Source organism: Polyodon spathula, chromosome 8 (assembly GCF_017654505.1).
Source record: "Polyodon spathula isolate WHYD16114869_AA chromosome 8, ASM1765450v1, whole genome shotgun sequence".
Lineage (NCBI taxonomy): Eukaryota > Metazoa > Chordata > Actinopteri > Acipenseriformes > Polyodontidae > Polyodon > Polyodon spathula.
The window spans coordinates 34,431,980-34,504,068 of record NC_054541.1 but is presented as its reverse complement, the minus strand read 5'-3'; the positions used below and the strand labels follow the sequence as shown (position 1 = coordinate 34,504,068).

The window sequence follows — 72,089 nt, the reverse complement described above, 5'->3', positions numbered from 1 at the left end:
ATGTCTTTATGTATGTTTGTATGTATGTGTGTGTGTGTGTGTGTGTGTGTGGGGTGAGAGAGAGAGAGAGAGAGAGAGAGAGAGAGAGAGAGAGAGAGAGAGAGAGAGAGAGAGAGAGAGAGAGAGAGTGATATATATATATAGAGCTATATAAAGTTCTACATTTTGAAGAGTTGTTACTGTGAAAATGTACATATCTTCCCATCAGGGCAAACCGGAAAGCAGTAGGCAGTTACAGCACACTTGGATTCATGTAGTGCGCAAAATGTTTGTGATTTATGAAGATGTCATATTAGTTCTGATGGATATTGTAGGGCATAATTGAAAATGAAACATTAATTGGTAAGGGTTTATATGGATCTCAAGGCTGGGATGACATGTTTTCTTGTGTTGGCATCATGCTATTATATGCCTGTGCTGATCACATTCCTCTCATTGTAAAATAAACTACTGGAAAGCCATAAATATTTGTGAGCCTATTATAATGAACCGGATGATCAGCCAATATGTTTGGATTTCAACTGACTTATGGCATGTTGTGGTTGTCTTAAAATAATTTAGAATTTTAAGGTAGATTTTTTTGGTCATCCCAAATAACAGCCAACATTGCATTACTGCTGAATTGACTTGTACAAGATTGCAGCATTGTGTATCAATATAACACGATGTGGAAGGATCATCAGTTCAATTGAGCAGACCCTGTGTTGTGTGTAATATAGTATATGAAGTGACAGAGGAAATGCATATTTGTAATCACCTCATCCATTAGGGGGTCATTGTCTGCAATCAACAAATACAAATCTGATTATAAAGATGTGTTCTGTTTCTTCATCTTCAACAGGGCCAGAAGGTGGTAACCTGTTCATTTACCACCTTCCCCAGGAGTTTGGAGATCAGGACATCCTGCAGATGTTCATGCCTTTTGGAAATGTTGTCTCTGCTAAAGTCTTCATTGACAAACAGACCAATCTGAGCAAGTGCTTCGGTAGGTAATGAAAGTAGTACTGTGGAATGTAATATTGAACAAATAAATAAATTACTGGCCCAACTTAAATTGTCCGCGACCTACACGGAACTCTGGTCACGTTCCACAAATGGTGGACTACTACACTTTCTGTAGAGGGGGTGTAATCTGGAATGTGCTATGCTGGTCATGTCAGCTCATGCCATTAATAAACGTAATCACACAATTTCCCTGTTAATGATGTTTGTGATCTAATCACAGTTGATAAATGTATACATTGTTACTGCATTTGTAGTTTAATACAACTGCCAAAATTTACTATCCATGAATAATAAGTGCAGGTAAGTTACCGTTTGGTTTAATTGCTGTCCGAAGGCAGTCAGTCAAAGTCTTTATGTGTGAAACTGACTCAGATAACTAGAATTTAATCCTTTACTTCAAACCAGTGCATGCACGTATTACTAAACGTGTCTCCACCCCTTTTTTTTTTTTTTTTTTTTTTTTTTTTGTAAATGTACTCCTCTATGCAATACAGCCTGCTTCAGGCTGGCTCTGAGCTACTGCGCAATGGACAATTTAACTTGGGACGGTAATACATGTGTAAATAAATCGCCCTCACACAATCCACAGAGAAGCATGCTAAAATGCTATTATTGATTATTTTTGTCTTTCAGCAATAACTAACTTTACATACTGTAAATAAAGGAATTGAAAGAGTAGACATGTTTTTACTTTTGTTTGTGTACATTAGATATACTGTACGTTCAGCACCACTGATCTGAAAACAATTGTGATACCAACTTATGCAATATAATATACCTTTTTAATTATTGTTTTAATGTAGTCGTGATTTGAATAGACTAGATTGGGTGTTGCATTTTTGTAATTGTCTCTGTCATTTTCTTTGCTCTTCTGGGCTCTCTGTAGGTTTTGTTAGCTACGACAATCCAGTCTCTGCACAGGCCGCCATTCAGGCGATGAACGGCTTCCAGATCGGCATGAAGCGCTTGAAGGTTCAGCTTAAGCGCTCCAAGAACGACAGCAAACCATACTGATCTTAGCACTAGAAGTTTACCGCTCTTATCTTAGCTTTGCTAGGGTAAGTCCCCAAAGAGCCAGGCCTGTCTCAGTAAAGGAGACTGAGGAGGAACATATTGCCAACTTTCACCAAGAGAGAGGTTTTTTTTTTTTTGTTTTTTTTTTTTTGTTTTTTTGGGGTTTTTTTATTTATTTTTTTTATATATTTTTGTTTTACATAAAAGCTTCCATTTCCATCATTAAGTTGTTTAGACTAGGTTATTTATTTATTTATTTATTTATTTTTTCTTTTGAAAAAAGTTTCACTCCATTAACCTAAGACCCGATGTCTTTTAAGAATTTCTGGAAGAAAAAAAAAAGTGCAATTTAACTCTTAATTGCTGGTGCCACGTGCGCCCTATAAAGGGAATCAGGTTGCATTGTGGACCCAATCAATATATTCTAGTGGCAACCGCCGACTATGGGTAATTATGTGGTGGCCTATTCTGTAATTGATGCGAACAAGCACTAGCATGTTGTTCTGAAATGTCTTTCCAATGATTAGTTTATTTTAAGAATATTTTTATTTCATTAATTAGATAGACTTGATATTATTGGGTCAGATTACACTGGTCTTTGTTGAAATGGGGTATTGTGGAACACAAACACATTCTGAAACATGTATCTAAAGCTAAAGAGTTATGGGAAAACAAAGAAAATACGTGATGTTTCTTGAAAGATAAATTCAGAATAAAGAGCCACAGGCTTGTAAATTTTATTTGTAAAAAAGCAGTTCTATTTTTATACAAAAATTTTTACTGCCTCAGAAAAAACTGAATTTATTTATTGCCTATTGTTAATTTATTGGATACCTAAAGATCAGTTCTCATTTTACTAGCTAGTACCATGTGAAGCAGTCTTATAGAATATAAAAAATCTGTGCCAAAACTGGACGACTTCCCCTCCCCACTGCTGAGCCCCAGATCTGCAGTAATCATGCTTCTTGTTGTTTGTTACTTATGTGGTGGTTTTGTTTGTTCTTTCCATTATTAGATATATTCAGTTTTGTGGCTTTGTTTATGTTTATATTTGTTTACAAAACACTTGTTTTTTCCCCAAAATTAATCCATCACTTGTCCAATACACTGGTGGATTGTTTTGGGGTGTTCAATGTGTGTGTTTTATAAAAAGTATATATATATATATGTAAAAATGCAAATTAATTAAATGAATCATAGCTTCTGATAACCTGAGATTTGCATTGTTTTCCTGTACCCATGAAAGTGATTTTGTTTCTGCTGCATAGACTCTGTGTAACTTTTACTCTTCCTTGTTTTTTTCCCCCTAGACATCTTCATGCCTGTTAGTTCATCGTTTGCCTAGCATGTCCCTGTGGCGTCCAAAAAAACAAAGTGTCATCGTCCCGTCATTGTTTCTGATGTCTTTCTGACCTCACATCATAACTTGGTCCTCCTACTGACCTTTGACCTAGTTTGACCTTTTGAATTTGCATGTGACCTCATCTAGCTATGATTATTGGGAAGTTAATGTGAAAGCATAGCTGCATTCATACAAGACTGAAACTTTAGGGAAAAAAATAACAGTAGTGAAAAAAAAACAAAAAACCTGTTACAAAATGTTTTTGTTTTTTGTTTGTTTTTGTTTTCTTTCTTCTTTCATTAAAGCAAACTTGAAAGTATTATACAGGGATTGGCATTCTGCCTGGTTGCTGGTACCAATAGCAATATGTGTCCAGGAGCAAGGAATGGCAGTTTCTAAGTTAAACAGACTACTTCTGCGCAGTTTGAAAAAAAAAAAACTGTCTGATTAAATATAGAATCTCTCTTAAAGCTCTGTAATAGTTTTTACATTTTTCAGGCAGTGTAAAGTTTTTTGATAAGGCCATTTTAAGTGGCTCACTTTCTCATTAAAACTATATATAGAACCACTTTTTTCTAGAATAGTTTAAAGAAAAAAGAAGATTTGCCCTGTTTTGGGGAAAATGCTACCTACTTGTGTCACCTTTTGCTGAACTGATTCACAGTTAGACAATCCGTGGTTAAATGCACATGAAATTACCTATATTTTATACTGGTTAAATGTATAGAGAAAAAAGTAATTGTAAACCGTATTAACGTTGGTGCTTCTTGTGGATTAAGTTGTGGTATCATCACGAGTCTTAAGGTCTAAGTGTTTCATGTTTTTAAAGACAAGATTAAAATTCGGTTTACTTGAACAATAGAAGCCTTTTTTCTTTCTTTTTTTTTATTTTAAGCAAAAGTCGTATTTGCTAAATTTCTTGTGGAAAATAAATTCCTAAAAGAAAAATGTGTGTGAGCTTGTGAAGCATTGATGTCATTTTTTATTTCTATTGTGGAAAACGATATAAATGTGTTTTATTGTTCAGCAAAATGTGATTTTTTTTTTTCTTTTTAAAGAAAACTTAAATCAGTGGAATTTAGTGCCAAATTCCAAAAGGTACTTCCTGCCTAGAGCTTCAGTGTGTTTCTTGTGAAAAGTTATTTGATAACATGGGTATTTTATTACTTACGTGTTTTGTATGAATCCCTCATATTTAAGAAAATATATAGATTTAAAAAAAAAAAAAGTTTGTTAACTTGCTATTCTGTGGTCTTGTTGCCTGAAATTGTTAATGTTTGTTATTTCTCTTTTTGCTTTTATGTAAGGTGTAAAAGTGCCCATGTTTTGCTTTTTTGAACACCACACAGTAGTTCTGTGAAAGCAAACCTCACAATCTACTTTCTTTTAATATAATGTACGAAAAAAAACCCTAAAGGTGAGAATCTCTAAAGCCTCCTATCTGTTCTTCTCAAAGTCTTTGCTAGAACAACCCTTGCTATTCGTTTTCACTTTCTGCTGTAGGAGTTTCACATGTTTAATCACCAGCCAACAAAGGGACAGGGGGCCAAAGTCAAAGCTAAGAAGTTTCCACCCTTTTCTTTAAATTAAAAACACCTTTTTTGTTGTTGCTTTTGTGTTTATATGAGCTACAGGTGCTGCTCTGTTGTTGGTCTAATATCTTGTATTCTGCCTTTTAATAAAATAAAGAGACTGAACTGATTTTTAAGTCAAACAAAAGTGTTGGAGTAAGCCTTTAAAATGCAACCATATTAATGTGACACAGAGCCTTACTTTAACTTAATTGCCTCTGCTGTTGTCCAGGGCATGAGGGAGAAATTAGTATCTGCTTATGTTCTTTGGGGACATACTCAGTATTTATGAAAATTGTTAGTCAAGAAACCATGTTCACAGTTCAGAATTAATCTTTTTGGCTCAATTAAAACCCATTAAGACATTTAGGATGTATTGCAACGAGTAAAGATGTTTATTTAAAAGGTGAATGCTGTTTGACTTTTCTAAATGCTGACAATGGTTCGATACATTTCTGACAAAGCAGATAAAGAGCATTAACAGAGTGAAAGCCAACCTCCATACATCTTGAGCACAATTTAATTACAAGATAGCATCTAAATTTTTATACAAATACTTAAATTATATGTGTTACAATTAATATTTAACTACTGAAAATTCTTACAATGAAACTCCTTCAGTGTTTATTTTATTTATTTTATTTTATTTGCATTTTTAGCTTGTTAATTTTTTTAGTATGGCAGAAAGTGTACAGTTAATCAGTTTTCAGTTATAAATCTGGTAATGCATAGTGACAGTTGATCGAAATATGGGCACATAAACTAAGTCTAGAAGATTTTTTTTTTGTTTTTCTTTAAGTAAACAAGCAGAACAAAAAAAAAATTGTTCAAGGGCACTTTCTACAGGGATTAACCTACTGTCTACATGTTTAGAGCATACTGTATATATAAAAATGTATGAAATTCAGCTTTCTGAAAAAGTGCCATATATACATGCTATTCTGATAGGTTCCTGAACTGCCAACATTATGACCCCAGACCTTGGTTTAAGTGCCCTTACGAAATTACAAAATGAGCAGGGACTGAAAATGTTTGTCAATGAATTCTACTCTTGTAATTAACACAATGAAATCTGCCTTCTAATGTAAAGACTTGCTGCAGTATCCCTCGCTTTTACACACTAGTTTTGCTAAAACTATTAGGTAGTCTTCTCCTTTAGAGGACTGTTTTTGCACTCTTTCAACAACTTTTACAGTAACAAAATAAGATTAATTTCTATTAAAAGAACAGTCAAACATGGTACTATTATTTTTATATCTTTCACTTTTGGTTTTGTCCCCTTCGATGCATGAGCAGTCAGCAGGTGAAAACGATCGTTGCTGAGTATTTACAATTGAGTGCATTGCAGATCTGCTTCCTCAAATGAACAAATTCTGTTTAGCACAAAACACTTTATTATTTTCTCTGCAAAACGCTTCGAAAATAGCATGCACATACACAATGCATGCAGAGTGTTATTGATTGGAACTCCCATGTCAGTTTCTCCCAACTTGAACTGGTATCCACTGGTGGATATTTTACGTCAGCATGCACAAAACCTGTGACCTCATCGTTAATATGTCTAATGAGAGTCAGTAAAGGCCATTGATTTGTAAACTACAATCACTAAGTCTCTCAATCGGTATTTTCAGAAGATGAGAAAGCATCTAGTATGTTTTAATATTTAAAAGCACAATAAATGTACAGTCCTCAAAGGAGTACCATTGAGCTTTCTCACCTTAGGGGTTAAAGTTTCCTGGCTTGTACTTTTAAATCATGTCACTGTTTTGTTAATTATCTTAAGTGCTATTTAACAACAAAACTGTATTTTCATTGCATTTTTTGGCGAATGTCAAATGGAAAAAATGTATTTGTGTTTTTCTGTGCTGTAAGAGCTGTTGTCAGTAGATAAATGCCATTTTGTTTAGGATTATAAGAATTAAATAGTTTTAAGTATTGTCTTGAGAAAAGCCAAAGTGAATGCATTTCAGTGGAATATGTAACAACGTTTGAGTGTGCTTTTTGTTGTTAATGATACATTGGATTCTATTGTTTGATGGAATTTAAGTCAAAACAAGCGGGCGTTCCTATTTCTACAACTGATTGTACTTATGCATTTTGTACCAGTGGAACTTTTTATACTGGAGATTAAAGGAAAAAAATATTGGACATTTCTGTGGCTTACTGTTGTGGGCCAGATTGTGACTGATTCCGAGTTTGATTTCTGGTTGGTATAAAGAAAGTTGGGCTTTGTTTTAAAGAATTCTTTTAGAAGAACTTTGGCTTGCTTTCTTTTCTTTTTTTCGCTAATACATAGTAATAGAAGTTTGTCTAAAACAAAGCGGTAAGTTTCACTTTAATTACCTGTTGTGCAGTTACATGATAAGATAGGGTTAGACGTATTTAGTCACCTTCAGTGGATAAATGTATTAGTTTAACAACAACAAAAAAATAATAATTAGGGGTTTGCTTTTAGCTGTTTTAGATCAACGTTTTTTCTGATTCTCCTGTCCTCATTGTGAACATAACCGTGTAGTTGGAACAGTCAAACTTATTTTTGTAACGTATGTTATTGTGTGATGCAGTTTTTGCTTCTGTCTCCAATATTAAACCATTTTTCCTAATACTTGTCTCTCTCTTTGCGTGTTGTATTGTTGGTGGTTGTCTGACGTTGTAACGCATCTACACACCTTGATGTTCCACGTCTTCTGTTTCTCTATTTGTTGTGAATATAAGTTGCAGTCGATTCCATCTTTTGTGAATAACCTAAAAAGTCTTAACAAAACCAAATCATTTAATCTATGTATCTACAGCAATTTTATTGTGTTTTTTTTTTTTTTTTTTCTACCTGTGTTTTTTCAAATAATTAAATCTTGTTTGACTTGTTCATTCACTACAGCATGTTGCCTCTGGAGGAGCCCTTTGGCTTTTAGTCAAAAGTTGTAGTTTTTAAACTCCTACCTGCTCCAAGGCAGAGCAGTTAACCATTGATAGTAACAGCTCAAGGGGGCTTTCCAAGGGTGATTAATAAATGTAGAAAGTCTGCTAAAACCTAGTTTTACAATCCATGAGAAAAAGCCTATCAACTGTTAAGCAAAGGCATATTTCCAACTAAAACAATAGTTTTTAACATGCATTTACACCCAAAGTGGATTATTATGTAATACTACTTGAATTAAGAACATGAGTTTTCTAATGGCTCAACCATTTATGGTTAAAAAGAAAATAACAACAGTTTGTGGCCATGGGCTTCAGTCCACTTTCTGTGGCTGCACTCTGTCTGATGGGATAGTGTGCAAAGTTTTTGGTTTAAAAAAAAACTAACACAAACTGTAAATGGGGAACCATTCCTGGTAAGTGAATATATCATTATAGCTATGCAGGTTACTCATTTATCAGGAATCGACTGTACTGCTGCTCTACCGAATGCTTGTGTTCTTCATCTCTGTTGTAGATCACTACTTTTGCTGTGTTTTGTTTTCTCTTACATTTTTAGTATATCAGAGAAACAAGAAATCCTTCATCTTGTACACAACACAATCTGATTGTATCCTACATGTTTAATCTTTGGGAACCACTCTTGGGTGTTCTAGTTTTGTTTGGTAGGGAAAAAAATATGTTATTTTAGTAAAATCTTTTTGACATTTAATACCACACATATATTATATTGCAAAACTGATGGCAAGCTCCCAAACTAATTTGAGGAATACTTTAATCTGATTCATCATTAGTTTGAAAGTGTCAGCATTTTTATTTGTTTTATCATCTGCTGTTAAAAAAATGTAAAGTTTAAGTCTGTCAAATCTGCCTGCTGACTTTACATTTTCTGTATTCTAAATGTTCATTTCCCTCCCAAGCCCACAAACAACCCCTGCTGCAGCAGGTGACACAACATTGTTTTTTTTTTTTTGTTTGTTTGTTTGTTTTGTTTTTTGTAGTGTTGCTAGGCAAAGCCAAAGGAAGCATATAATGTTGATTTATTTATTTTGTGGTTCACCAGGTTATGATTTAATAGCAGAAAAGCACAGGTAAGTGGAACATTGGAAAAGGCTTTTGATTTTCAAGTCAGGCTAAGATTTCAGTACTAATTGTGAGATGTTGATTAACTGTGTACTACCTATACTTCTCTCCAATGGTAAAATACACGGTCTCTAATTAAAACCATTAGTGTGCTTTTTTTTACTTAAAGACCTAATTCCTGTGTCTAAACTTGGCTCTCTTAAGAGATGCAAATCTGTCTGTCTGGAATGTTAGCTGGTCTCCACTATGCTTTGTCAAGAAAACAAATGGTCTATATTCAAAGCCTGAACAGTGGCTACAAAGACCGAACTCAGTACAGTATATTTCCCTTGATACAGTAAATGTTCGTTATTTACCGATTTTTCTTTGTCCCAAAGACTGACGCCCAAACTTAGAAAAAAAAAAACGAAACCATAATAGAATAAAATTAATGAGTTAATTTATTTTTTTTAACCAAAAAAAACCACACTCAATGGAAGCTAGGCACAACTTTTAAAGCTTTTTTTTAATCTTCCAATTTTACATTTGCCTGGATACAAATTCTAATATTTACATGAATGGACAATAATCATATTAAATGAAAAATAACAATTGATAGGTGTAACACATACTGGATAAGTTTTAATCACTGCCCCAAATGATCTGCAAACCTTTCAGCTGTTAAGTGGTCCTATACATAATGCCTGGGGGGAAACCCTAGAGAACTCAGATCTGCCAGTGTTAGATCATGTGAAATAGACTGTATGAAACTTTGGTCTTTTGATGGTGGTTTGCAAACACAATATGCTAGAGGGTTTAATATGTTCAGAGAGCTTCAACTTCATATATTTTGTCATTTGTGCAATGGGTTGAGAGTAAAATCATAGAAAGTACTGTACATTTGGTAAAAGTTTGTTTGTTAGTTCCACTTTTCACTATCTTTATAGTTCAATACTTTTGTCACATTGCGTTGTGAAATTCTTCTACCAGGATCCTGGCATCCCTGAGTCATATATATTTCTTTAGCAATTAAATTAATAGGTTAAACCAGGAAATGTACTGGTACATATAAAAACTAAGGGGACTTTTTGTATATGTATTTATCATGTCATCCACAAAATGCAGTTTCTTTTTAGTTTTGTAACATTTCTGAGGTGTTAATGTAGGTGTCATTTATAGTCCATACATTTCTGATGTTGGTTCAGAAGTGCTTTGTTGTACCAGTGCCACTCTGTTATTAAAGCAATAGCAATACCACCGAAGTTGCACAGGTTCCATAGAGTGATTTTAAGCACTAGCATAACTAGAAAAAACTTCTACTGTACAACAAAACATGAATACAAAAAATGACACAAATTGATTTATTATAAAATAGATGAAAGAGAATGTCAGGATGTTTTCTGCAGACAAATCAGGAAAAGTTTAGCAGTTGAAGAGTACTGCAAGTAATTTTTTTTTTTTTTGCTGCTCTATAAATTGGCTACAGTCAATTTAAGTGCTGAGTGCAGGACAAATATGGAACTTTAAAGCTGTGAATAAGAGAAGCAACAAAACCAGCTGATAAAATGATCCTCTTGCCTCTAGCAAGGCATTAACATGCAAGAGGAACAGTCATTGCTGCAAGAAGAGCCTGGCGATTAAGGCTAAAAGGATTACATTTAAAATAGAAGTTACATTCAATTTTATTTAATCTAGGTGTAGAAAGCAGAACACAGATGTCCCATTTATCCACGTTCAACTCTTAAAGTAAAACATTTATTAAATGAACCCATATAGGGTCCTAAAATTTACCAAAATATAATACATTTTATACTAAACTTAACCTACACCATGTTTGAACACATACCATATACCATGCTTGTGACCGGTACTAAGCAGTTTCAAAAGAAAATTGTGACACGTGCTTCTCATTTAACATTAAAAGTTTTAGGAAATTAAAAAATTCCACAACCATAATGTAAAGAAGAACATGTTATAGCAAACAAGTAAAATACATCTGGTACCATTATGTGTTAAAAACATGTTATGCATGTTTTACTTTCAGGTAGTCTGTTATACTTGGAATAACGGGATCATTTTGCTTTGAGAAGGAAATTCTCTACACATTTCAGTGCCTTCATGTAATTAACCAAATACAGTAGTTACTTTTAAAAAGAAAGCAATGTACATGTGAGAATTACATAATGGAAGTGGTTGACTGGTTCGGTTTATGGAATAATTGTATTGGCTGTAAACACTTGAAATGCTAGTTTTATTAGAAAGTACATTTAAAAAAAAGCACTGATTTATATTACCTAAGGTATGTTCAAATATAGAAAGAGTGTAATACATAGTAACAATACCACACCATGTATATATTTCACTTGAATGTAGCAGTCTGCCTCTGCTTTTAAAGAGGTAATTGGATACCCAGTCTTCAGTTCTCATGATGTGTTGTGAGAAGGAAGGAGAAGGCAATGGAACGTAATTGGGCATTCCTAGATTGGAGAGAAAAACATAGGTAAAAGAATAATAATAATTGGACATTGCATTCAAAATACATTTTAAATACAGGCAGCCCATTATTGAGTGTTCTGGGGGTACACAGTATCAAACTGTCATCAGTGAAGGGTATCACTTGGATATGGCTAGGATTTTGTTTCCTTATCTACTCCTTCTCACAAAGCTAACTGAAACAGAACAATTACTAATCCAGGGTTTTTCTACATACCAGCCATTTAGCAGTCACAAAATGAGTACCGAAATCTGCATTAAGACTAGAACAATGGGAGTGCCAGATGGCCACAAGTCTGGAATGCCTACTGTTTTTAATTAAATGTCTCGCAACACAAAAATGATTCTGCTTGAAACTGAATTCACACTTCCTGCAACAGTTAGATAGGACAATACAAATCCAGATACATTTTAATGTATGCATTTTGTTTTTCTGCATTGAATTTAAATGTCACAGATAATTACATTTTTCGAGGGTAGCTGTTGTTGGTTCAGTAAATAACACACTTACAACTGGTACAAAAAAGTGGCAGGTTCACACTTGGCTTGAAGATCATTTGGGCTACATGAGAAATAAGACAGTTGCAAGCTGCTGTTCTAATACTTATCTCTTGGTCCTACAATCAAACAGTTCTGAAGCCAAGGCTCATGTTCACATTCAGGTAAATGCCATGATTAATAAAAAAACAGTGATGTTGCATTCATTGTGCAACACCAAGGACAAGCAATATTCACACACAAGCGTGTGATGGTTTGAGACCAAAGCTTGCTTCTGGCACAGGATTTACACAGGATTTTCTTTTCTAATGAAAATAATATTTGTCTAGGATTTACTATAATGTAAGTAGGACCTAAAAAGGTTTGCTGCAGGTTAATAAATGAGAAAAACAACACCTCCTATAGGCCTCCTCTCTCTGTACTGTATCTTTATATAAAGAAATGTATATAAAAGTTTGATTAACCTACATCCTAGCCATTCCGTATTCACAAGAATCATTTTTTCACCAACATAATAAGCATGCACTTACATGCTGATGGTATGACTGTGCTTCCGGCTTCAGTATGCTAAATGGAAATTTTATGCATCAGTTAACGAATAAAATAATGCTAAAGAGATGCAATACGAGGCATAGCTGTCTCCACCAAATCAGCAACTAACTGATAATGGTTAAATAAATTATTATTATTATTATTATTATTATTATTATTATTATTATTATTATTATTATTGGTCAAGGTCAGCAACTGTCGTGTGATCACCACCAGCTCATCGCCACACATCTCGGGCAAGCAAGATTTGTGCAGAGCTGGAGAACATCAGCTGTTACAGGTTTAATTTCTCTTTGGCTCGGGATGGTTAACGCTGCAATGCTGGGTGCACCAGTGGTGATCCAGAGGCAAGTCTGGGTGGTGCAAATACATTGCCCGGAGCACCTCCGCAAGAGCATTGATGTGGGGCATCATCTTTGGGCTGATGGTCAATAATTTCCTCCACCAGAAGGTCAAGGACACTAAAAGGGTGATCAGACCTGTTTGCCACCCCAGCTTAGAGGAGCCGCCCAGCAGTTTTCAGGCCTGCATCATCTCAGCTCCAAGGAAAGCGCCACCTGTGGGGATGACAGCAGAGACAGCTTGTGAGGAGGAGCCAGAGGTCGTGACTTCCGCGTCGATGCCCAGCGGTGTCTGTCCCCACACCAGAATTTCCTAAGGTTCACCTTCGAAGGAGCTGTACACCAGTTTACAGCTCTCCCATTCAGCCTGTCCCTATCCCCTCACAGTTTCTCCCAAGTGCATGGACGAGGTCCTCGCCTCAACGAGTCTTTATCTTCCCCTATCTGGACGACTGGCTCATCAGAGCAGCGAGCACTAGAGGTGACATGACTAGTTCTCAACCACTTAAAAAGGTTAGGTCTCGAGATAAACAGAGGGAAGTGCAAACTCAGCCCAACACAGAGCACAGTGATCTTAGGGTTAACTTTAGGCGAGGTGTGAGGTGCAGCATCACTGGCCTCTTTCCGAGTCCAAGAAAACGAATCTTGTCTGATTCTTCACCCTGAATTCCCAGATGGATTTGCACTTTTCAGAGGAGAGGCTCTTTGGGCCAATGCGCCACTGTATGTGTCCCCAAGCCAGCGTTCTTCTTGTGTCATTCGTTGCACGTCAAAAAATCATCGCAAAGAGCGTCATAACTGTACCACACTGCAGAGACTGTCTAAAAAGAACTTGCAACCCATATAACACGGACGTTTTTGTTATTTGTTGATCCAGTTGTGCAGCACACTCAACCAGTTCTCGTTGATTTTGGGGAGATTGACTGTATACACAATATAATTTGTCCATAGATAACTGAAAATGATTAATGCCCTTAGTTTCAGAAATAGCATACTGCCAAGTCCAGTCTGTGATTTAAGCAATGCCAAACAATATCAGGGTATTTTTCAGTGATTCTCTGAGCTACGCCGGATTTTCTGCCAAGAATGACACTTTGCCCCGTCACTTTTAAACGCCATCAGGTGTTGTTTTAAATAGTTATCACAGAATCCATATTTATCCAAAACACTTCAGTAGTTGCTCAAGCATAGCCTCAGCTTTTTGATCTGCTAATTCACTTAGATCGAGGAACATGAAATGAGGCTCCTTGTTTTTTTCACTTTCGCACTTAAGATAAACAATAAGTGCTGACTTGCTACTCAGACTTGTTGATTTTTCAGAAGCTACGTGGTGTGTTATTTTTGTAGCACTGTATCTAGAATGCAAGCAAATTTTAATATCAACACCATTAATCTCCTGAAGCTCTAATAAGCTAAAGTGATCAGAAAAGGGCCTATCAGTTTTGTAAGTTCGATGCATTCCACTTGTCGCACATTTTCTCAAGAGTTTGCTCCTTTGACTTTTCATGTAATCTATTTGCAGTCGTACGTGCCTTTGACTGTTGGTGCTGCAAAATTTTCTTTCGCAAGGATTTCAATTGGGCTGCTCGGCCTGATCCACTGAACGGAACTTTAAACAAACACCATTCACATAAAATGCTGACACCCTGTACATTCCGTACATTCCAGAATCAGCTTGTCTCACTGTTCTGTTGCAGCCGCTTAAGAGAGAATTAGACTGAGGTTTTGAAACAGAAGTGCATCCATTTGCAAAAAAAAAAAAAAAAAAAAAAGATTTGTGTAAGGCCACAGGTACCCTTTATTTGTTTGTTGTGATTGAGTTTTATCTTTTAAATAATGTTTAGCTTATTTTATCTACTTGATTTCTGATATATGGGTCTGATATATGGATATTATTACATCTAATTGTAAAACGCTGAAACCTTAGCACAGCATTGATACAGGTTCCCTTCACATCTTATACATTATTCACACCTGTTGTTCCGGACCAGAGGCACACTATATTCAATTTTTTTTTTCATTATTTATCGCTAACATTTCATATTTTGCTGTTTTAGAATCTAAATTCATGGGTATGACTTATCTATCTATCTATCTATCTATATATATATATATATATATATATATATATATATATATATATATATATATATATATATATATATGGCATAACAGACCAATGTATTAAAAAGAGTTGCATACATTGTTAGATGCTTGATATTCATAGCTGTGGTACACCAAGGTCCCAGTTTTATATCAATCAGTCATATACATCCCAAGTGACTGCATCGTGACAGCTGTAACTGACATTCAGTATGTTTTATTGGCTTCTCATGCTGGTTAAATGAATAAAATGTTTTTCATGAAAACATTTAAAGAAAAGGTAAACATTAAAAAGCAGTAAACAACATACAAATGTACATTCTCATTCATGGGAAATGATTTGATCGGGTTTTAACTAAACTGTTAATTTCACAGTGAAAGAGATAAGAGATGTTGTACAATGTAATGACCAGACTAAATGGTGACAGCACTTGTTTGATGAGAGAGCTTAATGACTTGCTTGTTACATGAATTGCATCTGACTATGTTATGTGCACATCAGTCACAAATGAAATAACCTGAACATATATTCAAATATGGTTCACTTTCACCAACTACCTTCCTCCCACACATATTGTTTGATTTTCCATAATATATGTGAGTTTTGTGACTTCTTTACTCCCTACACTCCCGTTCAGTGTTTTTCAAACCTTTTTATTCTGGTTTGTAATAAATAAGATAAAAGCTTTTCCATTCTAACTATTGCATTATAACATCTACTGTAAAATCAAAGGAAAATATAGAAATGATAAGCCCAACATCTCAGAAAAGCATGCATGCTTTGTAAATACCACATTTTATAATTAAATACATACCAGTGGTGATCTGTCAAAATTAATAATATACAGTACAGTGCATATGTTTTGATTTATAAGAAGGCATTTAATGTTTCAGGCTGCAGTTCTCTGTGTTGAAGAACACAAAAAGTGTCTGCGCCGCAGCTCGAGGCGACTGCACCGCTATTGCTACACAGAGGGGATGCTTTGTTTACATCTAGGAGTGCGTCCTCTCCGCAGGATAACTACGGAACCATTCAACTGCGGGACGGTGCCTGTGATGACCTCTCCCATACACTGGGAGCGGTCACACGCAAAAAACACTCTATAATATAATAATTGACGTATCCCCCCAACTCAACACCAGATGACCAGCATGACAGTAAACACAGACACAATGAAGTGTGCTTACCGTTGTATACCGGTAAGTTAGTGATCAGCTTGGGGCACAGCATGTGGTATTCACTATCTCCACTGTGCAAAATAAATGATTATTATTATTTTTTTTAATTTTATTTATGTTTTATATGTAATGTCACTTCCTTCAAATGCATCGGGACCCGGGACATTTGCTAGGAAATGTCCCGACCATATAGGGGCTGTTGGCATGCATGCATTTCAAAGTAGTAGTTTTTCTTTTCTTTTTTTTTTTTTTTTTAAATAACAATGCACCATTTGGAAACCACATTTATATAGTTTCTTGAGTGACAAAAAAAAAAGTAAAGGAAGCTTAAATCATGCCTGGGGACTGCAAACAGATTGAACTGTTGGCAGTGTTTTGTAGAAAATGGGTTTGTTTTATAGATGATGTAGTATTTACATAAACATTTGTATATAAAATTTTACACAAAGTGGAAAATTGTGGCTTTAAACTCCATAATACCCTTGCAGTCTTATTTTACCCATGTTGTAATGTTTTTGTTCCAGATACATTAAAAAAAAAAAAAAAAAAGAAAGAAAAAAAACTATGCAAAAGTAGATGACTGGGCTGAGGCTTGAACCCTACGCCTTGCAAAATGATTTACAGATATTATACCACGCAACTCAGCTCTATAGAAAGTCTATGTGCTTTAAATATCAGGCACTCCTATACTGTCATGCTTTAACTTTCATTCTGTAGGACTAGAGAAAAGCACAAATACTGTAAACACCTTTGTTGTAGGACATACAGATTTACAAATGTGTTTTGTGTGTGTTTTTTGTGTGTTTTGTGTGTTTTGTTGTGTGTTTTGTGTGTGTGTTGTACCTCAATGTACAATTATTATTTCTATAAACTTATAATCTATATACATCACTGCAAGTGAAAAATGTGGCTTCTAAAACAACATGTTTATTATACGGTTCACTAGAAATATTTTTTTTTAATATATAAACTAATCGATTTTCATAATTAGACTTAATCTTCTTTTAATGGATCGCAGCCATTATCCACAAAAGCTCATCCTACCTTGAACTGAGGTCCACTGCCGTTTAAATTAAAATCATATTCAATCAATAAGAACTTAGTTTCAATATCTCTTCTAGAAACTAAGAAGACAATAACATAGTTCACTGTGCTGCATCATTATGTTCCCTCTGTATAAAATCACTCAAGAGTTCAGAGAATTAATAATGTTTAATCTGCCTTTACCTTGATGTTTCCATATTAGGCTATGGCCTTAATATTGGAAGTTTAATTAGAGACAGTCAAGCAGACAACTTGATTGAAAACTTGAATCCATGGCACACAATATTAGTGTACGGTACCTAAAAATAGACCAGACTTTGCTGCCATCTAGTGGGTTGAAAGAGGAGCAGGTCAGTTTTTGGGTTTTTTTTTTTTTTATATTGAGAAAATATGCCAAGACCCGAGACACTTTCTGGAAATAATTTTTAGATAACTTTATACACACCCCAAACTATAGAAATGAATTATTATGTTATATATAATAAACAAGCTATAGATCCCTTTTATCACCTTTACATTGCTTTTTTCACAGAATAACACATTTAAAACTATAATGTCTTGGTCAGATTAATAAACTCCCTCAGGTTTGGTTCTTGTCAACATCACTGCAGCCACAGTAACCTTTCCTAGTCTGCCTGGAGTATATTGTCCATGTATTTGGCTCCCTCAGTTGGTTCTGGCCTTATCAATTGTTCTGTTTTCGTTGTGAGTTTTCATGGTCCATGCCTGTTACTTAATACTGGGACCAATATATGAGTTTCCTGCTGTCGTTGGGGAGGGCATTTACTGGTGCCATAGTTTTCACATGTGTTTCAGTGGCAGTGAATTATACCTTGGTAGCCACCATTCACAAAAATAATCACTCAAGACTTGGTGCTAAACAAATATCTTAAAATATGATTACACCAAACATGAATAAATCCACCCTACAAACACAATGGCTGCTCCTACAGCCTACCTCACCTAAAAAAGTTTCTACTGCCATCTCAGTGCTTGCACCAATGACACTAAAAATAAGGTCAGATTTTGTTGGCAGTTCTATGTGTGAAAGAAATTGATATGATAGTTACATTAGGAGAGTAACTGTGATATTATTGTTTTTATCCACTGAACTTATCCAGGATCACTCATTATTTCTAAATCAGTTAAAACAATGATCATTTGAAGATGAGCTCTGAGCTCATTATCCCCCAGCAATGATCTCACCTTACAGTGGAAGTGTGTAACTCTTCTGGGGGTATGTGCAACTGATACATACGATCTTGTGTTTGTCTGTTTAACTGATTAAATACAATCATGGATGAGAATTGCCTGTTTCCGTTTCTCGCACAGAATGTATCCCTGCAGGATGATATAGTTTTCATGTTTCTTGATGTTCTCTGGCCCACAAGCTAATACACCTACTTGCCATTGCTGTATGTTGAAATCCAAAGCAATGTCAAGCAGAATCATACAAAACAAAGACTTTACAAAGACCTTCCATAAAGTGTTTGAGTAAATAGCTTTCAAGTGCTGTGAGAACTAAATCGACATGCCCAATTTCTGTTATCCAAATGAAGTTGCATTCACAATAGAATATACAATGCAGAACACTGTGCCTACTCAAAGTTGGTTGATTATGTAAAAATCCTTTAAGCTCATTATTATGCAAGCCCCACAGTTCATTATTAAACTATAACTACAAGATTGTACATCTTTGGCCAAAAGTTTTGCATCACCCTATACAATTAACACATTTTGCTTCATAGAGTCGAACGAAATCTACTGCATAATGTTACGCTAACATATTGAATTACATACTGCTTTATAGTTTTCCATATACTTAACGAAAAACTGACAAAAATTTAAAAATGTGACATTTTGAAATCTAACACAAAATATACTATTATGGCTTCCGGTAGACCTTTTGCAATATCATTTTGTAGTTTCTTTGATTACATGATGTTAAATAAAAATATTTAAATTATGTTCATACAGTTTTAAAGGAAAAAAGACATCTCAGTCTTAAAATTCTAGGTGATGCAAAACTTTTGGCCATAGCTATACAAAGAAATAACACTTCCAAGGGTAGGAATCAAGTCAAGGTTTTTATACTAGCATGGGAGATGGTTGTCTTCAAGTAAAACTTGACACATTCTCTAATTATAGTACCACAAGAGCTTTGGTCTTGGATTTTAATGGTATAAAAAAAGTCAATTATGCTTTGCTTCCGATGTGAGTATGATTTATCAAAAACAGTCATTCAATGACAAACTGTTGTCCTATGCTATGACTGGAGAAATACGTCCCTGTACTTCAAAAGTGGACAGTGTCCTATGCAGCATACAATATACAGATTTAGAGTCCTAATGGACGTCAATGGCAGAGAGATTTTCTTTGTCTGTACAGAACAGTGGAGTGTATTAATGTGGTTGATGGTTCTGCACCTTTCCTTTCACCTTTTACATTCCTTGGACTACATATTTAGAATCAGATATCTAATACATATACAATACATTCATTTATTGAGTAACCTTGAATAGATACAAAGAGTACATGAATAATGCTGCTATCAGCAATTACTTCAAGCTATACCTTATATTTTTTACAAAGAGATGTATTATTTATTATCAAGGATACAGAAAAGTGGAAAAGGTTTGAGTACAGAGGAGGTGAATTTCTATCAGCAGAAATGAAACAGTCAATGCCTTCAATGTTGCTAACTTCATGTTAACCTTTTTGGGGCTATAGAAATATGTAAATATATGGCTTTTGTTCATGTTGAGTTTAAAAAACTAGGAACTTGTTTGAATCTGGTTCTTACTGTGCAGCACTACCAGTTCCATGTTTGAACTGCATACTGAAACCATTAGATTTCACAAACTTGCATCTCTGGAGATCCAGAGAAAGCTCTGTAGTAAAGGTGTTTATAAAAAATGATGAATTATAAGCATTGGGACTAAAGGCAGCGCAATCCTGTACTGGAGGAAAACATTCTGAATGAAGTGTAGTCACTATACCCATCGTTTTGTTATCACTGTGAATATTTGTGGGAAATTGCTTGATTAGGAACTATACTCCCATTTTACTTCCCTTCCTGGACGTGAAATGTAAATATCTCTGACAATCCACAGTGCCAACAAATATGTATATTACTGTCAAATATTCTTTTGTTGAAAATATTAGTAGATACCGAAGAACCTTGGCTTTTAGCTCTTCGACTGAACTTGTAGAGTATGTCAGAAGTCTAAGGCAAGTGGCTTGACAGACTGAAAAGGTGTGGAGGAGGATAGCCTATGTTATACAATGTGGGAAATGTATTTTAATGCAATCACTGCTATACAACTGGTACTTGGTCAAAATAACCTTACATAGAAATCATGAACACAAATATATATATCTACAGTATATATCTACCATCTACAGTAGGCTATATAATATATTTTTTGCAATTCATGACATATGACCATAAATCTAATGTAAGGTTATTATTCTGACATACACCTTAAAATAAAAGTGCAGTATGGCTAAGGTGACAATATGGATCTGTGTTCAACGGGATAGTTGGGGATAGTTCAGGCTTTTCAACTCGCAACCCAGTGCATTCTGGTAGGTTTGACCTGTCTCAAGTACCTTTTAGAGAAGGCGTCCCTGATACCAGAATGCTTACGTAACCCAAAACGCTCAACTTTTTCGGACTATGAACCAAACTTTGACAGGACGAACAACTTGTGTGGTCAGTATGAACCAGTGGATTTCATACCGTACGCTCACGAGTTTTTTCTCAAACCTCAACCCACATCTTAAGTAGCGATACTACTTTGTTTTTAGCTTCGACTGACATATATATATATATATATATATATATATATATATATATATATATATATATATATATATATATATACACACACACACACACACACACACACACACACACACACACACACACCAAAACTTTGCGCTGCTATTACCCGGTTTTATAAAGGCGTCTGCTAAATAAACAGATTCAACGTGACTGGCATGAAAAAGGCCTGGTGGTGGCGCATACCTGGAGTGGGACCAATCCCGAGCAGAAGCCAGGGGCGGGTTTCCATAGTGAAGAGTTTCAGAACTGCAGTCCAGGAGGGTGAGCGAGCGACTTCCTGGTCAGGAGTCATGATCGTTTTCACAAGAAATGTATTCAAGAAAACAAACTCTGCAATGTAAACAACGCGGCTTCAGATGTTTAAAAACAAGGTAATAATTATATAACAAGTTTAAGCCTTTGTAAATATATGAAGTGGCAACATTGTAAACTTTCTCATGTGCATTTATCGGTATATTAAATCGCTAATTTGCAACTACGGTAGAGTTTTTTTAATAGTGGCAGACGTTGCAAACGTGGATTTTACACATAGATGCATTTTAGAAAGATTGACTCAAATCTCCGAGTATTTGAATACATATTGGTGACTTTAGAGAGTGTTTTCATTTTGTTCCAAACTTTGGAAATTAAATTCATTGCGGCCTACTAAGGCTAACCCGGCACTGCCTCCTGCCGCAGCCTTGTTGACAGACTGTTGACCAGCCCGTTGAGTCGACTGATTGACTGCAGAAACCGATGTACGAGGTTCGTATTGGAAACACCGTCCATTCATTCATTTCACGTGTTAGGGTTTCAGTGTCTGCGGTGAAATTTGTTACAAATGGGAGCACGTTGAGCTTTGTTGTATTTATTAGTTTAACATATTTTAATGAGATTTATTTTAAATATATACAATTATGATTCGTAACCAAACATTGGATAATGTTTTATTCAGTTCTTAGCATTAATTTTGATGTTTTGCTTTTCGTTATCACAGCAGCTTGTGAGAACATTGTGTATGTTCAAAGCCAATGATGTATGGACGATAATATGCTGCTTGGTTAAAACCCGTGGCAGGTTGATTTTTACGACTATGTTGAGTTGTTGCTTCTAACTTATCAAATTAGTGTATTTTAAGAATTCCTGTCAGTTCTCCAGCAATATGGTTTGTTTTACTTCTGTCAAGAACGGTGCACCGGCTTAGTCGGTCCACACCGTTTTTTCAAATCGCTGTAGCACTTATTTATTGACGGACATCTAATTAAAACCGTGTTTCTGCAAGGTATGCAGATACATAGCCTATACATTTTTAAACATTTCTATTTAGCTGAAATACAGCCGGTATTTGGTTGACTTAAATATTAAGCTATTCGGTATGTTACTACTGAAGATTGTTGTTGTTGTTGTTGTTATTATTATTTATTATTATTATTATTATTATTATTATTATTATTGTTGTTGTTGTTGTTATTTGTTGTTAGTTGAACCTATGTAGGTGAACCTAAAGCTAGATATAGTGTTGACTACCTCTGGAGTTTAATGCTCACCTTTTAAGGAGCAGACATAAGCTGTAATAAAAATAAAAAGTAAACAGCTCTTGCTGGTTTCTGATAAGGGTGTGGTGAATGTGATTGGTGAATAATTAAAACTATACCCTGGCTTTGCTGTTTAACTTGAGTAGGTAACCAGTGATGTCATTCCAGCTTTACATTGCAACATCTAAATCCTGTCAGGTGTAAACAGTAATTATACGGAGCCCGTAATTCTGAGTTAAATATATTTGTTTTTGGATTGTAGTTGCCATCTACTTTACTGCCATCTACTTTACTGCTGGTTGTGGTCTTGCTTTTCTCTTACTTACAGTATTTCACCAGATCATAATACTTGATCAGTGTCCCAACATGCATGTTTAAGTTAAATAGATAACATACAGTGGAAACAACATCAACCTTCACTTACTGTTCCCATGTGATCTAATGTTTGTCACTACTTTCACTACTATAAATTGTTCTATAGCAGAACTGAGCAGGTCGGAAAGCTGTGTTCAGCCCTTCCAATAAAGGAACTGAAGACATACAGTATGCAGCTAGCTCAGAAAAATCACAAACACACAGAAACACAAAAGTTAAGGCTGTGGGAGGGAGAGAGACGTATACATCCTTAAAGCCATTGCACACTGGTTCCGTTCTGTCAATTAGAATCTGTCATCTGAAAAAAGTCAGTCAATCCATTGCACACTAGATGTGTTAATATCGTACTTCAGAGCGCTGATGTGCAGTAGGCGTTGTAGTAAGTATACCTAGTTTCAGTATTTTAATAAATACAATTCTGTTAATTCTTACATAACTTTGAACACAACAAATGTTAAATGTAGTATCAACGTAATGATTACAAACGCTGATGGAAAACATTTGCTAATTGTTACATTTCTACTAGACTACAATAATGTTGTTATGCAACACATAAAAATAAAATAAAAAACACCATCTATTACACAACACCTTGTCATAGCATCAAGAACCATAAGACCAATATTTAATTTTAAAAACATTAAATATTAAAGTTAGAAGATAGCAGTGAGCTACCGAAAATGGTTTCCATCACTTTAATTTAAAGTTTAATGTACTGCCCCGCTTTTCTGGCTGTTAAGTCCTGATCGCTGTTGCCCTGTCATGCTTCCTTCTCTGATGTGTCTCCAGGTTAAGCCATTGTTTCTTTACTTCCTCGACTACAATTGAAATAAAGTATATGCTTGTAGTAACCTATACTGCACAAAATCTTTTTTTTTTTTTTTCATGTTTTATAATACATATCATGCATGCCCAAGTCCACGGCAATGTCTTTCCATATTTATAAATCTTTGTCGGATTTGTCCTAAAGTCATTTTTGTTTAACGACACGCACAATTAGATGTTCCATTTTGTTCAGGGTACTGCAAAAACCCACGTGTCTTCCCAATCGTTTTTCATTGATCAGTGTAATTTTAAAGCACGTCAAATCAGATCAAATCAAACTTGTTTTGATTCCAAAACTGACGCATACCCGTCATACGACAATTACGGACTGGGTGTGTAAGGCGCAAAAGGTAATGCGCTTGATCGTTTTTTTTTTTTTTTTTTTGTTCTGTTTAAATGCACGTTAAATTTGGATGAGTTATCGGATCCAGTGTGGCTTTAATCTTAAAGGCAGGTTTACACTGGGCATACGATTTATAAGAATGCTACTAATGCATCACCTTGCGTTTAAATTGTAAACGCAACAGGCCAGTTGCCAAATCTCAACCAATCTGCGCTGTTTGTGACGTCACTTGCGTTCAACCAATCAGGTTTGAGTTCAAGTTCAAACTGCATAATGACTTTATTATATATATATATATATATATATAGAGAGAGAGAGAGAGAGAGAGAGAGAGAGAGAGAGAGAGAGAAAACCCTTGTATTTCTGTTTTATCCTCTAGGTCATGTGTGCCTGTATGAGCTTTCCAAGTATATATCCACCCCATTGGAAACCCCAACTGGACTGCATGCACAGAAACACAGTAAAATGAGTGAGTAAATTTTCTCTCATGCCCTTTGCTAGTATTCTGTTCAAGATTAATATGCAGTAGCGCTGTTATGAAATATTAAACAAACAATTTTGTATGAGTGTATTATTTGGTTTTATTTCAAATAAATAAAATTAAAAAAATCAGTGTCTGATTAGCTAAAGTTCTTACTTTACTGGCTTTGATATAACTGTTTTTTTAGCCTCAAATTGCTTCCTTTTACATTTAGTGTAAATAGACACAGCAAAATTGAATTCTTTACCAATGTTATATTTTCTTTTATTGTACTGAACTGAGTTATAAAGTGAATCGTTCCTTTTTACATCTATATAGACCTAGGTTATCTTTGCACCACTTGAATTAATTACTTTGCTGCAGAGTTTCCCATTTCCTATTGAATCCTGTGTCATATTTACGGAAACTTGCACCTATGTGTTTAAATCTGTGTGTAAATTGTTCTGGGGGGATTTGTGATTCCAGATGTCGGAGACAATTCCTTGTGAAACTTCATCAGTTTGTCAGTGTGGTGTTTCTAACTTCTAATTTTGGCATATTTAAAAAAAAAAAAAAAAAAAAATTTGAAAGGCTTATTAATACACTTACTGTATTGTACCAGACAGTACCTCTTTAATACAATAAATAGGTTTTGTTTAAGGGAAAACAAAAGTTTTTTTTACTAATCACTACTGTGTTACAAACACAATATAGTGCTCAATTTATAATGCATCTATGTTGATGTAGAAAAGTATTTAAAAAAATGTTTTGCAAATTTAGTGTGTGGGAGGTGTAGATGAGATAATAAAAGATGAGCCAACATTTGCAACTGGAACAAGTAGTGTCATAATGCAGATTAACCAAACAAACCAACACCAGTCATGCATAGGGCTGATGCGGACACTTAAATCCATCAGTAAATAATAGATGAACTGATATCAGTCTTTCTGTCATCTGAAGCTTAAATAAAAAATTGAAAGCCTAACAGGGATTGAATTATTCACCTATTTGTTTATAAGTACAGTATATGAAGTTAGTTTGTTTGTTTAGGGTAATATATTATGTTCTCCTTAATAACACTGTTCACATTCAACCAAAGATTGCAATCTGCAAGCTTGGGTCTTTGACCATACCACCTCATTTGACCACATACAATGTAGTTACTTGGAATATTTAAAACATTTAATGTGCGGGAACTGGAAATGTTCTGTTCCCTGTTATTTTATTCTATGTGGAGTAGGATGTTTCTTCCTAGTATGGTGCCGATGTTCTGTTTTAATCCTTTTAACAAATACTTTCGTATTAGCCTAGTAATTAAAAAAGAAATAAATAAATACATTTTCTAAATATATTTTTATGGATTGCATTTCTGTTTAGAGGGGAGATGCACTGCACTATAATGTTTCTAACTGATTATAGTGCCACTGAAGTTGATTCTGATTTGATTATTTTGCTTCATTTGCTGAAGGTCGTCCAATACCATAGCTGTTCAACAAGGATGCACATTTGACAGACTTTTTTTCGTTAATAAATTGAATTTGCAGTGTGTAGCTGGATGTTGACTGCAGGGTATGTGGTGGCAAGCGATTTTAAGCATATGGTTAATTGTTTGTAGACTGCAGGGAATAGCCATATTGATATTGTTGTTAGGTTATTTAATTCCTCCTTAGAAACCATAGATATCTGGATACCTTTTGTTTTACTTATATTTTTCACCCTCTCTTTTATGTTTTTAAAATAGTCCTGCATTTGTAACCTTGATTTTCTTTTTTACATATACAATACATTATGTTTTAATATTGTTACATTGCTGACTCCTTTTGATTGTCTGCTCTGCACTACCAAGCAGCAGCCCTTTCCTGTTTCCACTGCTCGTGCCCTGCCCCTTTCTGTGATTGTGCTTCCAACCCCAGGGGTCTGACTATCTTTCCCAGGTTTAAAAAGAGGGAAGTAACAATTACAAGTCAGCGTTGCTAAAAAAAAAAAAAAAAAAAAAGTTTGTATTCAGGTACACACCCAAATCAGTTGTTATGGTTCTTTGTTGGAGTTTTGTATAAAAGTCAGGACATGCCTCTACAGGTCTACTTTGTGTTTTAATAATGTATAAAACACACCTGTGCATTCGCAAGCATTATGTGGCATGGCCTGCAACTATGGAAGGATGAGCTGCAAGAATTCAGGTTTATATGTCACAACATTTTTATCTAGAGAACCGCTTATTGAGGTTAACCAGATCCAGGGATATGGACAAATGCATAGTGGAATGCCCCATTAAAAATGATGTGCTAATTGATCATAAAGTAATGACACATTCACATTTTTATCTTGAACCGGTTGTTTTGGATCATGAATATGTCTGCAGAACTGCTTGGATGAGTTTGAGGAAACTTTATATGGATATTTGTTACATGAAATAATGATGACACTGTAAGGTACTGAACTTGTATAGTGTAATTGATTCTTATGAGGTGCTGCTCTATACAGACAGTATTGTGGATGTATGTCTTGGTGTACGCCTCTCAATAGTACATGATCCATTTGTTTGTGAAATTACCTGCCAAAATTGGAAATGGCCTACAATGCTGTTTCATGTTTGATAATTTACTGTAGTGTTAACACTATGGGTAAACTTAAAATATATATTTAAGGGGCAATCGCATTCCAATACATTTTAATGTACTCTTTTAAGCCAGTGAGGTTGCAGCTTACAATGCTCTCCTGATTTCAGTTTTCTTGCCCATATTCAAAGTATACTGCAGTGTCACATTTTCATTTTATATTGAAGGTAATATTATGTTCTTTACAATGGCATAGTGTTTGAAATAGATGATCCACTATAATAGAGCAGGGTCATTCACATTTGTATCCAGTTCTGTTCTGGAACAAACAAAGCTGGCTTTCAGTTGGTGAGTAACACTTTAAAAGAAAGTTTTATGTTGAGATCAATATAAAATAATGATAACCTTACTGTATGCTTTATTCAATAATATCATCGAGTTTGCATTGGTGTCATTTTCATCCCCCAATTTTAAATTAGTTTAGATCTGCATCAAGAACAGAATGGGCAGGAAGCTGGATCTGGGAAGAAAGTCCTACATAATAATTCTAGATTGTATGCTTTACAATACAAACTGGATATTGGGAACAAAGCTAACCAGAGTTGGGGTAACGCGATACTTAAGTAATGCATTACAGTAATAATATTGCATTTGTCAATGACGAGGTAATATAGCACGTTAGATTTTTAATCTGAGTAATAATATTAGTTACTTTCCGCTAACAAAGAAACAAGTTTGTCTCGTTGCCTTTTCTCTGCTGTACACCTACATTAGTGGTTTATTCTATAAACCCATGCCAAACTGCTCTAATGTAGGTGCCTCAGTACCGATGATGCAATCTCTGTTCCGGGATGTCTCGTGACAGTAATAAGCCATGGGGCAATCAAATAAGCCTTTCTGAGCCTTGTCGTTGAATAAGGCTAGGCACTAGGAACAAAAAAAGGTATCTCTACATGTCAGTTTTGCTGAGACTTCAAAAACACAGGAAACACGTCTATCACAACGTATTTTTAAGTTTAAAGGACAAGGTCAAGAGGAGGATTAATTGTATTTGTTTGTTTGTTTGCTTACACAGTGATGGCCACATTTATTTCATCACCTCATCATTTTTATGTTTACTGTTATCACCATCACCAGTATGTTTTTTCTGTAAACTTTTTTTGTTGTTGATTTGCTATTTGTGGTTTTATTGAATTCTAACATTTGCATGATTTTCTGTTCATAATGTAAAATTATTGAACGTCAGGAAATATTCAGTATGTTGTTTATATGCCAAAAACCGCATGTATTTTTATATTACAAAAATTGTAAAAAAACAGTTTGACACTTTTTTTTTTATTTTTTTTTTTTTATAAATGTAGTCATCGCCAATTGTTGTTTTTATTATTTTCTCCCCAATTTAGTCGTGTCCAGTTATTTTTGGGCTCAGTTCACCGCTACCACCCCTGCGTTGACTTGGGTGCGGCGAAGACAAAATGGTTACTGTACAAGACCAAAATGTGAACTGAATCATTAGTAAAAGGACAAAAAACACATACCTTTTTGATATTTATAACGAGGTCCCAGGTTTTTAGCCCTGGCCTGTGGATTTCCTTTTACAATTTGACAGTCAAATCACATTACTACTTTTGTTTTGGTAGTGCCTTGACTTCCAGTATTGCACGTTTCCATAATGACTAAAAAGAAAATTATTTATTTCTGTTCTTTAGCAGATAGTGTTGCTATGAACACTTAGCAGGCACAGTGACTCCTCAGAACTGCCTCGCACCGCGCTGGTTTTCTTGCACATCAATGATTTTTCAAAGTGTGCATTATTTAAAGTAATTGCTGGACTTGAACCCAGGTCATTTTTGTTAACTTCATATTGATGGTGATTTTAAGTACTGCACTGGCAAATGGCAAACATGTATTAAGTTCCGGTATTGTATACTACTGTCAAACAGTATCTCAGCTTTCCTTCCTTTTTTAGTTGTCCTAAATTTTCTGTAATATTATACTAAGACCTTCCTGCATTGCATTCTGTATTCTTCTGAAGCACTGGTTCCCAACCTGTGATCCATGAGTAAACTCCAGGTTGTCCGTAAACAACTCCCAAAATTCGGTTACGCAGTTTTAAGCAACACAACAAACAGCTTGTGATCGTGCAAACACAATCATACTGAAGTGTCCTTCTGGGCCCTTGATAGGGTAAACACAATAAACACACTTCATTTCTGTGGGCCACCATAATTTGCTGTACAGTTTGTTAACGCATGTCATTGAATAGGGGAGGAATGTAATTTCACTGTCTGCTTGCTTATTTTTTTTGTTTTGTTTTAAGGGCGGAGACATTTTCAACAGCACAGAGAAACAAAACATGACACAAGAACTTGTTTACAACTAAGAGAAGAAAAACTTAAACACTGTAAATCTGATGTATTTGACAGTTACAACATTATTTTCTTGTGTCCTAATATATGTTTTTACAACATTTATAAATGTCAGGATACAAGGGGATATAAGCAGATACTATTTCATGAACTAAATTTGTGAGGTACATTTTTTCCCTTATTACTGATAATAAGGGAATGAATGAACTATTTTATAAAGACCCTGAGAATTAATGTGTATCATGTCATTCCAATCACAGGTGAAAACAGATATGGTGTGATTTGCCCAAACATCAATGTCTCAATAAAACTTTCAGGAAGTATTACACACGGGTCATAGAATAATTTTCTAATACTCTCTAAGCAGAATACATGATAATAAAACAAATACTTAATGTTTAATAAATAAATAAAATAATAATAATGTTTTAAAAAAAATAAAAAAAGGTTTATATCATTTCTGAAGTACTTTATACCGTATTCGCTCGAGTAAAAGTCGACCTCATGTAAAAGTCGAGTTTCCCATAGTGAGGGTGAGATTCGGGTATCTTTTTTTTTTTTTTTTTATTTTTGTTATTGAAACAGAGACTGTTGTTAGAGGGCACTTCAGGTGTTAGTTTTTGTAAATATATGTATTAGATATCCTGGCAGCAGATTTGCAAAAATAACACTTTTATAAGCACTTCCACCTAGAACCACAGTATTTTTTTTTGTTTTTGTATAGCCTACAATAGCATTATTTTAGTATACAAGCGCCACCCCCAGTTCCTTCTCAGCCCACATGGAAGTATGTATTTCAATGGAATGTGGGAGGTGGTGTGGTCTGGCTGTACAGCTGTGTCTTTTACGTGACAGCTCTGGATGTGAACAAACCTGGGATTCATTTATATACATATACATATGTATATATGTGTGTGTGTGTGTGTGTATAGATAGATAGATAGATAGATAGATAGATAGATAGATATAATATACACAGAACCTTGCAAAAGTATTTAGACCCCTGACCAATTCTCTCATATTACCGAATTACAAATGGTACATTGAAATTTCGTTCTGTTTGATATTTTATTTTTAAAACACTTAAACTCAAAATCAATTATTGTAAGGTGACATTGGTTTTATGTTAGGAAATATTTTTAAGAAAAATAAAAAACTGAAATATCTTGCTTGCATAAGTATTCAACCCCTGTGCTATGGAAGCTCCCAGTTTGCACCGATGAAAGAAATTGCCCTAACGAGGACACAATTACCTTACCATTGGCCTCCACCTGTGAACCATTAAAGTTGCTGTCACATTTTCTGGATAAAAACCCCACTGTTGAAGGATCATTGGTAAGGCTGTGAATCTGAAGGAAAATGAAGACCAAAGAGCATTCTACCGAAGTTAGAGATAAAGTAATACAAATGCATAGATTAAGGAAAGGGTACAAAATAATATCCAAGTGTTTGGATATCCCAGTGAGCACAGTTGGATCAATAATCAGGAAGTGGAAGCTGCATCACACAACCCAGGCACTGCCCAGAAAAGCACGTCTGGAGTTTGCCAGAAAGCATGAGAGTGACATTAAAGTTTTGCTGATATAAGGGTTTTTTTGCTCGTGTAATACTCTTTTATTCCAATAAGGTAAAACAGTTTGATCATTTAAAATGTGGTTCCTTATTCACTGACTGTGGCTGTCTCTGTTTGTTCTACTGCCAAATGATTAACACAATGATTGCCTTGTCTTGATTTTCTCCAGACTATGCTTCTTGTTTGCTTTGGGGTATACTGCAAGTACTAAGGAATTGTTTGAGCTCTGGCTCATAGGAAGAGTGCCCCTACTGACCTGCCAACACCACATTCTACAGTACCTATGGAGGTCCACGTCCTAACTAGACCAGACTTTGTATTGTTTCAGGGTCCAGAGTTTTATTGGTGAAGACAATGAACATCTGCCAACTCTGAATCTCTGGTTGATTTTTGTCATAATTGGTGTTCAGTTCGATCAAGCAATAAGTTCCAGTTCTGGTCATGTCTGAATATACTGTGGTGTAATTATGAATAAAACTGCAGCTCCCATAATGCATTAACTGCATATGGTAAGTTATTTAAATAAATGGTTGTATAATCCTAATCTCTCTTGTCTCTCTCTCGATAGATAGATTCTCAATAAATATAGTTTAGTTATCTGTGAATTTCTTTTTGTTTATCAATGGTTGACTAGTCAAGCTGATGATTATAAAAGCTAGAAGAAACAAAGGAAGCACAGAACACACACAGCTAATTCTCTATGTATTAAACAGGAAATGTGCATTAATTATCACCATGAATCCTGAAATAGCTAATGCACTTCACAGTGTTCAGCTTTCAGAATTAATGATGCCAGTCTAGTCTTTTTACTAAAATAATTAATAAGTCCCCTTTCAGAAAATTGAAAATTGTCAATTATTTGAAAAAGAGATGCAAATAAAATCAACTTACTGAAATGTTATGTGTAACTGCACAGAGAAAGGGTAGCGGTGGAAATGGATGGATTTTTTGGTGTGACTTTGTTATGTTTTAAGAGCCCATTGATTTGGGGAAACCATAACATGCAAATCTAAAATTAGTGGAAACTTGGACATTCATGCAGTCGCTCAAATCCAATGAGAGAATGACCGGCGTGCATACTAGAACATCACAATGCTAAACTGAGCTTAATAAAAGAAAAGTAAGCAGTCAAATGCCGCTGTTTTAAAGATGTATTTTTATTGTGAAAGAATTTCATTGTCCCATTATAATGGGCAGCATAACATTTGCCCAAGGCCTGTATAAAATGCACACCCCACAGAAGGGCATCAAGCCAGTGAACATGAAGGCTTTCACAGTCCACTGCAAAGCAGCAAAATAGTTCCAAGGCCACATGCTGCTGCAGTGTCTGGTTATAATCTTCATCAATCTTTAGATAGGTGCTTGGAAAAATTTAATGTGATTGATGTCCTTGTTCTACAGAATCTGCACTCCTGTCAATCTCATTGGGTTTCGCCTTGAAAAAAGAATTAATTCATTAAACAGAGAATATGTTTTCGTGTAGCGTGAAGTAGAAACTTGATAATTCCTAGTTTTGTTTTTAAATTTCTTAGATGAAATTAATGTAGGTTGTCTGTTTAGCTTGAGCAAGCCATTATGGATCGATCCTGCAACAAAAGGACCAAGCTGATGGCAAAAGCCAGTTGAGGGAAAGGGTTAAAATCCACCCTCACATCTAGGCTAATTTTCGATCCCAGCCAGAATTCCGTCCTCCTGTGCCAGTGTATTATTGAGTCAACAGCATGAATTTACCAAGTACCTGTTTATTTGTTCATAAGGCAAGAACGGTCACATGCTGGTAAATAGTAGGATTAAACTTAAGTAAATAATTAAACGGAATATTTCTTATAGACCTGTAAATGTTTATGCATATGTCTTTGTAGCTCGTAGAGCAAATATTAGCAGTTTTAGCAAATTGGGCATTTAATTGTAAAGAATTGTAAAGAATTTCATTAAATGAAACAGACTGAGGTTGGTATTAAGTAGCCTTTTAAGGTGGCAAAGACATTATATTGTACCCGCCTCTCTTAATGTCCTTATAATATCAATATTCTGGCATCAAAGAGGAAATTGAAATGTTACATATGCAGTAAAGTTAAATTACTGGCATGTTAAGATGATAATGCAGGAAAACCTTATTCTTCAATAAAAATAAATATACTCTATTCCCTTACGCAGCAGATGAAGATGATTTTTGATCTTTAGGAAGGGAAGAGTTAGGTTTCCAGTTTAACATGCATATTTTCATTTTACTTGCAGAGATATGCCATTTTCCCACAGCACTGTATCACGTTTAAAACTGATGTTGATGACAGAGACATTACCTGTAGCTAACAATAGTAGATGTTGTGCATCATCATTTAAGCAGATGCCGTGCTTAACTCACAGTGCTCATATGTAGTAGGTTGTAAGCTGTTCTCTGGATTTCTTGCACTTGATGTTAGGAACAAGAATTCAGATCATGTACTGGAAAATCAGAGGAAGCATGAATAAAAGGGGGAAGGGATTTTACTTTGTCGGTCAAGTACTGTAGGATATGCTTACTGAAGTTGAAGATGTGTCTTCTTGAAGACTGCTCTTTGAAAACAATTCTATCGCAATAAGTGTCCTGCTTCTCAGTACTAAAGGTATGTGCCATATGCCTCTTTGTGTAACTGCCTGTTCATATAGCTTTAAACAAAAAAAAAAAAAGAATGCCTGCATAGTGTCTTTACACCTCTGTCTTACTGTTTTTTGCTTGTGGACATGATACTATAGAAACAACTTCATCAAGGAATAAGTAGCCTACATATTTAATGATTGATAATTCAGCTAGATCTGCCAGTTTTGCTTTTACTATATTATTATCATTAACCTATGTGCTGGATCCAAAAGAAATGCATTGTTTGCAATCTGTTCCAATTATTGTGGTTGACTGCTGCAAAATGTTGATGTTTAAATGAAGAGAAATTGTAGAGACTACAGTATCATAGCTAGTGCTGCTCAGGCGCAGCTGTGTGCTCTGCATGTAGCTCAAAGGTGTTGCTGTTGGCAGAAAGTAGTCGGTGGAGGGATGAAACCTGTTGGAATTCAAGCACAGCAGCTGGACCCAGCTGTCCTGGGAACCAGCAATGACGCAAGTCTTCCAGATTGTCAGGGAACTAGTGTCACCATCAAGACAGAGGGCAGCTTCTGGAAAGAGAGGTAGGGATTGCAAGCGGAACTAAAATATAGTGTGCTATTACAAGAAAGCACAGTTCAAATGCATGCTGGTCAGTTTTACAGCTTGACTAAAAGCAAAGCAATTAATGTGAAATGCCTTCGTTAAGTGCTTTTTCGATTTTCTTTGGCTTTTATTTCTTTGTTTTCCTTCTATGGCAACAATAGATACAACTTTTGAAACTGTAAATTTCTAGAAATATATATATATATATATATATATATATATATATATATATATATATATATATATATATATATATATATATATATATATATATGATTTTGTTTGTTTTAGTAATTGTACACTAACATTTTATAGTGGAAGGTGTGATGCAGCAATCTTATCAAAGAATGCCGGGTGCCAACCTCTTATCAACACAAAAATAGGGAAATGGGAGTCTTGTGACTTGAAAGAAAAAAAAGTATTTCGGAGATGTAGGGAATAACCCTCTTTTGGGTCTAAAGTCTGTGTGCTTGGCTCTGCACATCAGGTCGAACGCTGTTCCATCTTGTTTCAGACCTTTGCGTTTTTTTAGTGGACAAAGCAGAAATTAAATTTACATTTTGTGAGAGAATAATCTTTAGCAGATTACTTCAAATAACAACAGTAGGGTGTGCTTTGGTGAGGAATTGGCAGGATAGGTAGCCCAAAGGACATACTGTACTGAATACCCTTTATATTCAGAATATTTTAGAAAAATATTAATAATCTATATTGGGTTTTTCTTTTTTTTTTTTTTTTGGGGGGGGGGGGGGGGGGGGTGTAGTGATGTTCCTGAAAGTAAGATTTCCAGGCGGTCTTGCTAAATTTAATTTTTGGTTTGATGAAAACAAATGTGAAAGTGTTCCCTTTTTAATTTACATTTTTGATACCCTTTCAACCAAAAATTTTTGGTGTTAACCAAAGTGGGAAGTGAGGTTGTGTTAATAAAGGATTCACACAATCCTCTTCTGGTAATTTTATCTGAATTGGACTTGTGAAGTGCTTGCTGTTTAATCCTTGAGAGTTGCCAAAACAAACACCTACATTTTTGTATTTATATAACGTATAATTTCACAAAATACACCAGAAAAAATGAAAAACTTTTTTTTTTCCCTACCTTTTCAGAGGTCCTCTTTCAACAGTAGAACGTGTTTTATCTAAATTATATTAGCTTAGGTAGATGGATAGATAGATATTTCTTTGACCTACAGAACAGTTAATAATATTCAACATAACCAACTTCGCAAAATAGTAAACCACTACAATGAAAATGTCAACAGGTTGCATAACACTACAAACATTGCATAAACATCAAACTATAAACATGTTTTTGCATATATCCATATAGCAATGACAAGGCTCTGTCTGCATTTCACCCAGTTTGTGTTTTTATTGCACTCTGCTTGTTATGATGTGTAACTGTGGCATAACCCCTCATTATCTCAGTCTCCAGATATCTCGGGACCACTGCTGGTTCTACAGAATATACAGTAGAATATTCAGTAACGGGTTGGTTGGTCATACTTCTGCCCAGCAATGTGAATTCAGTAGCACATCCTCATGTTTGCAAACACCATGCCAGTTATTATATTAGAGCTCTAAAAGAATAAATAAATAAAAACAGCAGGTGTATAAAAAATGGTGTCACACCTTTAGATGCATAAATAATTGGATTGTTACATTATATGTCTGTCCATAATACAGAACTAGAAGTACAAAGAATAAAGACAGTATGCTGTAAATGATAGCTAAGCCTAATATCTGATGCCTTTTGCCACCACATACTCTTGTGAAAGTGGATTTTCCGTGCTTGTTGGGGTGAAATCACAGTACCGGAGTAGGCTGGATGTGGAACCAGTTTTAAGGCTAAAATTGTCATCACTGCAACCAGACATTCAGGCTGTGTCATTGCTGAAACAGCACCAGCCATCTCATTAGATAAGTTAATCTATTTCCTGTATGGTATAGTTATCACTTGCTGCACTATAGTGGAAAGCTAAATGAATGAATAGAATTTCCTTGTGTAGCGGCTGTGTGACACTATGATGGTAGTAGATGTTGGTCTGTAAAATGTATGGAGGTTCAGAAGGGGTCCGCACACCCAAAAAGGTTGGGAACCAGTTTTAACAGATCACATTAATTATGAGATGTACAATAATATTTGGATATAATATGAATAGAGCTAATGCAGAGATTACATGGATGTTTATACAAGCATATGCTTCCAAATAAACCTATTTCTAAAGTTTAGAATATCACAAAAGTAATTACTTGCATGTGTTCACTGTTTTTCGCTGTCCTTTTGAAATGTAAAATGTAAATCGAAACTTTGATTTGTCAGGTCAAAAAAATTGCAGACGGACACCTCTGACTTTTATAGTGATGGACATAATCAAAGCAAACAACTTCTCAGTCAATCTGTGTAAGTAAACAGACAAGTCTGGCTGGTTCTCACAGGGCTTGGCTGTCTGTATGTGAAGTGTGGTGCAGTTTGAGAATGGATATGCTATAGGTACACGGCTAAGAGAGGCATAGCATGGAATCAAACATAGCCGATGGTGGCTATCCAAAGACACTAGGGAAATAGAACATAGCCGATGGCAGCTGCAAAGGGATTAGCAAATCAAGACTGCTGTAGAATGAGCAATCACTTATTTTAACAGGAGTAAATAGGAAACTGCAGTTGTGGCATGTTACGGACTGAACTGCTTTTCATTCTTTTAAGGTTTGCATGATTACCGATCAAACTGGATTGCATTTTAAATTGTGGGAAGATTTACAGACCACCAATAGAGATACACAATCGTTGTTTCACAAGGCATAACAAATGACTGTCAGGCATAAACATTAAGATTAGTCGGTACTATATAAATATAATTACATCTGCACTATGTGGAAATTTATCTCATAACAAATACTTTATACTGTACAGTCACCTGAAAATATTTTCTAATTTCCTTACACTCAATCAGGATTTGTTATTCATTTTATACATGCATATATAGTCTCTTTCAGAAACAGTGGTTCAGGTAATCCTCTGCAAAAGGGGGGAAAAAAAGTGAAACGTTGGCAGAACTCCCTGTGGCCACATGTCTAGATGATGCGTCTCTGCCACCTATCCCTCTGTGTGGTGGTGTTTTTTTTTTTTTTTGGTTAACATCTGTTTAGACCAGCTGTTGAGAGGGGGGGGAATTAAGGCATGTAAATCAAAATGTAAAGGTACTACCTATATAATTCTTAATTATATATAATGTTTTTGCTCAAAAGAGCCAACTTCCCAGTGTTTTGGTATGTTTACATACCTTTGTCAAGGGAAAGTGTGTTTGAAAACAAAGTGGAGGTACTTATAGGGTTTGGATGTCATGGCAATTACACTAATTTATTTCTGTTTAAATCTATTAATGTGATTGTGATGTCATTCACCACATACTGTAGTTGATGTAATTCAGTACTATTTCTTTCTAGTTAAACCTTCAGGAATCATGCAGATTATTGAGAAAGAATTGTGAAAAGTTGACACTCAATTGGTACTGAGTTTATTTATCCATTTATTTTCTTTTATTAATGGTAGTATTTTAACCTTTTTTTATTGTTATATTCAGGTAGTTCATTTCTATTTTGTCAACCTTTTACAATTCTTTCTCAATAATCTGTTCTTTATATCCTTTTTTTTAAAAGATGTATTTTTAATTCCTTTTTATGTTTTTTAGTCATTTTCATCAGAGCAGGTTCTTTTTATCCTTATACCCAGCCCTTTAGCAATGACTCTTTTTGTATGGATAGGATGTGAAGATGACATATGTAGGTACTGATGCATATCAGTAGGTTTTGATCTGTTTTAATAAATCTTTGATCAAGTTTAACCAAGGTATCTAAGAATTCAGTTTCTGATTTTGTCCACGTTTTGCCCCCATTTGCCCATGTATGTGCTTGCAAAATACACGCCTAACTTTGAGCCCATTGTTGTACTATCATTCTGCTTGAAACCTTTATTTCCAAATGTAAAATAACTGTTTCCTATTGACTGTGTCTTCTGTAGGTATTGTGTTCGTTTCTGTTATCCAGTGCCTCTTTACATGCCTCAAGTTTCATTCGTAGGAACACTGGGGTACAGGGATTTTACAACCATTCAAAATCAAATAGTATTCTCTGGAAGTTTATTTTTTAATCTGTTAATCCTATTCAGAAACTGTGTTGTATTTTTATCATAGCTAGGTAAACTTTCAACATGTGGCTCGAGTTGCCTCTCGGCTATTTCTGCAATAACGTATGTCAGGTTATCAGTTGTGCTAACAATCATTCACATTGGGTGTTTATCTTTGTGCATTTTTGGGTAGCCTCTAACCAAAACTGTTCTTGAATTTTGAGGGAGCGTGTCATTTTGTAATTCTTTTGATATAAATCCATTTTTATAAAATATATCTGCTAAAATTCTCACTTATTTTATGATATTAATGTTTTTAGTTTGTACTTCTTCATATGTATTTATTTTGCAATTCCGTCCCTACTGCTTTCATATAATCAACTTTGTTCATTACTACCACCTGAGAACCTTTATCTGCTGACCTTAATGATATCATCATCCTCTATTTGTTCTTTTAGAGCAGCTTCATCATTTTTAGTGAAGTTTACCTCTACTTTTTAAACATGTTATTTCATTCCTGACTACTTCTATGTTCATGTCTAACCATTTAACTTCCATCTGGAGGAGTCCAATACTGCTTTCTTTTGATTTTTATTGCATGTTCACTTACCTGTTCAGAATCTGTGTTTCCTCATAAAATTATTCTGCTAGCCTCATTCGTCTTTCCTGTTCTCTTAACTCTATTATTAACTTATCCTTATTTATGTATTTTTGCTGGAACAAATTTCAGTCCCTTCCCTAGTAATGCTTTGTGAGGCTATTAATATTTTATCAGATAACCATTATCTTTATTTTTGCATTTCTTGTTTTTGTAAACTTGATTTTTAGGTACCTCATCATCATTAATTATATTATTTGATGCTACTTCTATACCCCTGTCCTGCATATTTTTTCTTTTTGTGTGTATGTATTTGAGTCTGGTCATTTGCTGCCAATTTTTTATTTTATGTTTTGATATGTATCCATCATCATTACTTAAGTGTAATTAATTCAAAATGATTATTTTTACATAAAAGATTAATAGGTTCATTGTTACATGGAACTGAAGCGTCTGTTCCTTCATATTTAAAACTTTCCTCATCTACAAAGTTTCCATAAACATGTACTGTTCTATTTATTATGTCTACAGCAGTAACAACTTCTGCCTCTGTAGCCAAGGTCTCTACTCCACTGCTACTCAATTTCATTTTCTCGACATGGTGTTTATAATCGTCATTGATGTAAAGTTCATATTTATTTACATTTCTGCTAATGTGTTCAGTAACATTACACCTTACTAATTGATGATTATTTTGTGTTCCATACACAACTCTACTCCAAACATCTTAAAAAAAAAAAAAAAAACAACAACAAAAAAAAAATGCCATCTTTATGAGAGAGAGAGATTTCGATTTGAATGCTCTTTCACAGTTGTATCCCACGTACCAGCCCTTAGGCCTACGTATTGTTAATTTTAACTTTGCAAGTAGTCGTAGACACACATTTTATTCTACATTTTGGTACCCCTGTAGCATCTTATCTTTTATTCTGCATGTTTTAAGTTTTTTTTTACTTGGACAGCATTTCTAATAAATATTGTAATTAAATTTGAAAGCTTAATGAACATGTCACCAGACCATTAGTTAAACAGATTGTGTACTGAAACAGAATGCTCATCAGGAGTCGCAGTCAGCATCAGGCCAAATAATTGCCATGCACAGCAGGTTTACATTAACAGCCTGTTTTCAATTTTTTTTTTAACAAGCATTATCACAATGCATATCCTGTTTTGTGAGCTTGTCTTTCTTTTCAGGGTTAAATTCAGCAGCACCTCACAGCTGTTAATTAAATAATTTATACAAACCTAATTTTAAAAAGTTAGGGCACGAGCCCTGCCTGTGTAGGTACTAGGTATTCATGGTGTGTGGTCATTTTGTAGTCTGTGGGAGGTGTGCCATGTCCAAAGGCCGAAAAATACTACATTTAAGGTAAAGTAGGAGTAGGAGGTAAAATTAGTCTTTTCGTGGGAACTGTGTGTAGTTACAGCCCTGCAAAATATATATATAGGAATGGTACATAGAGCCATTATCTGTATTTGTGCCCATGCTATTAGTATTCATATTTTTACTCGTTTATGAGTTCGGGTATGTATTCGTCAAACCCCCCCCCACACACGCACACACTTATTTACACTGTACAAATGGCCATAGTGACAAAACAGTGTAACACATGTGTGAGTTTGTTTTACAATCAACACTTCTATAACAGTTTAATTAAGAAATTGTCAGCTCAAAACAAACTTAAAGGGACATTGTCATCAAAAATAAAAACCAAAAACGAATATCTGCATGCGTGCAAGCAGAAATATATAAATAAATAAAAAACACAGCATGGAAAAAGAACCACCTCTGATTGGTTAAACAGCATCACTTGACCGTGCGTATATGTAGAGTATAGCACGGCTTGCATACTAATGAGCCGCTTCACAATGAATAACACACTACGCACCACTACATTCTAAATTCCATGACAAACTGACATTTTATTTGTTATTAGTTACGAAACCACAGCCAAAAATGAGTGGCATTTCACCTATTTCTTTATATACATTTGAGAGACTTTCTTTTTAAAGCTAAACAAATCTAATATCACAATGATAACTTAAATTCTCTGGATTATCACATTACCTGCACCAGATGAGTACAAGTCAAGATTGTGCGAGTTTCCCTGTTGCTTTCTATCAACCTACTTCGTGTTCTATCACAGTTATAACAAAGAGGGCTTACAGGGAATACCTGAAGCCTGACCTTATCAGTGTCCCGGATGCTTTCAAGCGAGAAAGGGAATGTGTGATTTTCTTTTATTTCCATCATTTGCAGACAAACCAAAAAATGCAATTGTTTTGTGCGACTTCTGCTTATTGAGGTACTGTTTCCATGAAAAATAAATAAATAAAAAATGGAACAAATAAAAACATTCACCAAGCTCAGGCCTGCTCTTGTATACCAGAATCATCACTCGAAGCATATCTTTTGGAATTGTTTCAATAGAGCCTTGTTTATTATTGGTCTGGAATGTCGAGTGTAGGATTGGACAGGGAGTAGTCTGAAGGTCTTGTTTCTGTAAACAAATATCTTCTTTGTACATCCTCCTTCAAACATCTTGTTTTTCACTGTTCAGCACATCAGTTTGATAAGAACCCTGGCATGAGGGTCAGCACTGATGAGAATTAGTTAAGAGTTTGTTTTCTGAATCGCCACTTTTTTTAATTTGGAATGGGTTAAGTTTGTTATCAATGCGGACTAAAGTTCAGAATCGCTTTGAGGAGCGCCAGGAAAGCTTAAACAGGGGTAAGAAGATTTTATTTTGTTAAGCTGATTTTGTTCCTATTTGGGTTTGGCGCTGGACAGTTTAACTGAATATGTTCAGCTTCAACAGTACACTCTAACGTGCCCAGGTCTACTAATGTACTTTAACACATCTGTCTTTTTACATGTTCAGAGTGTGTTTTTCTTCTGTAAACTAGCAGTTGTTATGGTTGGCAGTTAAATACTGCGCCCGCTTTACTGTAGAGACCTAAAGTTTTATCCTGTTGAATATGTATTTAGTAAAAAAAAAAAAAATACTGCTTATTATGTTTAATATTAAATTGTTCTGCAGTCTAATAATCTGGAAAACTAACTGGTATGTTCAGTTCTGTGAGTTATTAAGGAAATGGTTTATTATCTGGAATAAGAAACTCCACACCATAAAAGGAAGAAAAAGACTGCTGCAGATCGAATGTGCTGTGCAAACATTTTGGCATAATATGTGAAGAACAGTGAAGGGAGGGGAAAGGAAGAAATTATGTTAATTGTGATTTTAATTGAGTTCTTTATCTGCACCACTGGGCCTGCAGAGGAAATGAAACAGTTATACTGAGTGTTTTTTGTAGTTTGATATTAATATTTCAGAAATATTGCAAAATGTCCCAGTATACTGTATTAATATCGGTTTGTAGATTTGTGCTACAGTGTTATTGTTTTTGTTTGTTTGTTTGTTTTTTTCTGGTACTACAATGTTACAAATTTTTACACAAACTTCCATTCTTAACCTCAGAATCGGAGTATCCCGTACTGTATACAGGGTATGACATGGAGGTCACTATATCACCTCCAGTATATATATATATATATATATATATATATATATATATATATATATATATATATATATATATAGATATATATATATATTATATATATATATATAGCTTTCGAAAGTCCTTTCCACATGAACTTTAGTAATAAACAACGTTTTTTTTCACAGAAGATTTGCATTTTTTTTTTTTTTTTATTTGCTTGCCCTCTCAAAATTCCACTCTGTAGAGAAGTGTATTATAGGTTTTAATCAACATCCAATCAACTTTTTTTTTTTTTTTCTAAAAGGTTGTTGTCTTACCGCTGAGTTGCTAGACAAAGCTACTATGCTTCCAAGGCAGTTCCTGCCATACAGGATTCAGTGTTTTTTTGTTGTTGTTTTGTTTTCATTATGAAACGCCACAGAATTGATTTGAAGCATGCTTTTTTAATATAAAATTCTAAACATGAAATACTATTGCAAGCACTTCCATTCACTTTGCTGCTGAAATGTTCAATAAATCTAGCCCCTCATTATTTTTTTTATTTTTTTTTTTAAGGTCTGTGTAAAATTCAAAGTGATTTAAAGCTTGGGATTGGTATTCATGCACATTCATACATCTTGTGTTAGAAAATGCTGTAAAACTTGTCTAAGCAACAGTATTATTGTAGCAGGCCTTTAACCTTTTGTGCTGATCCATTTGTGAAGGCAAACTGTAGGCTATAAAGATAGGTAAGAACTGACATTTCAATTCCCAGTGCCCTGATTTACAGTAAGCAGTCAGAATTGCAAGCCCCACATAGTTACAGTAGCTGTGTTGGAGCTTTTTTTAAAAGATGCTTTCAGTGATAATTAATACTAAATCATACTCCAGCTGATGGGATGTGGGATTGAAAAAGCCTGCATAAAGAAGAGCAGTCAGCACATTTACAATGCTTTGTCTGATGGACTGTACTAATTATTTAAATAGTTCAGAATATATATATTTTTTTTGATCCATCAAATAAATAAAATGTAATGTTAAAGAAATACAAATGCATTTATCATGTTAAGAAAACTGAGTAGCAGTATAGTACAGTCCCCTGTATACTGTCTCAGTGTGAAAGAAGTCATTGCGTCACACAATTGCATTTATTTTCACTTTTTATTTGCAAGTGCAATACCTTTTTGTTCCCTTTTTCATAGTGGAATGAGTGTTTTTGTTTCCAAGCTGTATAGAGACTGGGAGAGGCTGCGTGCTTGAGTCATTGTGTACAGACATGGCCATGTGCAAGAGGAAGTTGCTTACCTAAGCACTGGAAGCTTACTTCATACAGTATGAAACTATTGGAGGTAACCATGCTGACGTGAAGAATAAATGAAGAATGGTGAAGCTAACTTCTCCCGTTTCTGCAAATCCTACAGATTCCGATGCAGAACAGAATGCTGCGATTAAGCTTGCCCAGGAAAGAGATGAAATAGTATCCAAATACGACAAGGTAAGGGTCAATACCTTTCGAAACTATTCAGTTTGATACGTCATTATGCCCTTAGGAATGCTTTTATTTTGTTAAATATATCTGTGAATACAATTCACTGAAAAAAATGATAAAGATAACAAAGATTGGAATTCTCATCTTTCTAAAAATATGTACAGTCAGTGCTCCTTTTATTGCTGCTGTTGAAGCAAGGAAGAAGTCTGGTTTCAGTCCATTTTCACATTGCTTTGAAACTGATTAGTCCTAATCTATTGGCTTTTTTCCTGTTACTCATTCGTTTTATGTATTATGACTGATATTTCCTGTGACTTAAATAGAACGGGATATATAGTACTGTACAGTATAGGAAGGTGTAAACTTGTAAAATTGGACATTGGGAGAGTTATTATAGTGTGTGTTATTCTCAGTCTGGAAAGTGATACCAAGTATCTGAAGTGTATTTGAATCATTTTGGATTTACTAACTGAGCGCTAAGTAACATTACAGAGAGACTGCCCTTGGATTAAAACATTTCAGTCAAATGTTTTACAGTACTATACTAACCGTTGTCTCTTTGTTTCTTTGCCATGGTTTATTTTTGCTGTGTATTATATTACAAGCTTCATATGTGGTATTCCAAATTCTTTCAGATATTCTGTAAAGAGTTTCTGAAGAAGGTCGTTTTTATTGTGGTACAAAAAAAAAAAAAAAAAAAAACAACAAAACAGTTAATCTTAAGGAACATTAGTTGGGTACTGCAAATTAATTTAATGTGCTGTCATTATTACGCTGATGTGCAAAAATCTGAAACTTTCTGAGCCCTTCATTTTGTTGTTTTGGATAATCCTGTAATTTTACAGTGTTCACAATGCAGTGTTTTCAGCTTTGTGCTGTGTGTTGCACTCTGCTTAGAAAAAAAAACCAAACCTGGCCAGATGGTTTCCTAGGTATGAATCTGAGATCTAGCAGCAGTAGCACACTACTGTGTAGATATCTGTTTGTAGTGATGCTATCGTTCTCTGTTAGACCTGTCTGGCTGTGTCTCAGCTAGCTACAGATTTTTAAAACCTTGGATTGAAAAACTCAACCAATGTCGGCAGATGTAATCTCATTCCTTTAATTGCTGTGGAATTTTGTCTGTGGTCTGCAGAGCATTCTTTACTTGGTGCTGCTAGTTTTCTTCAGTATAGCAGGTACAGTAGCTGCTTCCTGACCATTCAATAAACAATTCCTTATTTTATGTATTGTAAATACTTTGTTTCATCATTTTAATCCATTGCAGTAATTCATTATTCATTTTAGTTGGAAGTAAATTGGACAGCTGGATTTGCAAGAAGTCATTGCTGCTTATCTATACATGGGTCTTTTTGTTTTTTGGAGGTTTTGTGGTTTGACGTGAATAAGGAAAAAATGTTTGACTAAACAATTTGTTTGCATCTAAACTTGATTTAAATACCTGAATTAGATGCTATAGGCAAGCCTGTGCTTTTTAACTCTTAAACTTTACTTACTTATATAACTATATATATATATATATATATATATATATATATATATATATATATATATATATATATATATATATATATATATATATTAGGTATGACACACTGTAAAACTTTATTGAAATAAGATGCATTTTGTACCATTCTATAAAAAATGAAAAGCAAACTGATTTTAAATTCCTCCAGAATTTAAGCTTAATGCTCTCTTTGGGATTGCCAGCAAAAATAACAGTGAAAGACAACTGATTAATGGAATTCGTGAGGCACGGGAATCTGTCAAATACTTCACATATCAGTTGTCATCATCGTCTGTATTTGGTAAAAAAAAAAAAAAAAAAAAAAAAAAAAAAAAGAAAAAATTAAAAATAGCATACTAGTAACATAGAAGAATTAATATGTGCATTATCTATCTGTATCTATCTATCTATCTATCTATCTGTCTATCTATCTATCTATAATATGCTTCAATTGATTTTTTTTTCAGGGAAAAGATGGAGCAACTGTGGAACCCTGGGAGGATGCCAACTACCATCTCTACAAAGTCACAGACAGATTTGGATTTTTACAGTAAGATTTGTCAAGTTTTATTTATGAAAGCAACCTTACACCACTGTTATAAAATGAGCACGAAACCATTGAAGGCCTCTTTCCTTCAGCCAAAAGGATTGTGTCGAAAGCCGTTTCACGTCACTACTGTCTGTTAACATTGGCAGAAGACAGAGCAGGTTTAAATGCGAGTCTGTCAGTTTGGGTTGCAGGCTAGAAGAAATTGGTCTCTGTATTGCTGTGATTGAGGAAGCTACCCAATGAGCATCCATATTCAAATGGAAATTGGACATATTTATTTTATGTCATGTCAATCTTTGACTTTTGTTTAAAATCCCATTGGATTATAGCCTGCAAATGGAAACCTTTGCAGTATAAATTTGGTATTAGAACAAGATGAAATTCACAAGTATACCTTTTAAATAGAGTCATGAATGGATGTATTTTTGTCAGATAAAATGTTTTAATTACCACATATAGACAGTGTGGCCTGTTATAATTGGAACTGACTATGAATCAGTTTAGTAACAAAATCATGGTATGGCTCCCTGTGCGAGAGTTCTATGCTTTCTGCTTTCCTTATGGTCTTCTAACTACTCCAAGTTAATTAGCTGGTCAAATGTGTAATATAACTTTAATTATTATATAAAACAATGGCTGTGGGTCTTATATTTTGAATAATACTGTAATAGATCAAATGTTTGTATAATATAAATATAATACATCTAAGGTTGCAGTTGCTAACCACCTTAATTTGTGAACAGCTGAAACACAACCCAGTTATTCTACACAATACTAATCAATAGTGTGCTGTAGTGACTGTTTATAATATCTGATTTTAATTTTGTGACAATTTCGTCAATACTTATTTCTTGGCGTTACATGTGTCTGTAATTGTCAACATCATGACAATACTGCGGATGAGCTTTCAGCCAGTTGGAGTGAGACAATTCCCATTCATGACCTCAGCTGTGTTTCATTTGTACTTTTTCAATATGGGCATGGTTCACATCACCAGCCTCACTGGTCATGCCCCTAATGATTACATACCTCAGATCTGTCAACAGTAAAGTCAGTTCAAAACAGTGAATGGAGAAAGACTGTTCACAAGAGAAAGTATAGATATAATATATATATAGATATATATATTATATATATATCTCATAGAGATATATAGATATATCTATTAGATATATATATATATAATATATATATATATTATATTATAATTAATATTTATTTTATAAAAAATTTTTTTTTTTTTTTAATCTAAATATTACAAGTCCAATTAATACTCATTTTGGACTAAGGTAACATTAGAAAGTCCAAGATTAGTGCCAGTAGCAGTCTGTGGACCTAACCGATGTTGTGTTTGTGTTTTTGTTTTGTTTTTTTTTTGTTTGTTTTTTAAATACAATTTGACAAATAGATATGCTACAGCAAATATTTAGGACTGCTACTTGAATGGTAAAGCAATCAGGCTTCAGAGGTGCAGGCAGCTGAGATTACCTATGAAAGCCAGACAGATTTAATCAGATTGTGTTCAGAGCATGTAGTGTTGGGGAGCATTCAGGCTGCTCAATTGAGAAGCAGCTGTAGCACGAAACTATTTTAATTAGTTATTCTGGTGCTTATAGTAACTAGTCAGTTATTTCCTGTTTAAGACTGGGGGCTGAATTCCCTTGCTATATACAAAGATGTCAATAAGAACGGCTATACTACAAAGTGGCTTTTAGTATTACTGTAATACAGCACCAAATATCAAAGGTTTTGAAATGTCATTATTGATTTAAAAAAGTCCAATTCAAGATTGTTGATCTGAAAATTAACATTATTGTTGTTCACAAATAACAAACGCCAAATAATCTGAATCTCTCTAGAATAGCTGGCTTTAAAATTATTTGGTACGTTCCCAACAATATGATAAGCAACTAAACTGGTGCATACTAAAAACAATTGAAACATTTTTATTCTTGTGCTATCTAGTGAATTGGATAGCTTTCCTTTTTTAACCATGTATTTGTGTGTGTATTTATTCATTCTGTTTATTTGAATTCACTGCATGTGTAACACTATGACTCATGTGAACGAAATGTATGCTAAACAGGTAGTCCTTGAGGTCCCAAAGGGTCAAATGAACCAAGTTATATTTATTATGTTGGGATGCCCCAAAGATAACCACAGGGGGTAGTGTGTGATTTGATAAATAAATAAAAAGGAAAGGGAGTTCCATATTTGTGTTTACCTCGGTTGTTTTTACAGGCTCATACAGCTGCTTCTTTCTTTAACAGAGCGAATGAGCTTCCGTCATATGATTCAGTGGAAGAGAAGGTAAATAAAAACGACTACAGTGACCACTCCTACTGTATATGTAGATATTGCTCCGTACGGTTTTACTTCTGTGCTTAAATTTAACACAAGGAAATAAAAGCTTGTTATAAGAAACTAAAATATCACAAAACCATGCACATTATTGCATACCTTGCAATGATTGTGCTAATTATTGCTAACACCCTTCCACTCCTGTTGACGGTACAGCATAGCAGAGCAGATGAGAGTTAAACCAACAGTGATTTATGTTTCCAGATAATTGAAAATGGTTGATGAGAGCTTAAGGTCAGCTTAAGGCCAACATTTTGTGTAAGCACCTAATTAATCATACTTGTTTTAAAGCTGTAAGTACACATTACTTTTGAATTGAAATAATAATTACATCGGTGACCTTAATATCCACTTCAAATAATTAAAAAAAAGGTACACTTGGTCATATAACTGTTTATACAGGCATGTAGAGATTTTGTGTGATTTCTTTTTTTTTGTACTATATGCAAAAGTTCCTGAATATTTTTGTTGAGTCAAATGTTAATTAATGGGAAAATGGTGAGTGACTCATTTAATTGGCAATTTTAATATTTAGATGCATTTACTAAACTCTTTTTTTTGTTGTTGGCAGCAAAAACTTCAAGAAGTTGAGAGAACTACAAAATGGTTGAAAATGATGAAGAGCTGGGATAAATACAAGAACAGTGAAAAGGTAACTGAGTCTCCTTTTCCCACCAGTAAGTGTGCATTGAAACTTTTTTTCTGCACTTGTACAGTACATCTCTAAAATGTGTCAAGTAGGGTTTCAGACACCTATTTCTCATTCTGCTCTTCACATTTTAAACATTGTCAGCTCACTGATGTGTGGCAATTGCTTTATTTCTGAAGTTGTGTTGGTGAAAAATGGGTACTGACTTTTCCTTTCTGAACCTCCTAATGTAGAAAACAAAGTAGGCTTTGCATTCATGAAAAACTAAACAAAACAGTAAACATAATATATAGTGTTTCCTTTTCTCCTTGTATCAGTTAATTATTTTTGCAATATACAAGTCAAGGCTATATGCTCTTTGCTTATTTTTCTTATCTAAGCATTCAACATTGTTACTGTGATGTCATTGTTATTAAGCAGTAATGTCTCATGAGAAGTGTTAATCACTGTACAATGTATTCAGAGTTGTATTTCATAGTCAGTATACCTAACAGTTGTTATACCCACAGTGAATGCACGTTGTTGAAATGCCTTGTGGTTATAATGCAAATCTGTAAAAATTACTGTTGCTAGCTGCCCCTTAGACATGGAATACAAATGTCGTGCATTGTTTCTTTTTCAGTTCACTAATTAACTAACAGTATATCTTTTCTAATCAGTTTATTTTAATTGCACACCAAAGGAATGTCATCATTGTGACAGCAGCAATGCTATTTCAGCAAGTTGGTATTATCTGTTTAGTTTCATTGAAAGGATATTTCCCTTTTCCACATCAGTGGAATTAGCATAATTGCTGGATTTGATTTTTTTCATTCTTTTTTTTTTTTTTTTTTTTTTAAATGTGGAGATAAGAACATCTGTAAGCCATACCAATTTTACAAAATATTTTTTCATGACACAATCTGCTATTCAGTGGATCACCACTGCGTTATAATCACACTGTAGAAGTAGACATCAGTATGCGAATTATATTTTTTCTCGTTTTCTAAATGTTACTGACAAAGTTGGGTGGTGTCACCTGGAATATCAAAGGCATTCGTGGAAAAACGGTTTAAGTTCATAAAACCCCACCAAGACCTTTATTATAAATGCCAAATTGCAGTAATGCTTTTTTGTGGACGATTAACTTGGAGATAAGAAACTGCATCTGTTGAACTTTAACACTTGATTTGGTTTTTTAAACTTTGTACATTGTAGTACAAAGTGAAAGTTATTGACACCAGACTGTAGAATAGATTATCAGTCATTGAGTTAAATGAAAAATGACATTTAATGGATCATAATAAATCAGTGTATCAGTATTGTTGCTGAAGTAATCGCTAAAGTGGATGCAAACACAAGATGTTATAAACTCTTGTCTTAAACACCACTGAGGGTATTTTTGGGGTTTATTCCCCATCTGCTTTTAAAAATATCAAAACAGTAGTGATTGTGTTAAAATTACAAACAACAAGCAGGGGCATGTATAATAATTACAGTACACTTACATTCATGGTGTATCCTCTATACATCTAATTTTCTTTTTTCAGCTTATGAGAAGAATATATAAGGGAATCCCAATTCAGCTTCGAGGAGAGATATGGGGTTTGCTTCTTGATATACCAAAAATTAAAGCTGAGAAGAAAGGTTTTTACGAGGTAAGTCAATCATGAAACATACAAGTCATACAGTAGCATAAGTCTGAAGCCATAGTGTCTACAAGTTATCAGTGAATTAATGTGAATATAAACGTCAGCGTAATATGAATTACTTGTATCTAAATGAGAAAATAGTCTTGGTGTGTTTAACTCTTAGGATTGCTTTACCTCGTTGGATGTCATCAGCTATGCAGCCAGTATTGTATCTGCCTAATACTTCTATTTTGTTTTTGTTTTTTTTGTTTTGTTTTTAGAAACTAAAACAGAGGGCAAGAGTGCTTTCACCAGATATCAGGCAGATTGATCTCGATGTGAACCGTACGTACAGGGACCATATAATGTTCAGGGATAGATATGATGTAAAGTAAGTTGTCTTGTCTGGTTTATTTATTTACATTTTATAAATAATTATATTATATATATATATATATATATATATATATATATATATATATATATATATATATATACAGTAATCCCTCGCCAACCGCAGGGTTTACGATCTAGAAAACCCCCGTGGTTGGCAAAACCGCAGTTGGTAAATACTAGAGCTTATGGGAAAATAGGGGGTTAGGTTCTCCACGGCAGCAGTTACATTTATCAAAGCCTATCCAAGTTGCATTTTCCTTCACTAAACACAAATGAAAAACACAGTAACATAAAACCAGTGCAAATACTAAAACATACTGGGTAATGTAACATGTAAAAAGTAATAAAATTATAACATAATAAAAAGTAATGTTTTATTTACCTAAAATCCTTAGAGTTGAAGGCCAGGGTGTTGTTGACTGATGACAATTACGCTAAGTTAACATGGAGCAACGAGACCGCATGCACATACTACTATGACTAGTACACGAGACAGCGCGAGAGGTGATTCTGGTACTGGTAGGGGGAGATGCTTGCGACATGGGATCACGGAAGAATACACAAGATGCCATGGAAGCAGATGCAGATGTGTCGTATGTTTCCATGCAAAACCGCATATACACAGATGCCAGGGTTGGCCAATTTGGTATACAAAAGGAAAACCGTGTATACATGAATTCCGCGGTTGGCAAATACACGGTTGGTGAGGGATTACTCGTGTGTGTGTGTATATATATATATGTGTGTGTGTGTACAAAAACACTTTTTTTTTTTTTTAGGAGGGCTGGTGTAAAATACCACTCATACTGTATTTAAATATTTTTATTATACTGAACTGGTATGTACTACTATTCTGAGTAGCAACACTTTTTGAAGTACATTTTCAGAGAGGAATAACACTTGATACACACAATGTTGCAACATAGCAAGGCCCTAAAATAGAAATAACGCAGCAAGGTTGTTGCCGTAGTGATTGTTATCTTCATATTTTTTGTTTGAAGACATTAGGTGGGAGCTATTGTTGGTCAGCAAACCTTAATTGAAAATATATTTAAAACTTTACTGTTTGACACTTTTTTGGGGTTTTTTTTGCGTCAGATGTTGACTTTTATACAGCTACTTAATTTCCATTCCTTTCTTCACAGGCAACAAGCGTTATTCCATGTTTTAACTGCATATTCCATGTATAACACAGTAAGTGACATGTTAGAGCATCTGGTAATCCTGTATTATCTTTAAATATTTAATGACTATGATTTATTAAGACTTTAAAAGCCTACTGTTTTTTTATGGAGAAATTTAAATAAAAAAAAGATATGTTTTTCTCAGCCAAAATAATCTTTGGGTTGCTGCCAATGAAAGGCTCCACATCTATCCCAGCACGTACGTTCCATTGATGTAGTTAATTATGTTTTTGTTTGTGTGGGTGGGTTCTTGTGATTGCTATCTAAAAACACTTCATAGTACTAATAACATACTTTCTGGTCTGGCTTAACAAATTTTAGGTTTGAAGGTATTGATTTAGACCCAGGTGGGTACTTGCAATATTGTAACCAGAATTTTGAAAATGTTGAATAAGTCTAAAGTATTGCATACAGTTCATGATAAAACAAGGACCAAATGTATTAAAAGAAAAAAAAAGGGAACAACTTCATCTTTAAATCCTTACTAGGTCACTTGCACATTTGTCCGTGGTACAAAAATGTGCTTTAGCAAAATATTCTATAAGTATTGTTGCATGTAGAAATAATGTTAAATAATAATTTTACAGCACAATATGGTCACCCTTAACTCACTTGCAAAATGTATCGTTACCTAGAATTAACTTTTTTGACAACATGTTACAAAGGCACCTTTAAATAACAAGCAATATAGAATAAATGAGGTCTACAAATTTAAATATTTCTTACCCCTGTACCATTTGTTATTTGGTTTCTAAAGCTTGTTTTATTTCTGTTTTTCTTTAATCCTTGAAACATATTTTTAAAAGGTTTGAGCTCAGCATGATTCATAGCAATATTTTCTCTCAAGGTCACTGAAAGAGGCTTCTAGTTTCTTCCCTGTAGCAGCTATTTGCTATCAACTAGTGCATCACTTTTGCAGTTGTCAGCAGGGAAGCACACAGAGGTGTAGATGAGGCTAATTATCAAAATCATCAAATCTGTCTTACGTTTAGTCTGATGTAAAAAGTCCTTGTTGGTAACTGACTGAATAATCTTGTAATGGTCTTTTAATAGGAAACTTATTGCTATGAACCATGCAGAGTTCAAACTTTTTTTTTTTTAAATAAGTTTTTCAAGGATGTGATCAGAAACAAAACAAGAATTAAAAAAAACACAAATGCCATGAATGATAACGGTGAGGGAATGACACTTTATTTATTTTACCTTTTTAAGTAAACCTGTTCAGTGCCTTTTGCAACTGGTTTATCCAGGTTTCACTGTATTTTGAACTGCATGTGAAGGTTTATTTGATATTTATTATTAGAATTAATATTCTCTCCCTGTTTGCAATATAGGAAGTGGGATATTGCCAGGGAATGAGCCAAATCACAGCTTTGCTGCTCATCTATATGAATGAAGAGGATGCCTTCTGGGCCCTTGTGAAACTTCTGTCTGGTCAAAAACATGTAATGCACGGTAAGTGTTTTGAACTTCCACTTCACTTAGTCAACTTGTGAAATTGCAACCAGTGCTGATTTTAGTGCTGTCGTAAAGCTGACACTTAACCTCTAATCGATTTGAGAAAATGGTTCCTTTTAAAATGCTTTGGCATTTGCTTTGGAATGTGAACTTTTTCGCAGTTTGCGGTTGAGATGCAAGTCAAGAAAATGTAATTTGCAAAAAAGTTCTGTCCTTTCAACGTACTCATTTTTAACTGTTTCCCAAATAACATAGTAGAAGGTAAATGTACTGGTATTTCCTGCACTAAAGCAGGAGGTGATTAAGGAGGAGTCGGCTGACTAAGCAGTGTTTTCTATTTGTATTGTTTGATATGTCGCAAGATCGTTTTCACGTCTGCTTTGTGATATTAAAAATGTCTGTGGACAAGGTGAAATAAAAGATGGCACAGGGTTTATATCATTTAGCAATTTGAGAGGTAAAACATGTGACTAGATTCATTGCTTTCATTATGTTTTTGTGTACAACAGCAACAAAACTGGTACATCATCTCTATGAAAGCACAAATGTTCCCTTTCATCTGGTGGCATGACATGAGTAGACAGGTATTTTATAGTTAAAGTGAGTAGAGACAGTTAATGTATTATGTTAAAATATATCCAAACCACTAGAGAAAGCTACTACGCTGTATAGCCTATGTATAAACTCAATCTGTGTGTGAATGACCAGGGCCAGCCTTTACATATGTATGCAAAGCAGACTAGGGCCAGCCTTTTCGAATCACATGACCAATGTGGTTGCATAGCTCAGTAGACGCTCCCATACTCTTGCATGCACGAAGGGTAAATAGAAAGCTGAATGCTCTGCGAGCCAAAACGGCAGTGGATCAATATTGAATGGTAATTTTCTACACTATACAACTTTAATTTATAAAAATGTTGTTATTATTATTATTTTTTTAAATCTAGAGGGTTAACGTTCAGGTTGTTTCTTTTACATGATATATGAGCTGCAGTGCATTTATAATTATGCTTAACTTGTTACAATTACCTTTTCTTCCTGTGTAGTAACTAAGCATTACATATAAAAACTGCAGGATTGTGGCTCTCAATAATGATCAGTAATGCTGGCGACTTGGCATATTCAGCTGCCATTGTTTAATTTGCACTCATCATTATACATAGCTACAGAAGCGTGCATCTTTACATTAAAATGCAGATATTTCTTTAGTTGCTTGCTTTTACATACACACAAAGTACTGTTCTCATCCACAAATATTAAGGTCGTTGATGCACCATGTGAGGGCGAGACCCGCACTGTAATATTTCAATGCCTGTTATTGTGATTATTAGTGTTAATGTTATTCTGCTGGCGATAGAGCCGTGGTTTATTATGTATCATGCATGTTGTTGAGTACAGTGTCTTTACTGGTAATGTTTAGGGACTAGAGAATAATAAAGACAATGCTAATAATAACAAATAAACAACAGAATAGTTTAATGGTCGTGTTTGTAAACAAAGACAGTGATCATGCAGGTTAAACAAATATGTATAAATGAGAAGAAGCATGTGTAATGTATTTAATGCTGTGTCTTTCCTTAGGAGGGAGCAGTCGTACTAGTATTAGGTGGGCAGCTGTGAGCTTGTCTTGTGAATGTCAGTAATGGTAGTCATTTGCAGTCTGAAGTATTTGTTACGAAAATAAAAATTTGTACCTGTCAACACTAGCAAGTTGCTGTTTCCCGTGTTCTTGAGAGAATAATGTCATTGTGGGTGGGGATAAGCTTGGACCGTCACACCATAACATTACGTCTAAATGTTTTTTTAATATCAAAAATATATGTTAATAAGAAACATCTGCTACAAATCAAGGATTACTGTATATCCCGGTAGCTCTGCAAATGTGAACAGGGTTGCCCTGGGCCAGCACAGTAGTGTGAATGGGGTCTAATTGGGTCAAGAGGGTGTTTGTAAAATCATTTTGTTTAGGTAATTGACAATCCCAACAAGGAAACCTCCGGAAACATTTTTATATTTTTAATATTTACAGTTCTGTACGGAAAGCAGTAATTAAATTTCACATGAATGGTCAATAGGGGGCTGTTTGGAAAACAGTAAAGTTGTGGATAGCCTGGATAATCACAAAGGAAAATGATGATCCAGTACAATACAGAAGTTAATTATCTCATACTTTAATCTTTTGTGATGTCATAAGCATCCATTATATCTGATAATGCCATAATCCTCAATGGAATTCGCTTTTATCTCTGACTGTATCCCAATATGCTTTCTATTACCACTAGAATTTATTTATTTTATTTTATTTTCCAAAAGCTGTCAAGTCAAATGACACATGTTTCAAAACTGTTGGATTTTATTTTTCTATAGCACATACTGTATTGTAATAAAATTAAATATAGGAACATTTCATTTTTTAGTACTGTATTTATGAAAAAAAGGGATCTGTCATAATCTTAAATGGCATTTAGATTTTTATGATACCTAACTAAAAAGAAATGTCCAAATTCAGGGTTTTTTGTTCCTGGATTTCCAAAGCTCCTGAGGTTTCAAGAACACCATGACAGGATTTTGAAGAAGATGATGCCTAAACTTAAGCAACACTTGGTAAGAGTCTGAATCATGTGTTTTGCACAGAGACACTGCCACTGAAAAGACTATGTATGTGCTACTTACACCTTAACTAGGTGGTGTGTAAGTTCAGTGTTACAGTGAATGTGTGGTACAGTAAGTGCCATCAAACCAACAAACTTTTATGTAATCTGATTTGCATTTAAGTAAACTGGCAAAGCACAATTTACTAATTCCTGCCTTATCATGGAATACAAAATAAAAATGGAGTTACATTGAAGCTCACAAACCTATTTATATACAAAACAAGATAAAGGAACATCAGGAATCAATAAAATGTTTAATCCCTCTAAGGGCTTGCTTCTTGTAGCCTGCTAGTGTTTGTGTTCTGTAGTTAACATTTTAACCCTATAGATGCCTGTTATCTGCAGTTTTTTGTTGTTGTTTTCTCATAAGTGCAGGGGCAGAAGCAGGTTTTCTGCATTTCACTGTGCTTATTTTCACAGGACAACCAAGAAGTTTTCACCAACCTTTACACCATGAAATGGTTCTTTCAGTGTTTCCTTGATAGAGTAGGTTTTCTGTTTTTTTTTTTTTTTTTTTTTTTTTCTATTTAAAATAAAAAAATGTAACTATGTAGAATCCTGTATGGCGCATCTCAGGGGTTTATTGTAAGTGAGTCAGTACTGGAAATGTGCTAGCAAAATGTACTGTTCAGTCCTTCTTGAATATAGTGGTGGGTGGCTTGGGGAATTCATTTTAATTCTAGTCTGTCTTCCCCACAACAAGGCTAGGTTTGGTTATTACAACTACTTATTTTGCCACATCTCTGAGACCTGTGAGTTCCTCACAGAAAATGGGGAATTAAGCAGAGTGGTTAAGTGACTTCTGTAAAGCGCACACACAAATACTGTATTCACAAAAGTGAGTGTGTGTATGGAATGCATGAATTAAGGCATAGATTTTGTGATATTAAAAATAAAATGTTCTAAACTCTGGTTTTACAATCTTTTTTTAGCAAATGCATTTGGAAATCAAGTGAAAACTGATTGCTGATACTGGATTGTCTTATGAGCAGGATAGCTTTGGTACATATTATACAAAATGTGATTACTGTAACTAAATCATAGAACATTATTGTTGTTGTTGTTTTATCAGGTTTTCTGTCTTACAGACTCCCTTTACTTTAACTCTAAGGATATGGGATATCTACATACTAGAAGGAGAGAAAATCCTTACAGCTATGTCTTACACTATCCTTAAACTCCACAAAAGTAAGATTGTTACCAAATATAAAATGCATTTTAATCAGACCAGTAATAAAATGAAGTAGGGATTTATTTTAATTTAACTATGCTATATATACCAGGTTATCAGGCTCTACTTGTAAAATGTATCTGTAAAGGCAATTGGACTTATTTTGTTAGATACAATACCAGTAATTTGCAACCAATTGTGGTGGTAGACAGTAATTCCTTACCTTTTAAATTTACTTGTTCCTTTGGCAAAAAAAAGGAGAAAAAATACAAGCTTTCATTTCATCGATTGTGTTTTTCTCTTAAGAGCACCTGATGAAGCTGTCAATGGAAGAGCTAGTGGAGTTCCTTCAGGAAACACTGTCCAAAGATTTTTTTTTTGATGATGACTTTGTGATAGATCAGCTTCAGAACTTCATGTCAGAGCTAAAACGGTCAAAGTTAGAACTGCCACCACCAGGTAAGAAATAGCCTTTTTGTGTGTTTGTACTATAGTTCTACTGAGATACTTTTTTATTTATTTTTTTACTTTCAAGTCTGAACAGACACTCCTACATAAAACAGTAACTCTACATGTGTTTTTGCTACTAGATACTGCTGACTCCTGTAGAAAAAGTTATGTTACGAGGCTTGGTAGTCCAGTGTTTAGTGTTACCAGGAGTTTCCCAGCTCTGCCACTGACTCACTGTGTGTGACCCTGAGCAAGTCACTTAAAACTGAGACGTAAAACCGAGGTCCTATTGTAAGTGACTCGGCAGCAGCAGTTGTGATGCATAGTTCACCCTCTAGTCTCGAAGTCGCTTTGGATGCTAAATTACTAATTCATAATGTGGATTGCATTTCATTGTAATCTACTGACAGTTACTGCAACAACTGTATACATTTTAAAATTGACACACAAGGAAGCGCAACTAAATTCAGAAAACATAAGTAGCCGATGGTACTGTCCTTTCTTTCCATGTGGAGCAGATCAATTCTGGATCCAGTCCAGCAAGATTATATCAGATCACTCAGAACTACATTGTTATCTGCCTTTGCAATCAGAGAAAAAAATTAGACCCTCAGTTACAATGTAGGTCAGTGGAAAAATCATGCATGTTTATGCTATAAGCTAGGAAGAGCTAAGCTGGAGATTTATGTAACTCAGTTTGTGGATTCACTTGCAGGCTATGAAACAGCTCTGGTATCTTTTTATCAAGCCTAATCAATTCTGAAACATTGTGTAGGAACGTCAGTCCTGTCCTTCACGGGTGGAAAAATAAATAAATATAAAAAAAAGCAGATGGGGTCCATAAAATAAATAGATTTAATTTGCCAGCTGGTTTCTGAACAAATGCAATTTAGAATTATTCTTCTCAGTTGTACAACTTTGCTAATTTATGCATTCTGAAAGGGTGATGACAAAGTTATCTACAAATAAATCCAGGAAGTATCTTGCCATAACTCCAGTACATGGTACCAGTGTTTGTCCTTATACACAGTTGTATTTTAATTTGCTGAGAGATGCCTAATTAAACACAAATGGTTTTACAGAGCATGGTGTATTAGTTTTCTAGCTTTTTTTGTTTCAAAACAAGATATTTAACAGTCAAATTTCTTAAATATGCTTTTAATTTTAATCTTACTGGACCTCAGTTCTAGGTTACATCTTCAGAGGTTTGACTGATATTTTGTGAAGAATTGTTGTGATCCAATAAAAGATGCAACATCATTATATTTTTTATTGGTAGTCTCTGCTATAGCATACTGTATGTGGAAGTTACTCACATATTGGGGAGTAAACGTTACTGTACTTCTAAGATAAGTAAAGTGGATGGTCCTGCTAGCGTTTTATGGTGAAGAATACAGACAGTTTCCAAACCGTATTCAGTAACACGTTGTTGCATATTCTAATGTCTGTTAAAAAGCCAACATTTAGCTTTAAAGGATGCATATAATGTTGTTGACTGCTATTCTATAAAATGTGTAAATAAGATGTATGAGTCACCTAACACAAGCCCTCATCACCTGCTAAAGTCAAATACCACCTTTTGTTAAATTGCTTTACTCTGTTTTCATTTTCTTCCTTTCCTGATTCATTGCCAGCCTACAAAAGTCTTACTCTGCCTGGAAGTCACACCCCCACGTACAACAACAGCTGGTGGGCAGTAGTTGTATGATTTTACATGTTTGCATCATTCATTTGGCCTATTTGTTGCTGCCAGCTTGGACATTGCACATTTACTATCTAGGCATTCCTTTATTTCACTGCTCTCCCCAAAAATAGCAATAATAAATAGTTCAATATAGGTCGTGAGAGTGATCCTAGGATTACCATAGACAGTGCAGAACTATTCTAGCAACATCGAAAAAAAAGCAGAGCCTGGAACTGCTTTGTTACTGCAGGAGAGTTTTGTATAGTTAGTGTCTGGGTGGATTTCTAGGTGTAATTTCTCTGCACTATGTATTGATGTAAAGTGTGCGCAAATTTTGTTTGAGAGGAACTGCACGCTTGTCACTTTGCAGTATGTCGTGCTCTGACCATGACCTTCAATTGAAATGGCTCACTATCTGCAGAACTAGCCTACATATGTCCACACGATTCCTATTTTGCCTTTGCAACCCAAGCTGTGCCTTTTTTAATGTATACTATTTTTTTTTGTTTGTTTGTGGGAAAACATAAAAGCCCCATTAAAATTAATCATTCCTTTTGAAATCTAAGTTAAAAAAATGTCCTAAACTTTGGTTACAGTACCTCAGCCAGCACCATGCATGCATCACGTATGTCTTAAATGTTGTGCTTGTGACTTTAAACATTCTTAATTTGATTAGTATATCCTGCATCTTGTTTCACTTTTTTTATATATTAAGAATACATGCATACAGTGGTAAAGTGCCCCAGCCCTTGAAATATTTGACCCAGACACCAGAACTGCTCGTTTAGCACTTTTATTAACAAATACAAATAAACAAAACACTGGAACAAAACAAAAGCCTAACTCCCAAGTTGGAGCGCTAACTAAACTTTTTAGGTTCTAAACTCAATTTTAACACAGACCTCTCTACAAACATTTGACCTGCTTTTATGTAGGGTGTGTCCTAATTCTAACCCCATGGCATTCTGGGGGGTGTAGTCCTGCATAAACCCCTGGGCTACACCTTTTCTCCCCTACTCTGCCACATTACATACACACATACATGCACTCACTGTATTGGAGTATAATTAAAATTGTGGATTTCAGTTTGTTTCTTTACCCACTTTTTTTTTTTTTTACCCCACTGTACATTTATCATTTTGTAAATTCGTATCTGTCAATCTGTTTTGGGTTTGATTCAGTTTTTCTGGCAACTGCTGTGTACTTAATACTTAATGTAACCAATAGAAAATTGAATTGTATCAAAAAAAAAAAAAAAAGAATGGTCTAATTTGTGTATCATGAAAATCATTCAAAGTTTTAGTGTATGCTTTCTATGTCAGTGCTGTACTCCAGCTAGGTGTTTATTGCACCATGATGCCATGTTTATAATTTTTTTTTGGTGCGTTTTTTCTCTGCAACGATTGATATTCACTTGCATGAAGAGTATATGTTAATGTTGAGATGTATTTGTATCTGTAAAGTTTTGACATTTTTACCTTTTATTGTTGCTGATGTTTGCGAACCAGGTGTTCATTTTTTTTCTCTATTTATTGTTTTTGTAGGTAAAGAGGATGAAATTCCGAAGAGGCCACTGGGGCAGATGCCACCAGAGCCACAGCCTCTCATCTCAAATCATATTGTCAATGGGCAGAGCAATAGTGCTAAGTCAGAAGTACACTCTCACATGAGAAAAAAGTCCTCTCCAGAGAGAGACAAGGATAAACCTTCCATTATCAGTGGAAGAAAGGACTTGATTGAAAAATCCATAGCTAAGCAACAAAAACCTGATAAACATGAAGGCCGTGCTCGAGGTTCTTCAGAAGCAGAACTTCATAAACAACATGGTGTACCAGCACCTCAAACTTCAGGTCAGTACAGCCCTAGGCAGTTTAACAATGTAGCGGCTAAACATAACTTGAATGCTACTTCAAGCACAAGGAAAGACTTTCCACCCAGATGGAATATACCTTCTGAAATTAAACTTGTGGAAGCAGCTGCAAAGGCTGCCGCTGATGGTAGGAGTATGGCTGCGAACTACAGAATTCCAAGTTCGTCCAGTCGTGATGAAGCACAGATGTTTTTGGTGAGGCCAAAGACTAGAGGTTTGATTATTGATGAAACTAGAAGGGGGTCCAATGCATCGCAGTATGATAATGTTTCTGGAGCTGAACCTGACTTTGAAAACCGTGTCGATGGACTGCTGGAAAGGTCCACTTCACACAGTCCAAAAAATGAGTCAACTTTGTTCAATCCGTCACTGAAATCTGCTAGTCCAACAAAAATGTTGAACAACGTCAGTGTTGGTGGTCAACAGAGATCTCGCTTGCACATAGTACAGTTTGATAGTCCAGACCAAAGGTCCCATGGGAAACCCCCTCCATCTTATTCTGTTCCTCCTGGTTATGGTCACTCTCCAACTCGAGCACAGTACAACTACAGCATTGATGTCAGGCCTGACGACAGACAATATGGTACCATGCTGCCCACTCTTGCAGACCTATCTCCTGAAAAGACACATATGAACGCCTACCCTATTAATAGCTATCAGTTTTCCAGCTCTTCCCAGGCCAATCGTATTATTGTCACCTCTGCTGACAGAAATGCACAGTATGATTCTGTAAATTCCAGCAACTATTTAAGACAGCCTGCAAAGTTAGTTGGTGTGCCAGTGTACCCCCAAGTGGACTATATGCAAGAAAACAGGAAGCGACTGGACCAGGTTTCTGCCTACAGACCGGAGCACCATGGGCGGCAATGGAATCAGGAGGTTGATGCTCGGTACATGGGAAATATGCCAAGGTCACCAAGCTTTCAAAGGGCACAGATGGACCCAGTTCAAGAGTTTAACTATTCTGCTGCATATATAGATGCTTCACTTCGATACAGGACTCCATATCCAGAACCACCGGCTCCAAGTAGACAGCTGCACCAAACCTCTTTGAATACACAACACTACAGATATCCTACAGATGGGCATTCAGCACAAGAATCGGCGCTACTGTGAAGAATCATTGGGTCCCAGTATCGCTGTAAAGCAAAGGCAAAGAGTAATCATAGTGGCTTTATTATGTTTACAAGCAACATACTGGTCTGATAATTACGTGACACAACACAAAGTCATTAATTGTAAGACATTTTAAGTAACTGTAGATGTTTCATAGTAAATTCATAGTTGGGAACAAGTTTATCTAAAATGTGGTTAGAATTGTATTGATGCTTACACTATTTTATAGATTCTGGAGAAGTGTTCTGTGAGACTTGCATTTGTTTTTAAATTAGCATTCACAGTGTTCTTTTCATAAAATGTTTTGTTGTCTTTTTCTTTTGTGTTCTTGGGTGTAAATGTCAAAAAAAATGACGCTGGCTAGATTGAAACTTCTTTATTTATTTAAGTATGAAGCTTTGTGAGATAACTTAGTGCGAAGTAAAAACTGTTAAAAAAATCTAAGAGTGATTTGTACATACAGTACCAGTCAAAAGTTTGAGTACACTTGCTGAAAACTAGTTTTTTTTTCGGTCATATATGTTTCTGTAAATACTTTAAAATGAAAACACATGTTACAATATACAAAACAAAACATAAGGAGTATCAAAGCAATGTTCAAGAAAATTGGAAATTGTCTCTAAATCTTGGATTCCTCAAAATAGCCACCCTTTGCCTTAATAACAGCCTCACAAACACGAGGCATTCGGTTAACGAGTTTCAGCAGGAAATCACCTGACATGTCTTCCCAGCTCTTCTGCACTTGTGGGTAGCTTTGCTTTGACCCCTTTGTCTAATTCGTCCCATACAAATTATATGGGATTGAGGTCTGGAGACTGAGGAGGCCAGGTCATTAGATTGAGTTGTCCTTCACTTTCCTTCTTCGTCACATAGTTCTTGCACAACTTTGAGGTGTGTTTCGGGTCATTATCTTGCTGAAGAACGAAGGACTGCCCAACTAGCCGTAATCTTTATGGAATGGTATGCCTCTGAAGTATGCTATGATAGCCATGCTGGTTGAGCATGCCATGGACTTGGTAAAGATCACCAACTGTGTCACCAGCAAAGCAACCCCAGACCATGACACTGCCTCCTCCGTGCTTGACGTTGGGAACCACACATGCAGAACTCATTTGCTCACCTTCTCTGCATCTTAGATAATTGGTGGTTGGACCCAAATATTTCAAATTTTGACTCATCAGTCCATAAGACCTACTTCCACTCCTCAGACGTCCAGTTTCTGTGTTTTTTGGCCCAGACAAGTCCCCTCTTATTCTGCACTCTTAACAGTGGTTTCTTTGCAGCAATTCTTCCAGTTAGGCCAGCTTCACGCAATCTCCTCTGAACAGTTGCTGTTGAAACATCTGTACTTTTAGTAGCATTTAGCTGAGCTTGTATTTCAGGGACAGTTAATTGCCGGTTTCACAGACTTGACTCGAATGAACTTGTTTTCTGATTCTGAGGTCACCCTTGGCCTGCTTGACCTTGTTCGGTCCTCATGAGTGCCAGTTTCTTCAAATCGTTTGATGGTCTTGGCAACAGCAGCTACAGACACTTGCAAAGTTCTTGCGATTTGTCTTAAAGATTGACCTTAATTTCTTAAAGTAATTACAGACTGTCTATTTTCTTTGCTTAACTGAGCGTATTTTGCCATTTTCTGCTCCCTTACATACAGGAATGACAAACTTGTACCTATGCTACCTATATTTATAGTAATCATGGACCCACACCTGTTAACAATAATTTGTGACAAAAAGTTAATTAGGTAACATGCTAGTTAACTCAGAGAACATCTAAGAAAGACACTTTTATACTTAGGCCAGTGTTCTAACACTGTGTTATACACATTTCAGACTTTAACTGACTTGGGCTTTAGACTGAAATCCCTTTGCTTTGGGTGACCATTTCATTAAAACTGACAAGATTTTAATTTTCATTTTAAAATGTAATTTTTGAATGCAATTCACTTATGATTATCAGCTTATATAAGTACACGTATCATATAATGAAATATTAAGTGTTTATAGACAAGTTTATACAATTAAAAGCATAGATAATCATGAAAAACCTGGTTTCAAGCAGGTGTACTCAAACTTTTGATTGGTATGTATATATTGTGTGTGTTTTTGGTGAGAGGGTATCCTGTTGAGCCATGAACCATATGTGTGGACATGTAATTCACATAAGCATTAAGTTATCTCATCAAACTCATGATGTTGTCTCTTAGAACTCGTTTGACAAACATTAAATTTAGCTCTGTTACATTTAATAAACATTGGGCTCGATTCTCAAAAGCTATTTACTCCGAGTTGTCATTCGCGCAATTTTTATCTGAGGGTGGGGGGGTAACAAAACACTATTCCAATTCTACAACAAAGAAACCGAACTACTGACAAGTTCCTATGTTAAGTCTTAGTTAGTTGTTGTGCTTTTCCTTTTTGAAACCAAAATGTGCTACTGATGATTTGGATTAAATAGTTTTGAGAATTTATTGTGTCTTTTACTTTGCAATGTTCTTTTGTTTTTTATTTTGTTTTTTTAAAGGGTACATTATCTGAAAATATTTTCAACAATTGTATGTGCATTATTGCTGCTGTTTCCTGCTTGTGTAAATTATTTATTGTTTGCTCTTTCTTTAAATTCTGTTTTACTGTAAGGAATATTCAGGCATGTGCAGATATATTTTAATTTCACACATTTTGTTTTCTTGTTGCTTTTGTAAAATTCACACATAGAAACACTAGAGTGCACAATTTGTATGTAACTGAATATATTTTAACTGAGGAATTTTATTTTCAATATCTTTCATCCAAGAGTGGTATGTCTTTTAAATGTATTTTTAGTTATTGAGACAGAACAATCTATGTTTTTTTTTTATTATTTATTTATTTTATATAGCTCAAGCTAATGTCCAATTCTGTTGTCTGACAACTTGGTGCATCACCCACCCAGTATACTTTAGTTTAAACACAGCGATGTTCAGGAAGGGTGCATCTCAGTTGCACGAGTGATAATATGGTACATAGGGGACTTGAGACATTTTCAGTGTTGCCATTTTTATGTAAAGTAAAATGGAAATTAACCCAATGCTTATTAATATGTTAAATATTGTATTTCGTCATGTACAAAATATATTTTAAATTAAAACTGACATTTAGATTGTGTAACAGCAACATGCAAAAAGTTCATTCTTCACTAATTATTTTCCTAATTTAAATAAATAATAATAATAATAATAAAAGCTTAATGATGTAGTAAAAATCAAATTGGCAAAACAGCTTTATCTTGTTTTTTGTTACTATCACTATCAACTATCACTCTTAAATAATTTATAAATTTGACTTTCACTGAACATGTAGCAGCTAGAACGTACTTTTGCTTTTAAGGTCTGTAGCATTTTGCTTATTTTAAAGTGTTACTGCTCGATTTTAAATCTTTGTGATTTTAGCATCCGCAGCACACTCCTTTATTAGCTTGGGGACCAGAGAAAGACAAAACTGCGGTGTCCCATAATCCTGTTCTGTTTTATACTAATCCCTTGGCATTTTTTTTTACTACATTGTTCTTATTTAGTTTTCTTGCACTTTATTAGAATGTAGACGCTCAAGTCCAATTTGTTTACATCCCTCAAAGATGGAACAAGACAAGCTTTTTCCTGTTTTGAAACATGTTTGTAAATATTTCACTCAGGTCTAGGTCTTCTTCTCCTACTTGCAGGTTTATAGTAGTATTAAAGTTAAATCAAAAACTTTTTAATGTGTGGCAAACATATTTGGCAAAAGTTCTACTACTAGAAAAAGACCAGCTTTTATAGGTTCGCATGGCTTTTTGAACTCACCACATTTCCACAATCTTCTTAGTAAATACTCATCAATAAATAATGGGTCTTTCTGATTTTAATCAGATGTCAAAATAGTACTACATTTATTATCGAATATGCCAATCAGCAGTGTAACTGAATTAACATAATTAACAATCCATACAGCGTATTCTACATCCTATTAAATAAACACAAGATTGATACTATATTTGTATATGCAGAATAGACAACATTACTATCATTGAAGTGAGATGCTTACATTTGTTACTATTTTGCTATTGTGGATGGTTTGAAATGTTTGAATTGCATAACCTACAGTACATTATAGGTTGTGTACTTCTGGCGCCATCTCCTGAATAAAATAAAGACTACTAGCAATAATTACGTAATCAACCAAAGTTTAGGTGTCGCTAGTGAGCCGACAATAACTAAATGTTGGCTTAGTACTTGTTCTTTTAGATTTTTGTTCTTGTTATTTGGGGAAAAAAAAACGTGGCTTTTCCAGCTGTTACTTTAAAGTTCTGCCTTTTTAGGAAAGTGTTGCTGTTTAGCAGATTGGCAACGAAAACAAGCGTTTATGATGCTGGGATGAAGAGGTCTCTCGCTATCCACGCTAAGCCTGAAAAACTGACCGTCGGATGGAACAAGGTTGGAACACACAAGAACATAAGAAAGTTTACAAACGAGAGGAGGCGACAGTATAATAATTTAATGACGACAAAGCTTTTTTTTTGTTTGGTTTTTTTGTTTTTAAATACGCAGTAATTTAAAGTTTTATATTTTAAGTGGTTGAAAATATTGAGCGCACAAAGATCATAGTTGCGGGACCGAATTAAACTGATTCTATTTTTTATGTAACGTTATACGTTTTTCGGAATATTGGCTCTAAAAAAGCGTGACCCTGCTTTCTGAAACGTTATTTGATACATTGTACAAAAGTCGAAATGCTGTATCAAAAAAAACACCCCACATTTCTGGCTCATTTATGGATTTTTACTGTTTTGAAAAATCAATATTAACAAACAAACAAAAAAAAAACGGTGTCTTATCATAGTTAGTTATTTTTTCCCCCCTAACTATGTGATTTTGTACAAAGTCCCGCACAAAAGCTTAATTCTCAAACTGAACGCAGTAGGGATTCAAGGAAACACACGTACATGGATTAGGGAGTGGTTAACATGTAGAAAACAAAGTAGTGATTAGAGGAAAAACCTCAGAATGGAGTGTGGTAATTAGTGGTGTACCACAGGGATCAGTATTAGGTCCTCTGCTATTCCTAATCTACATTAATGATTTAGATTCTGGTATAGTAATCAAACTTGTTAAATTTGCAGAGGACACAAAAATAGGAGGAGTGGCAAACACTGTTGCAGCAGCAAAGGTCATTCAAAATGATCTAGACAAGATTCAGAACTGGGCAGACACATGGCAAATTACATTTAATAGAGACAAGTGTAAGGTACTGCACGCAGAAAATAAAAATGTGCATTATAAACATCATATGGGAGATACTGACATTGGAGAAGGAGTCTATGAAAAAGACCTAGGAGTTGTTGTTGACTCAGAAATGTCTTCATCTAGACAATGTGGGGAAGCTATAAAAAAAGGCCAACAAGATGCTCGGATACATTGTGAAAAGTGTTGAATTTAAATCAAGGGAAGTAATGTTAAAACTGTACAATGCACTAGTAAGACCTCATCTTGAATATTGTGTTCAGTTCTGGTCACCTCGCTATAAAAAAGATATTGCTGCTCTAGAAAGAGTGCAAAGAAGAGCGACCAGAATTATTCCGGGCTTAAAAGGACATTCAGAACAGAAAATAGGAGGCACTTTTTTACACAGAGAATCGTGAGGGTCTGGAATCAACTCCCCAGTAATGTGATTGAAGCTGACACCCTTGGATCCTTCAAGAAGCAGCTTGATGAGATTCTGGGATCAATAAGCTACTAACAACCAAACGAGCAAGATGGGCCAAATGGCCTCCTCTCGTTTGTAAACTTTGTTATGTTCTATGTTATGTTATGATTTAATCTACAGATGGTGGGACCAAGTGCTGAAAAATTGGTCCATAGTCCCCAACAGTATTCCCTTTTTATAATCGGATCATTCTGCTTTATTTCCACATGTATCAATCAACTGGTAATCTTTGAGGGTTTTACAAGATCACATATGATTTCTGTTACTTTCACCTTTTTTTGTCCAACGTAAGGCATATGTTCCCCACTGCTTAAGCAGTAGGAACACATGCTTGTATTTTGTTTTTTTGGAGAAATATAATTCTAAATAACCCCAAGAGAAGAAATGTTTTGTCGCTTGCCATGCTGAGCCCCCTCCAGACTGACGTTCTGCACGAGATAGAGAGGACCTCAGAGTTATCATTATTTCAGGTATAGTATGCTACTGGTAAGCATATTGCACAGTACTGGCTACTCGGAATGTATTGCATTTCATAAAGAGGGCAGTAAAAAAGTGATACTTTAGAGTGGCCTCGAGTACTCGAGTCCATCTCAGTGGATGGTTTGTGCTCAGCTCTTCTATTGTAAAAGACCCAGTAGAAAGGACACGCCTCCAGCTAAGCCAAAGATGCATGATTGCCACAGCTTAGTTGTGCCCCAGACAAATACTGGGCATGTATGGTGGTTTTGTGGGGTTTTTTTTTGTTTGTTTTGTTTTGTTTTTTTAATGGTCTATCGGATACTAATTACAAAGATGTTAAATTTTCAAAAAAAGTTTTGCATTTGCCAGCAGGCTGATATTAATGACTTGTTCAATGTAACATGATTTATTTTGTATACAGTTACAGTCAGAGTTTTCTAACGCTGGTGTTCACAGCTGATTGCAAACTGATATGTTCTTTTGCAGCTGAAGGGCCTGTTTCTTCTTCTGGTCATGATGTGAAGGAGCTTACCTTCACACAAGGGTGGGAGCATCACATCAAGGTATTATTTTCTTACTACTGTTCAATGTAAATCATTGTTCATTTAAGAAGTTCGATGTTGCTAGTGACTATTATTGTATTGATAGTTGAACTCTAAACTACCACTCTAGGCAAACTACTGTTTTAATTTTATAGTTACTACTAGTACTATTCTCATACCTGTCAGGGCAGTGTTTTACCTACAAATGCAGGATTTATATTGTTGGTGAGGGGGGGGGGTCCAAAGAATCACAAGGAAATTAAACCATTTGTGATTTATTAAAGTAGTTTATCAAATAATCTTAATACACACCTCCTTACAGCTACAGTGGAAGGCAGTTGTAAAATAGTTTTTTTTTTTTTTTTTGGTCCACTGGGCTATTTAAATGTGATTTGTTAACTGTACTTATTGAGGTATATTTTACACAGTAGGTAGCATGGGACTCATTGTTTTCACGGTAGTTATTCCATTCTCAAATTCTCTGGGCCTGTTCATCTGTATAATCTATTTTTATTATTGCCAATCTTACTAATGATTGTCTTTTTATAGTCATATCTGCAGTCAGTCATCGTTGCTTCAGTAACATAGGTCAGATTTACAGTTTAAATAAGTCATTTGGAATGACCATCTGTTACTCCACCTAATTCTAGTTCTAATTTCTGCACACAGGTCATGACCTGATATACCTGTGCCAGTTATTGCCAAGGTAAATGGCATGGCCATGGCTACCAGGTGCCAAATTGTTGCCAGCTGTGATATTGCAGTGGCTTATGAAAAATCCATGTTCACCGCCCCCCAGGAATAAGCATCGGACTGTTCTGTTCAACACCTGCTGTTGCAATTGGCAGAGCAGTACTGAGAAAGGTAAGTTTGAAAATCACCTAGCGACACCTACAGTATTCATTTGTTTTTAAAAATCAGGAATTAATTGCTGCAGCTGTTTTATTTGGATGGACCCCAAAGTACAATTAAATAATGTAGAAATGTGGGAGTAGTGTTTTATTTCCTTTTTTTTAAGGCTTTAGCAGTAGTCTCATACAAATGTATGGTACCACGTTTACAAAATCAACTCAAATGATCAGACTTTATTGATTTGATTATTTTATATCTAGTTGTAGGTAGCTTTGGAAATGCTTTTTACTGGTGCACCAATATCTGCCCAAAATGCCTTGCTCCATGACCTGGTTAGCAAGGTGGTACCGGAGGAGAAGCTAGAAGAAGAGACCTTGAGGATTGCGCAAAAGCTATGTGACACAAGCAGGCCTGTAGTGTTGGCAAAGCTGTTTTACAGACAGATGGCCCAGGCATGCAACGCAGCTTACAGCATGGACTTCCAGGCTATGGTCAACAACTTGGCATTGGAAGACCGACAAGAGGGGATTAAGTCCTTTATTGAGAAGCGCCAACCTTTGTGGACTCACACCACTGACAAAACACACAAATAATACAGAAAGCACAGGTTTTGTGTTTAGATAATATCATTATAAGCACTTTATTATAATTTTCAGGATTTCCTGAAGTAATTTTAAAGCACATGCTGGTTTAATGCAATCAAATTTGTGGTTGATTTTTTTTTTTTTTTCTAATCAATTGTGTGCAGTGCATTTGTTTTGGAAGAATTAGAGAGACTTGTGTTTCACAATGCTTCAGCTAAATGAAAGGCAAGCCAACCTGCTACATGTTTCAGAAGGGTTCAAACTGAATTTATTTTCTGTAATTTTTAATTGTGAAAAAATAGCTGTTTGCTATGTGGATCATTTGTACGTATGTACCAAAGTTCTTTGTTCTACCAAAAATGCGTTTCATGGTTTTGAGTTTGTTAAAAAAAAAAAAAAAAAAAAAAAGAGTGCGAACTGAAAGAATGCGGCATCAGAATCTTAGATTTTTACTTTCCTTCTACTTTTAGCTGCTAGGATGGCTTCCCTGGGAAGATTAAAAGAGAGACAAACACCATATTAAATCAATTACCATGACCAACCTTTTCACTGGTCCCCTTTTTATTGTTTTAAAATATTTAGATTCCTTAGCCCTTAACCACATCCACAGGCAACCCATTCTAAAGTATCGTTAAAAAAAAACTAATAAGCCAGTCCCTTTTCTCACCACAAGGTGGTGGTGGTGCTGCTCTAGTAATTGAAGCCTAATGCCAATGCAGTACATGATTTGGTTTTAGTACAGTATGTTCTGAATACCTACACAAATATAAATTATACTATCATACTTCTAAGGTAGAATGTGCAATAATTACAACATACCCACAGGTAAGTTGTGCTTGATCCATGTCCACAAGCCTTCCTGCTGTCAGTATTTATTGCGTTTATTGAAATCCTAATCTTAAAACTGTATGGTCATAGTTTGTACTGTGCAGTCCAGTGCAATGGATGGAAATGTTTGTGGTGCGAGCTGTGTATGCAGCAACAAGTATAGGAAAGCAGAAGGGTCTCATGGGTGTTCCTGGCAAGCTTCACATGTACCACAGTGGCCCAAATCACAGTGACTCAACACTGGACAACCACCTTGGTTTCCATGCCGACAGTGCGCTGGGATCTACTCATTGTGCTGCGTTATAGTCATTCTCTGTAGTATGAAATGCATTTGCCTAATATTGTGATAAAGTTCCTAAAATTGCAGTGTCCTACAAATAAGTGAAATGGAGCTTGAAAATAATACCAGGACACATTTTGAGGACCCTAACCTGGGGATCATGTAATATGCATGTCGTAGTACAGTATGCCTCGGATTCAGAATTTACTTGTCAGAGAAGCATAGGCTTAGAATAAGCTAATGTGGTCACCAGTCCACGAAAAAAAAATGTACTAGATATTTCTGAAAAGGTTTTCCAATATTAAA

General features: G+C 35.0%; 2 protein-coding genes and 1 long non-coding RNA gene across 16 annotated transcripts in view; all 3 read left to right on the top strand.

Annotated features, from left to right (window-relative positions):
• LOC121319852 (CUGBP Elav-like family member 2) overlaps nucleotides 1–7,535 on the top strand; it is a 168,107-nt gene extending 160,572 nt beyond the window's left edge. For all 11 annotated transcript variants that reach the window (XM_041257732.1, XM_041257730.1, XM_041257727.1 and 8 more), the window contains 3 exons: nucleotides 842–985; nucleotides 1,892–2,063; nucleotides 3,330–7,535. In XM_041257732.1, the coding sequence (XP_041113666.1) occupies nucleotides 842–985; nucleotides 1,892–2,019 (272 nt within the window). In that variant the 3' untranslated portion in view covers nucleotides 2,020–2,063; nucleotides 3,330–7,535. The remainder of the gene's footprint in view (nucleotides 1–841; nucleotides 986–1,891; nucleotides 2,064–3,329) is intronic.
• Nucleotides 7,536–21,195: 13,660 nt separating this feature from the next.
• On the top strand, nucleotides 21,196–63,017 carry LOC121319851 (USP6 N-terminal-like protein). Of its 4 annotated transcripts, XM_041257722.1 has the most exons (15): nucleotides 21,196–21,338; nucleotides 24,404–24,493; nucleotides 43,794–43,867; nucleotides 45,836–45,918; nucleotides 48,189–48,228; nucleotides 48,851–48,931; nucleotides 50,458–50,565; nucleotides 50,820–50,929; nucleotides 52,080–52,128; nucleotides 53,453–53,573; nucleotides 56,086–56,180; nucleotides 56,651–56,716; nucleotides 57,319–57,418; nucleotides 57,708–57,860; nucleotides 61,080–63,017. In XM_041257722.1, the coding sequence occupies exons 2-15, from the start codon at nucleotides 24,490–24,492 to the stop codon at nucleotides 62,519–62,521; spliced, it is 2,526 nt and encodes an 841-aa protein (XP_041113656.1). In that variant the 5' UTR covers nucleotides 21,196–21,338; nucleotides 24,404–24,489; the 3' UTR covers nucleotides 62,522–63,017. The 4 variants fall into 4 exon arrangements, with proteins under 4 accessions (XP_041113656.1, XP_041113654.1, XP_041113657.1 ...); XM_041257720.1 differs by lacking the exons at nucleotides 21,196–21,338; nucleotides 24,404–24,493 and adding an exon at nucleotides 41,356–41,620; XM_041257723.1 differs by lacking the exons at nucleotides 21,196–21,338; nucleotides 24,404–24,493; nucleotides 56,651–56,716 and adding an exon at nucleotides 41,357–41,620.
• Nucleotides 63,018–68,271: 5,254 nt separating this feature from the next.
• The window catches only part of LOC121320259, a 4,122-nt gene continuing 304 nt past the window's right edge, over nucleotides 68,272–72,089 (top strand). Inside the window, exons 1-4 of the long non-coding RNA XR_005950801.1 lie at nucleotides 68,272–68,708; nucleotides 69,184–69,260; nucleotides 69,909–70,103; nucleotides 70,352–72,089. The exon at nucleotides 70,352–72,089 is cut by the window's right edge and continues 304 nt beyond it. This is a non-coding gene — a long non-coding RNA (uncharacterized LOC121320259). The remainder of the gene's footprint in view (nucleotides 68,709–69,183; nucleotides 69,261–69,908; nucleotides 70,104–70,351) is intronic.

Bases quoted from the DNA above. Each gene is read 5' to 3' on its own strand.
- LOC121319851 (XM_041257720.1), top strand. From the start codon at position 41,566: ATGCGGACTAAAGTTCAGAATCGCTTTGAGGAGCGCCAGGAAAGCTTA. The intron at 48,932-50,457 runs GTAACTGAGTCT...TTCTTTTTTCAG, and splicing joins AATACAAGAACAGTGAAAAG to CTTATGAGAAGAATATATAA. The intron at 52,129-53,452 runs GTAAGTGACATG...TTTGCAATATAG, and splicing joins CATATTCCATGTATAACACA to GAAGTGGGATATTGCCAGGG.